Source organism: Chenopodium album, chromosome 4, assembly GCF_948465745.1.
Source record: "Chenopodium album chromosome 4, dcCheAlbu1.1, whole genome shotgun sequence".
Classification (NCBI taxonomy): Eukaryota; Viridiplantae; Streptophyta; class Magnoliopsida; order Caryophyllales; family Amaranthaceae; genus Chenopodium; species Chenopodium album.
This window is the reverse complement of record NC_137837.1, coordinates 15420459-15492547: the sequence shown is the minus strand read 5'-3', so window position 1 is coordinate 15492547 and position 72089 is coordinate 15420459. Positions and strand designations below refer to the sequence as shown.

At 38.0% G+C, this 72089-nt stretch overlaps 5 protein-coding genes across 5 annotated transcripts in view; 1 reads left to right on the top strand and 4 right to left on the bottom strand.

Annotated features, from left to right (window-relative positions):
* The window catches only part of LOC145627716 (uncharacterized), a 1713-nt gene extending 1301 nt beyond the window's left edge, over nt 1-412 (top strand). Inside the window, exon 2 of the mRNA XM_081680069.1 lies at nt 1-412. This exon is cut by the window's left edge and continues 742 nt beyond it. Coding sequence (XP_081536195.1) covers nt 1-412 — 412 coding nt within the window.
* Nucleotides 413-17964: 17552 nt separating this feature from the next.
* On the bottom strand, nt 17965-18717 carry LOC145627715 (uncharacterized). The gene has a single exon (XM_081680068.1). The coding sequence runs from the start codon at nt 18715-18717 to the stop codon at nt 17965-17967; it is 753 nt and encodes a 250-aa protein (XP_081536194.1).
* A 22607-nt stretch (nt 18718-41324) lies between these two features.
* On the bottom strand, nt 41325-42089 carry LOC145627714 (uncharacterized). Its single transcript, XM_081680066.1, has one exon. It carries the CDS (start codon nt 42087-42089, stop codon nt 41325-41327), a length of 765 nt encoding a protein of 254 aa, XP_081536192.1.
* A 6-nt stretch (nt 42090-42095) lies between these two features.
* Nucleotides 42096-42707, bottom strand: LOC145627713 (uncharacterized). Its single transcript, XM_081680065.1, has one exon. It carries the CDS (start codon nt 42705-42707, stop codon nt 42096-42098), a length of 612 nt encoding a protein of 203 aa, XP_081536191.1.
* A 7484-nt stretch (nt 42708-50191) lies between these two features.
* Nucleotides 50192-62852, bottom strand: LOC145628962 (uncharacterized). Its single transcript, XM_081681411.1, has 6 exons — nt 62254-62852; nt 62038-62112; nt 54137-54208; nt 52978-53043; nt 52829-52900; nt 50192-52722 (listed from the first exon to the last, which is right to left on the bottom strand). The coding sequence occupies exons 2-6, from the start codon at nt 62045-62047 to the stop codon at nt 50579-50581; spliced, it is 2364 nt and encodes a 787-aa protein (XP_081537537.1). The 5' UTR covers nt 62048-62112; nt 62254-62852; the 3' UTR covers nt 50192-50578.
* Between the last annotated feature and the right edge of the window lie 9237 nt (nt 62853-72089).

Below are 72089 nucleotides of genomic sequence, written 5' to 3'. Positions count from 1 at the left end.
TGTACCTCTTGTTATTTCAAATGTAGAGTTTCCATCAGACTTAATCGAGCTTGACTTACAAGATCTCGATGGTATTTTGGGGATGGACTGGTTGGGCAAGTATAAGGCCCAAATTGATTGCGAGGCCCAAAAGGTCACATTGTGTGGCCCGGGCAAGTATAGAGTAACTTATCGAAGTGAGGAGAAGAAATCAGGGTTAAAAATCATATCTGCTTTGCAACTTAAGAAATGTGTAGCAAATGGACACCTATTGTATTTGTGTAGTGTCCAAAGGATAGAAGAAGGAGGTAGAGATGATGGGAAAAATATTCCAGTAGTAAATGAATTTCTTGACGTTTTCCCCGAAGAAATTCCAGGGATGCCACCTGTGAGGGATGTTGAGTTTACTATAGACTTAGTGCCAGGGACATGACCTATTTAAAAGGCTCCATATAGGATGGCCCCGGCTGAGATGAAAGAGCTGAAGACTCAGTTAGACGACTTGTTAGAGAAAGGATATATCCGGCCTAGTTCATCACCATGGGGTGCACCAGTTTTGTTCGTGAAGAAGAAGGATGGAAGCTTGAGGTTGTGCATAGATTACCGCGAGTTGAACAATGTGACGATCAAGAATAAGTACCCGCTGCCTAGGATTGATGATTTGTTCGACCAGTTGAAAGGGGCGGGAATATTTTCGAAGATTGATTTGAGGTCAGGGTATCACCAGTTGAGGATAACAGAGTCGGACATTGCAAAAAGTGCTTTTATGACTCGTTATGGTCACTATGAATTCACTGTAATGCCATTTGGGTTAACCAATGCACCTGCTGTTTTCATGGATTTAATGCACCGAATTTTTAGGCCATACTTGGATAAGTTTGTTGTGGTGTTTATCGATGATATTTTGGTGTATTCGAGGAACCCGGAAGAGCATGAGGATCATTTGAGGATGGTATTGTCAACCTTGAGAGAGCATCAATTGTACGCCAAACTTTCAAAGTGTGAGTTTTGGTTGGAAGAGGTAGCTTTCCTAGGTCATGTGATTTCTAAGGAGGGAGTATCGGTGGATCCAGCAAAGGTAAAGGCTGTAAGTGAATGGCCGACCCCAAGGAGTGTGTCAGATGTTCGGAGTTTTCTTGGGTTAGCAGGTTATTATAGGAGATTTGTTAAGGATTTCTTGAGAATTGAAAGGCCTATGACGAGCTTAATGAGGAAAGAATGTAAGTATGAGTGGACTCCGGAGTGTGAGAAGGCTTTTCAAACATTACGGCACCTGTGTTAGCCCTGCCTGATGGAAGTGAGCAATATGAGGTGTATAGTGATGCGTCAAAGTTCGGGTTAGGTTGTGTGTTGATGCAAAAACGAAAGGTGATTTCTTATGCCTCGAGACAGTTGAAGCCTTATGAGGTGAATTACCCGACCCATGACTTGGAGTTAGCCGCAATTGTATTTGCATTGAAGACTTGGAGACACTACTTGTATGGAGTGACATGTAGGATTTTCACCGATCACAAGAGTTTGAAGTACATATTCACTCAAAAGGAGTTGAACATGAGGCAACGACGATGGTTGGAGTTGATTAAGGATTACAACTTGGAGATTCAGTATCATGAAGGGAAAGCGAATGTTGTAGCTGATGCATTAAGTAGGAAGTCAAGTCATGCAGTTAACGCGATGATCCTACCAGATCAATTATGTGTGGAGTTCCAAAAGATGAATTTGGAAGTATTGGAATAGGGAGAGGTAAAGAAAATTTTGGGCGCCTTGTTGAGCAAATCGTCAATTTACGATGAGATTCGAGAAAGTCAGCCTGGGGACGAGAAGTTGAACAAGATTAAAGAAAAGATCGAGGAAGGGCAAATATTGGACTTTGCAATAGCCGATGATGGAAGCATGAGGTTTAAAGGGAGATGGTGTGTTCCATATAATCGAGGTGATTTGAAGCAAAGGTTGATGGAGGAAGCTCACGGTTCTCCTTATTCAATGCATCCCGGAGAGGATAAGTTGTATAAGGACATGAAAAAAACATTCTGGTGGCCGAACATGAAAAGGGAAGTGACAGAATTTGTGGCTAGATGTTTAACTTGTCAAAAGGTCAAAATCGAGCATAAGGGACCCCAAGGAACAGTTCAATCCTTGGAGGTGCCTAGTTGGAAGTGGGATTCGATCTCTATGGATTTCGTGGGAGCCTTACCCAAGACTCGAGCAGGAAATGATACAATTTGGGTCATAGTGGATCGACTAACGAAATGTGCAACGTTCATACCCATGAGGAGTACATGGTCGATGGATCAATTGGGAAGAGCGTATGTGAAATTTGTGGTGAAATACCATGGTGTGCCGAAGGACATCATCTCGAATAGAGACTTAAGGTTCTTATCCAACTTCTGGCAGAGTTTACAAAAGGCTATGGGGACTAAGTTGTTTATGAGCACTGCATTCCACCCCGCAACCGATGGTCAAATAGAGAGAACAATACAGACATTAGAGGATATGTTGAGATCATGTGTCATGGAGTACCAGGGTTCATGGGAAGATCATTTGGACTTGATATAATTTTCCTACAACAACAGTTATCATGCAAGCATTGGGATGGCGCCATTTGAGGCTTTGTATGGGCGAAAGTGTAGAAGCCCGATATGTTGGAACGACATAAGCGAGACTGTTACACTTGGGCTGGAAATGATAGAAGAGACGGTGAAACAAGTAAAGATGATTCAAGAGAAAATAAAAGCCGCACAAGATCGTCAAAAGAGCTATGCAGATTTGAAGAGAAGGGATGAGGAATACGAAGTAGGTGAGAAAGTTTTATTGAAAATATCTCCGATGAAGGGAGTAATGAGGTTCTGGAAGAGAGGAAAGCTAAGCCCGAAGTACATTGGACCCTACGAGATCATCCAAAAGGTGGGAAAGGTAGCATACAAGTTGGATTTGCCTAACGAGCTAGAAAAAGTTCACAACGTGTTCCATGTGAGCCAAATTCGGAAGTACATACCAGATGTTTTTCATGTTTTACAGCCTGAAACTATCGAGATGGACGAGAAATTGACTTATGAGGAAAGGCCTGTGAAGATTTTAGATAGTAAGGTGAGAAGCACCAGGAACAAGGATGTTAAGATAGTCAAGGTTTTATGGTCAAACCGTAAAACCGAGGAAGCTACTTGGGAAGCCGAAGCAGATATGAGGAAAAGATATCCAGAATTGTTTTCTGAGGTTAGTCGAGTTACGGGGGCGTACGTAACTCCTTTTAAGGGGGGTAGAATACGATAGAGTTTCGCGCTTTTTCCCTTTTTGGTTAATTTCGAGTCATTTTGAGTTGCTATGTGTTGTGCCTGAGTCATAGTTGAGTCATTTCGAGTCATTATAAGTTGTGCATGAGTCAATTAATATTAACTTGGAATATTTAACCAACTTTTACTCAAGTTTCGAGGTCGAAACTTCTTTTAAGGGGGGTAGACTGTAATACCTCGTATTTTTAAGTCATTTAATAATTATTAAAAATGGTTTTCCCGATATATTTTATCATACAAAATATTTATATGATAATTTTATACCTATATTTTATGATGATTTTAATTATACGAGTCAAATCAAAGTTTGTCGTATCCAAATCAAATTTTCAACCGTTAATACCCTGTACTCGATTTAGACGACAAAGTACCAAATTCGCTACTTATACACGAGTCCAATTCATATGTGTAGTACATTAGTACTACACAAAAATAGTACATCAATTTACCTAGATTAACATTCTACTTTTATATATATTAAAAAAAAAATTGTGTTTTGATGTTGGCAAGGTGGGAGTTAATTATCCACTTGCCTCCTTCATTAATACTAAGGTTGAAGCATTCCCCAATTTTCCTATAAATAGCCATGAATCCATCTCCTTCCAAACCATCTCCTCCTTCTTTCCTCTTCATTTCTTTCATTCTAGCTTCTTTCTTTCATCAAGAGTTGGCCGGAATTCCACCATTACCGCCGCCTACCGTCGACGGCCACCGACCACCACAAGAGCAGCCCCCTCCTTCCTTGTATTGCACAGTAAGCCATATGATTCTTTCTCTAGTACTACTACTACTGCTTCTTCTTCTTCTTCTTCTTCTTCTTCTTCTTCTTCTTCTTCTTCTTCTTCTTATTACTATTATTATTATTATTATTATTATTACTATTATTATTATTATTGTTGTTGTTGTAAGTATTGTAGTTGTTGCTGTTGATATTTTTGCTACTACTACTACTACCTACGTACTACCTTATTATTATTATTATTATTATTATTATTATTATTATTATTATTATTATTATTAGTATTATTATTATTATCACTATTATTATTATTATTATTATTATTATTATTATTATTATTACTACTACTACTACTACTACTACTACTACTACTACTACTACTACTACTACTACTACTACTACTACTATGGATCATTAAAGATTATTTCATAAATACAAGTGTTAATTTTATAAAAAGGTTATGATAATAAATTGTGCATGCACAACTAGTCAAAGTCGATAGTCTAAGTCCTTGTGTCTATGGGTTGAAAAGTATTTGATTAGGATTATTGGTTTGTTATCGGAGGAATTTCGGGTTCGAAATTAGGAGCTCCGTAATTGTGTGCAAAGATTGAGGTACGTACACGTGGCTAGATCTTTTAAAGTGGCTTTTATATGCAACGTGTTTTACATGTTAAGTGATTTCGAACCATGTTTAAATAATTGTGAAATATATTTCGGTGAAACATGTTTTAATCGTTTAATCTCAAATATTAAAATATTTTATATGGTTGATTATAAACTTGTATTGATATTCAAGAAGGAAGTTTTATTGTTTTAATTTATCCCGAGTATGGGATATTGGAAAGTTTATTTATCAAGTTTATTCCTCGGATCTTTGAATTTTTAACTCCCACTACGCGGAGTAAGTTGAAGACTATGGACTTTGTATGACCTAGTCTTTCCCCTTGATAGCACTATGTAAAGGAGTTACTAGCTTGGGGGGTGTGCACACTTAGGTGGTAAAATGATTTACGAAAATAAGGATTGATCCATCCTATTCGGAATTATCTTTGGAAAGTTGGTTGTTTCGAAAATTGGTTCTTTTGACAAGTTTTTATACACGAGTTTCTATTCATGAATGGTTTCGATAAATTATGATTTATTTAAGTTAAATCTCTTTGAAAACATGTTTAATTAATTAAATTGATTTTACATGACTAGCATTTGTATGTACTTAGCATTTTGGCTAATACGTATTTGTTTTGTTTTGGCTTGACCCTACTTATCATTTTGATGAGTAGATAGGTGATGGCGATCGGACAACGTGAACTATGTGCTGCATTGGGAACGATGGGCGGTGATCACCTAGTTTAACTTAACAAACATAGTATTAGTAGTGTAGTTACTTTGAAAATGTATCAAACTATTATTACTACTATTATTATCATTAATGAAATTTAAGTACTATTTTCCGCTGCAAAACTCTGTTAAGCCTTACGTAATCACGTGGCGGTAATACTCCCATGTTACTCCCTAAAGTTGGATTATTATTGTTAATATTAGAGAGTAATTTGGGGGTGTTACACAGTAATCCCTATAGGTATAATTAACCTCAATTCCTATGGCATTAATAGGAGTCAGAAGATCAATGTTGTCAAGAATAATTGGCGAACATTATTTTTTTTTTACCTTTTTATATATACAAGCTAAGAGGTACATGCCATGCGGTACAATATAAAATTCTTATATCATATATGTGTAGCGTGGTCCTTTTAATGTGTGTACGATTAAAGAGAGTAGGTTTTTTTTAAACTAAAAAAACTGTTTTGGTACGTAATATATATGCTCTTTATTTTGTTTTTGTTAAAAAATCAATTTTTATTAGTGGTTATTTTTTTCTATGCGGCATAAATAACTGTTTAAGAAGTTTTTTTTTTTTATTTTTTTTTGTTTTTTTTTTATTTTTTTTATATATATATAAAAAAAAAACATAAATAAGGGGTAGTTATTAATCTAATATAATTAAAAGGCAAATATGGTCTTATAGATTTTGAGTAATTTGAAGAGATTTGTTAAGGAAAAAAAAAGTTCGTCAAATGTTAGGATAAACATGCATATGTTAGCAGTTAGCAATGATAACTGCTTTTTAACGTGGAAGAATTATGATGAAGGCATAGAGCATGAAAGTGCAGCTGGTACTCAAGAAGGGGGGGGGGGGGGGTTGAATTGAGTACAGGGCAGTGTTAAGAATTATTGGATTTTCTTCTCTATTTATGTAGGGGGACCAGGTGATGAACTGGTCCTGCAGCGGAAACAGAAAATTCAATAAATAATCAACACAAAGATTTAACGAGGTTCAGCTCAACTCTGAGCCTACGTCCTCCACTACCCTAATTACTTTTATTAATCAACTCTGAAAAACAAAAGCAATTACAAATGATCACACTCGTGATCCCCACACCTAACTCTAGGTGTCACTTCGCACTTGAACTCACAAGCACTTGCACTCACACTCGTAAATGCTACCCAATCACTAACCTCTTAGTGATTCAATACAAACCCTTTGTTTCCCTCTAAATGCTTCCTACTCAAAGCTTACAAGAGATAATTACAAAACAATCCTTACTGTGTGCATAAATAGTTTGTAAGAGATGAACTAACTATTTCCCTTAGAGTGTGTTTCGAGCTTTCAAAGATGGAGAAGTTTTTCAGAAAAGCTCACTCGAAATTCTGATCGAGTTTATGCTTTTATAAGGTTGGGAGATGAATTCTTTCGTGATCTTTTCAGATCAAAACTTAGGTAAATAGAATATCTTTTATTTTGTAAATAAGAGATATTCTAAGATATTATTCTACTTTCCATAAATGGGTAGAATAATATATTCTAAGTTATATGCGAAATAATTCATCTCCAACTCTGCATAAACTGAATCAATTAGTTTAGTAAATATTCTCTAAGGATAGGAAATATATATTCCAGAAAATATTTACTGAACTAATGTCCAGGTTCATGAAACAAGCTACGAAGCAGCTGTTTCCCAACCTGTTAGTGTCCTAGAGATCAGGTCAACTTTTCCTGATCTCTACAACACTAAATATTCTAAGTAAGGGATACAGATAGCTCACGTACAAACATCCATGCACACTTAACATTATAAAGACTACAAAGATCAACTATCCTAATCTGAGAGACTTCATAATCTTCAAGTCTTGACGGCCTTCCTTGATAGAACATTCTGATACAGATTTCTTGAATGCTTTGATTCAAAAGAACTTCATATTGCCTCAAGTACTTGGGATAGCTGTTCCTGTTCAAAATGTCAGTTGATATAATATAAAACCAACAAGAACCAGCTAGTCAGCTGTTTGTCATCACTCAAAACCTTAAGTGACTCAACAAATTCCCCCTTTTTGATGATGACAAACACTTTGAAGTTTCCTGCACCTGCACGTTAGTGAGAAACAGCAAAGTAAAGAAAGTTCTAATCTACACTTAAGAAGACAAGACTTTCTACTAGACTTTCTACACAAGGGATATCTTGTGTAAAAGACTTATGACACTGATGACTGACCAGGATAGCCATCTTCATTTAAAAGAAACAACTTGTTTTTGGGATTATCTGACTCAAGGAAATAAAAGACTCAATCTAATTGTCTAACAAGGCCTTTTCAGAAACTTCAACCTGCTTTTCCCCCTTTTGGCATCATTAAAAAGCATTCAAAAAATAGAATTGCACACCAAAATATCGCAAGTAAGCCAAAAATCAGTAGTTTCAACCACTGATCAATCTCAATGCTGCAGGTTAGCACAAACAGGTTATTCAATCACATAAAACAGAAAAAGCTTAAAACTGTTCAGGATTACACACCAGAAGGTTAGAAACATAATAGAAACCACACTGCATGAAAAAACAGTCTAGCAGTGTGGGGGAACAGCAAATATTATGGCGGTTAATGGAAGGGGAGGGGGAGACTGAAGTGATCATTCATCATCATCTTCATCCTCTTCTTCATCCTCTGGGTTGATCTCCTCCTCGAAGTCAGAACCTTCCTCAGCTGTCTTTTCTTCATCCTTCTTCTCCTTTTCCTCTGTCTCTTCTTCTTCTTCCTCATCAGATTCATTTTCCTCTTCTTCAGAACCTTCTCCTTTTTCAGCATCAGGACCCTTCTCACTGGAGGATTCCTCATCATCCGTCTCAATGATCCTACAGTGTGTAGAGTCAAACTGCATCCCAAACTCTGGGGGCAACAGGTGATCAATCACCCTGCAAATAGTGAGGAATTTCCTGTTGTTCATAAGCTTATCAAGCTTCCTTTCTTCTTCAGCCTGCACTAGACTGGCAGCCAACTTTATGATCCTCTCATCCTGCCTTTCCAACTTGGCAAGAAGCATTGCCACATCCTCAGGAGTGATTTCCTCCTGGTTCCCTGCATCCCTTGGGCTACTTTCTTGACCTACAAAAGTCAGCCTCTTTCCAGAGTAGTCAATCTTCTTCTGAGTGAGTATTTTCTTGGAGAACAACTGAAGACTCACCACCTCACCAGAAAAAGAAAACTTGGGATTCTGCTCCTTGATGATTTTGCAGATAAAAGAACCATAAGGCAGGGAGTTGTGGGATGAAGCATGGCAGTACAACATGTGCTCCATCATTAGAGCAGGCAGATTAACCTTAACCTTTTTCAGGATCAGATAGATCAGGACCATGTCCATGATCCTAACAGTACCTCTGCCTTGACCTTTGGGCAGAAAGACCTTCAAACACATGGAGTGCAGAACCAACATAATTGCCTCCCTAAAGTCACTAGGGGAACCAGCTTCTTCCTTCTTTCCAAACAAAAACTGAGTAACCTCCTCAGGTGTTACTCCTCCCATTAGGGGCCACCCATCACTGCTATATCTACCAAAACCATCTCTAGGTATACCCAGCAACTCAGATAAAACAGACTCAGAAACATGTACAATACTACCAGAAACAGTTGATGCCACAGACATATCAATGTTTTGCTTTAGATTAACAAAGAACTGACGAACAGGACCAACAAAAGCATCATTTAAATCATTAAACAGAGACATCCATCCTTGGAACTCAAGAAGTTCCTTAACTTGACTCAAAGCAGGAATATCAAAATATTCATTCTCAACACCACAACCAGATAACACAGTCCTAGAACTTAAAGAAGTTGCACCAGTACTGGGGTTAACAGGTTGTTTACCTTTAGCAGCCTTGGAGATACGGGAAACAGATGATGTTGCTTTCCTTTTCTCTCCTCTCTTAGGCTCAGATGGTGTAGTCTCCTTCTCTTCTGAGCCCTTAATGACCTTTGAAGCAGCCCTAGTCTGCCTTTTCCTTACAGAGCCAGTAGTGGTACCAGCAACCACCTTGGTCACCACTACATCTAGATCCTCCTCCATCTTCTTGTCCTCCTTCTCCTCATCCAATCCTTCATCAGCCACTTCCTCTAACTGTTTTTCAAGTTTCTTGGCTATCTTTTTAACAGGTTCCCCCTCAGAAGGTGATTTGGGGTTTGAAGAAACGGTTTCAGTTACTTGAGTGAGGGTTTCGATGGATTTCTCTTTTGGGGCCTTTTTGGATTTGGATTTTTGTGGAGAAGGGTTTAAAGTTTTAGTCTTTGATGGTGAAGCAGGTTTTTCCATCAAGACATTCTCTTTTGAAGGAGTTTGTCTCAAGGGAACGGCCTTGATGGGTTCAGTTTCAGAGGGGTTGATTTCTGGTGTTGCTTGTGAAGGAGTCTGCTCAGAGACGTTCATAAGAACATCCTTGATTGTTTCTTGAGATTTTGACGAGGGGGAACTAGCCAAACTTGCTTTGGAACCTCCTTTCCTTCCTCCTTTCCTTCCAGTTCCAGCCTTTCTCACCATTGTTGCTTGTCTAAGCTTCGAAGAATTGATCTTGTGTAGAGAGAGAAGTTGAGAATTTTTGATGAATGATGAATAATCACGGAGCAAAGAAAGGGAAGCAAATATATAGCAAGAGGAATTATAGAGACAATCAGAAATAAAATCAGAGGATCAGAAGATATTTGGAAGTTATTTTAATTTGGAAATAACTTCCATAAATGAACAACTGCCCATAATTGCAACTGTCAGAACAAATTGCCGTTGGAGGAAAATAACTGCCATATTTTAAAGATTTTAAAATCAAATAAGAATATAAAAAATATTTTCTCACGGTTTAATTTGAAATTAATTTCAAAATTAATCCGTTTGTATTTGCTGCTGTTTCCTCTGCTGGTAGGGTTACTGAAACAGTTGCTTATCTGTTCAATATGGCCTTCAATCCTGAAAGTGATTAGCTGCAATATTGCTCACATAGAGATAAGCAATTAACATTGAGATAATAGACAGATTGCAAAGGTATGATGCACGCACACATTTAAAGAATACTTAATTAGCCAATCATTGGGGAAAACAGCTGAGAGAGGTCTCTTAGTTTGACCTAGTCAGACCTAACATGACTCTAAACTTGCAGAAAGACTCTTTACCCAATGGCTTAGTGAAGATATCTGCAATTTGTTCTTCACTGTTGCAAAAACTCAGCTCTACAAGACCTTTCTCAACATTATCTCTTAGGAAATGATGTCTTATCTCAATATGCTTTGTCCTGGAATGCTGCACAGGATTCTTAGAAATGTTAATAGCACTTGTATTATCACATAAAATAGGTACATTTTCATAGAAAATACCAAAATCTTTCAACTGGTTCCTTATCCACAACAGCTGGGAGCAGCAAGCTGCAGCAGCTATGTATTCAGATTCTGCTGTGGATAAAGCAACAGAATTTTGTTTCTTTGATCCCCATGAAATCAAGCAGGGACCTAAGAAATGTGCCATACCAGATGTGCTCTTTCTGTCTACTAGGAATCCAGCATAATCTGCATCTGTGTATCCTAATAGTTCAATTGAACCACCTTTGGGGTACCACAAGTACAGATCATCTGTTCCTACTAAGTATCTAAATATTCTCTTGACAGCCTTTAGGTGAGATTCTTTGGGATTGCTTTGAAAACGTGCACACAATCCCACAGAAAACACTATATCTGGCCTACTAGCTGTCAAGTAGAGAAGAGAACCAATCATACCTCTAAACAGTGTAGCTTCCACACTCTCTCCTTTATCATCACTGTCTAGCTTTGCATTTGTAGGTATTGGAGTTGCATATGATTTACTGTCTTGCAATCCATACTTCTTGATTAGTTCCTTTAGATACTTCTGTTGATGTATCATGATCCCATCAACTGTTTGCTTGATCTGCAATCCTAGGAAGAATCCTAGTTCTCCCATCATGCTCATCTCAAATTCACTTTGCATCAGATCTGCAAACTCACTACACAACATTTGATTAGTAGCACCAAATATTATATCATCTACATATATCTGTACTACAATCAAATCAAAATTCCTGGTTTTGATAAAGAGGGTCTTATCAACCGTTCCTCTTCTATAGTCATGTTCCATCAGAAAGTTGGACAGCCTTTCATACCAAGCTCTAGGAGCTTGTTTAAGACCATAGAGTGCCTTGTCCAGCTTATATACATGATTTGGGAATTGACTATCAGCAAAGCCAGGGGGCTGCTCAACATATACTTCTTCTTTCAAATAACCATTAAGAAATGCTGTCTTAACATCCATTTGAAAGAGCTTAATGTTCTTATGAGCAGCAAAGGCAATCAAGATCCTTATTGCCTCAAGTCTAGCTACTGGGGCAAAGGTTTCATCATAATCAATGCCTTCTTGCTGATTATAACCTTGCACGACCAGTCTAGCTTTGTTTCTGACTATAGTACCCAGATCATCCAATTTGTTTCTGAAGACCCACCTGGTACCTATGACTGACCTGTTCTCAGGTCTTGGCTCAAGATGCCACACTTTATTTCTTTCAAATTGATTTAATTCATCTTGCATAGCCAAAACCCAATCAGGATCTTTTAAAGCCATCTTGTAGTCAGTTGGTTCTATATTAGATAAAAATGAGAAAAATGCACAAAAGTTTTCATAAACTGCTCTCCTAGTCTGAATGCCTTTACTGATATCACTCAGAATTTGTTCAGTAGGATGAGAAGATTTATATTTAAAAATGCTAGATCTAGGTGCATTCTCATTTAATCCATCAGAACCATCATGCATCCCTGGTTCATTTGTGCCATCGAATTGGTTTTACACAGATGGACCAGTATGCTGAGATGTTCCCCCTACCTCCCTTACCTGGGTGGAAAACTTGTCCTGAAAGTTTTCTGTTCCCCCTGAGGTGTTGCTTTCTCCATTTACTTGGGGGCCTTCATCTCCATCCTCATGAGTATCCACTTGTTGAGGATCTCCTTCATTGTGACCAAGTCCTTCACCAGCAGCATCTGGTGAACCAGTATGTGAACCTGGTTTTTCTAAGGAAACATCAGTTGATTCTCCTGTAAAATACAAAAGTCCTATCTCATCTAAGTCATCAACCTGCACATTCTCACAACACATATTAAATTCATCAAAGACTACATGAACACTTTCTTCAACACATAAAGTTTTCTTATTGAATACTTTATATGCCTTACTGTGAGAAGAATAACCAAGGAAAACAGCTTCATCACTTCTTGGATCAAATTTATCCAAGCTGTTCTTACCATTATTATGCACATAACACTTACAACCAAAGGTTCTGAAGTATGCTATGTTTGGTTTCCTTCCTCTAAGAAGTTCGTATGGAGTCTTCTTCATTTGAGGCCTTAACATCAACCTATTTAACATGTGACAAGCTGTATTTACAGCTTCTGCCCAAAAAGACTTGGGGAGACAACTCTCAATGAGCATTGTTCTTGCCATTTCTTCCAAAGTCCTGTTCTTCCTCTCAACTACTCCATTTTGTTGAGGAGTTCTTGGGGCAGAGAAATTGTGAGAAACTCCATGTTCCCTGCAGAACTCTATGAAGCTAGAGTTATCAAACTCTGATCCATGATCAGATCTTATGGCAGCCAGTTGATGATTGATCTTGTTCTGAACCTGCTTTACTAATACAATAAACTCATCAAAAGTTTCATCTTTAGAAGACAGAAATAGAGTCCATGTGTATCTGGAATAATCATCAACAATGACACACACATATCTAGAACCATTTCTACTTTGGACTCTCATGGGTCCACATAAATCAATATGAATAAGTTCTAGAGGTCTGCTGGTACTGATAGTTTTCTTTGGCTTAAAAAAGGATTTGACCTGTTTCCCTTTAGCACATTCTTCACAAACTCTATCTGCTTCAAACTTGATGTTAGGCAGGCCTATCACCAATTCTTGAGACCTGAGTTTGTTAAGAAGTCTAAAGCTGACATGTCCCATCCTTTTATGCCAAAGCCACTGGTCCCTATCAGAAACAACACTCAAACAGATGGACTTGTTCTCAGGGATTTGGTTTAAATAAGTAATGTAAACGTTTTCATGTCTGAATCCCTGGCAGACAAGTTCATTTGTTTGCAAATTCACTATGTGACAAAGGTTGTCTTTGAACTCAACTTTATTACCTTTATCACATAATTGTGAAATACTCAAGAGATTATGTTGTAAACCATCAACATAATATACATCACTAATAGCATGGGAAAGTGACTTACCAACCTTACCAATTCCAAGAATGGTACCTTTACTGTTATCACCAAAAGTCACCTTTCCCCCTTCATGAGCTGTAAGTGAGAGAAACTGTTTCCTATCCCCTGACATGTGTCTTGAGCAGCCACTGTCCAAATACCAGTAGGTATTGTCTCTCACTTCAGCCTGCACAGGAAAAATTTAAACATTAGCTTTAGGAACCCAAATCTTTTTGGGTCCCTTTCCAACAACAGATTCAAGCAAGTCTTTTCTAACCCAAATCTGTTTAACATTTTTCTCATTTTTATCCAATCTACTTTTCCTGTCTTTACACTCATATTTCTTATGGCCATTCTTGCCACAATGATAGCACACATGCATGTATTTTGCTAAGACATACTTACCTTTCTTATACTCCTGTAACCATGTAGTATCTCTGGGAGACCAGTTCCTCCTGTTCCCCTTCCCAGTATAACCAAGTCCCCTTCTACCACTGTTTCCAGCAGTTAAGGTTAACTGGTTCAATGAGTTCTGGGATTGGAGGACTTTATCCATTCTCTTCTTAAATTCTATGAACTCTCTGTCCTTTAAATTCATTTTCTCATGCAGGGATAAATTCTGGTCAACAACTATCTCAAAATCAAGCTTAGCTCTTTCAAGCTCAGCTTGCAATTTTGAAATACTTGAATCATGCAAAACTACAGGATCACATGAATTAGTCTTTCTAAGCTGGGCTAACTCAACCTGCAAGCTACAAATTTTAGCTTCACATTCATCATGCATATTACTAGAAACAGTTTCAGAACCAGTACTTTTGCTGTCCTTAACTAGGACATATGCTTTATATAGTTTCTCTACATCATCAACTAACAAGTTGAATCCTTCTAACAGTTTAGACCTATTCAGAGCACTTGCCCTAGATTTTATACTATCAAAGTCGTACAAGTCATCATCACTATAATCAAGCACGTTAATGACACAACTTGTAAACTGTTTCTCACATTCATCATCACTGTCATCACATAAACCCATATCAGATTTTATTCTCTGAATTTCAAGTTTGCTTTGATCTAAAGCAATCTCTAGTTCAGCTACTTCCTGCTTCAAGTTAGCACAGACACTTTCCAACAAATCACAACTTGAATTAGCAATATCATATTCTTTAGACTTTTCTTTAAATTTTCTCTTAAAATCATGATAAGCAATTCCAAGTTCTAAACATTGATCTAAAGCACTACTAGCACATTCCATCAAGTTTTCTCTATCATAAAAGGGCATATCCTTTTTGATCTGATCAATGTTTACCTGATGTTGATCCAAGGGGTGCTTCTTTGCCATGAGGCAGTGGACATCTGAGCTGGTTCCTCTGCTGTACCTGGTATCTTCTTCTGAACTTTGATTCAGTATTGCTGTCATACATACATCTGACTGACTTGAATCATCTCCCTCTTCATCACTGTCTGTATCTCCCCAGACAGCAGCAACCATGGCCTTTTTGTAGGCCATCTTGTCTGCTTCCTTGGACTGGTTGTCCTTCCATTGAGGACAATTCTTCACAAGGTGTCCCTTCTCACCACACTTAAAGCATCCTGTTGCAGAGAAATTGTTAGATTTTTTATTTGATGCATTATTAAACTTACCCTTGATGAATTTTCCCTTCTGGTTTCTGAAACTTCTTTCAAACCTTCTAGCCATCATTCCTATTTCATCATCCTCATCTTCGACTGTTCCCTTTAGTGCAATTCCTTTTGCTGGTACCTTCTCTGACTTAGATCCAACCAGCATTTCATGGGTCATGAGGGAACCTATCAGCTGTTCAACTGATAGAATTGAAAGATCCTTTGCCTCATAAATGGCTGTAACCTTGGGAGTCCATTCACCTGTCAAACTTCTCAAAATCTTTCTAACAAGATCTTCATCAGTAAAGCTTTTACCAAGAGATTTTAAATCATTTACAATAGTCATGAATCTACCAAAACAAGTATTAATATCTTCATCCTTAAACATATTAAAAGATTCATATTTTGACATAAGTAAATCAATTTTAGACCTTTTTACCTCACTGGTACCCTCAAAGGCAAGTTCAAGGGTATCCCAGATCTCCTTGGCAGTGGTGCATGCTGAGATCCTGTTTGTCTCATTCTCAGCAATGGCCTGTTGCAGTATTGACATAGCCTTAGCATTTTTCTCCAGCTTTTTGTAATCAGTGGAGATGTATTCATCTTCAGTCTTTGGGACTAGCTTCCCTTCTGGATCAGACTTCTCAATGGTCAAGGGACCATTCTTAACAACCAACCAGCATTCATAATCAATGCCAATGATGATATTCTTGATTCTGTTCTTCCACCATGCATAGTTCTTCCCATTGAACTTTGGTGTCTTGTTGTCATATCCCATAGCATTCATTTCCTGAGTACTCATGATCTACTTCTCTAGGTGTTACCCTTACAAGAAGCCGAGGCTCTGATACCAATTGAAAGTGCAGCTGGTACTCAAGAAGGGGGGGGGGGTTGAATTGAGTACAGGGCAGTGTTAAGAATTATTGGATTTTCTTCTCTATTTATGTAGGGGGACCAGGTGATGAACTGGTCCTGCAGCGGAAACAGAAAATTCAATAAATAATCAACACAAAGATTTAACGAGGTTCAGCTCAACTCTGAGCCTACGTCCTCCACTACCCTAATTACTTTTATTAATCAACTCTGAAAAACAAAAGCAATTACAAATGATCACACTCGTGATCCCCACACCTAACTCTAGGTGTCACTTCGCACTTGAACTCACAAGCACTTGCACTCACACTCGTAAATGCTACCCAATCACTAACCTCTTAGTGATTCAATACAAACCCTTTGTTTCCCTCTAAATGCTTCCTACTCAAAGCTTACAAGAGATAATTACAAAACAATCCTTACTGTGTGCATAAATAGTTTGTAAGAGATGAACTAACTATTTCCCTTAGAGTGTGTTTCGAGCTTTCAAAGATGGAGAAGTTTTTCAGAAAAGCTCACTCGAAATTCTGATCGAGTTTATTCTTTTATAAGGTTGGGAGATGAATTCTTTCGTGATCTTTTCAGATCAAAACTTAGGTAAATAGAATATCTTTTATTTTGTAAATAAGAGATATTCTAAGATATTATTCTACTTTCCATAAATGGGTAGAATAATATATTCTAAGTTATATGCGAAATAATTCATCTCCAACTCTGCATAAACTGAATCAATTAGTTTAGTAAATATTCTCTAAGGATAGGAAATATATATTCCAGAAAATATTTACTGAACTAATGTCCAGGTTCATGAAACAAGCTACGAAGCAGCTGTTTCCCAACCTGTTAGTGTCCTAGAGATCAGGTCAACTTTTCCTGATCTCTACAACACTAAATATTCTAAGTAAGGGATACAGATAGCTCACGTACAAACATCCATGCACACTTAACATTATAAAGACTACAAAGATCAACTATCCTAATCTGAGAGACTTCATAATCTTCAAGTCTTGACGGCCTTCCTTGATAGAACATTCTGATACAGATTTCTTGAATGCTTTGATTCAAAAGAACTTCATATTGCCTCAAGTACTTGGGATAGCTGTTCCTGTTCAAAATGTCAGTTGATATAATATAAAACCAACAAGAACCAGCTAGTCAGCTGTTTGTCATCACTCAAAACCTTAAGTGACTCAACAGAGCAGTTTTTTTTTATTAAAATAAAATAATTGTTTTTTTTTAGAAAAAAAATAAAAGAGTAGTTATGATAGAGTAGTTTTTTTTTCAGGTGGTTCGGTTGGTATTTGCGGTAGTTCGAAGAGGCTGGGGTGCGAAATTGGTTGTCTTGAGTGGCGGAGGTGGTTGTGATATTGGAGATGTGAGGCTAGGTTGTGATTTGCGGTGGTTAGGCAGGGTTGGGATGGTTTTTAGGGAGGGGGAAGGAGGGAAGGAGGGTTTCGCCGGTGGGGGATAGGCGGTGCCAATGGTGGGGTGGGGCTGGGTTAGGGTGTTAGGGGATTTTTTTTTTCTTTTTCCTTTGTTTTATTATTTGAAAAAAAAAACAAAAAATTGACCTATAGAAACAGTTGTAGGTAAAAAGGATCATTTTGAGAAAATTGGGGTATAAGGTGAGATTATTTCTGGAATACGCAAAGTTAGGATTATTTTGAGCAGATGCGAGAAAGGTGGGATTATTCTTTTTAATTTTTCCTTTGCAAAAAATGGTAGAGTGAGAAAGTGTTACTAAATGCCACAATAGAATTACTTATGTCGCGGTATTGAATGACCCATCTACCCTTACTTGTTTTTTTGGCAAATTTGTTATTTTTTTAAACCCATAAATTTACTAACTTTTTTAAGCCATAAATATTTTTTTTTTAGGAAAGCCGACCAAATCGACTAATTATTATTGTAACTCAAAACAAAATCCAACGCAACTACATCATCAACCACGCTTGGACAACACCCAACCCACACACGAGTAGAGTACTCTAAAGGGGAAAGGTGAGCCATAGCATGGGCTACACTATTAGCTTCCCTAAAAACATGAGCAAAAACAATACTATCAAAAAACTCAGCAACACACTTAATCTCTTTAGGTAATAAGCCTTGAAAAGAACCATCCTTCCCTACCCCATTTACTAGCTTCACCAAACGCTCACAATCACTCTCAATAATTACCCTTTTCACATTACATTGCACTGCCAATTTCAGCCCAAGAACCATCGCCTTTGCTTCAACAATACTCGCGTCCCAAGTCTGATGAACCTGCTGGAAGCCCGCCCTCACCACCTCCCCTAAGTGGTCTCTAATGACCACCCCCATACCTGACCCAGCTTCACCAAGGACATCACCATCGACATTCACCTTTAGCACTCCCTCGCAGGGAGCACACCACTTAGAGTTCAACTCTCTTCGTTCGGGGTTAGCACGTGAGACAACAACAGGAATTTGTGCCTCATTGAATGCGTTCCGCAGATTGTCAGCAGCAGCTACAATCTCCTTAGGGACAGCACCATTTGCCACAGCGTTTCTCTCATTCCATATCTCCCACGCAATCATCATAATCCTACTTCTCTCCTCTGCATCTTTCAAGTCTAACACCCAACCAACCCAATCCGCCACCTCATAGAAATTCGGACAGCAAGCCATCATACTCACCTCCTCCCACACCCCTAGCACCAACTTAAAACTCCAAATAGCATGTAATTCAGATTCAGCAGCTCTATCACACCTTCTGCAAATCGGGGAGATACTCTCAATGCGCCTGTGAAGACCTCTACTAGTAGGGAGAGCCCACAACATAATATCCAAACAAACACTCTCACCTTTGGGGGAACACACAATTTCCAGATTTTTTGCCATAAATTTGTCGGATTTGAAGAGCCCCTTCCATCTTCCTGCAGCTTCCTGTTGAAAGAAATAAAATGGTATCCCGATTTTACAGTGTATGTCCCTGACTTATCATAGCTCCAAACATACATATCATCAATCATGGTTGACGGCAATGGCATATTTAGAATTTCCTCAGCCTCAAAGGGGATAAAATTCGCCCTTACTACATCTTCATCCCAACCCCCACCATTGCTACACATAAGATCCGCCACTCGATCACAAACACTACCATCCACCTTTCTTGAAATAACTCTAAATGATGGTGGTCTATCGATCCATGGGTCACTCCACACCTTCAAAGATTTGCCATCCCCAATAATCCACTTGCATCCTTTCTCAATCACCCACCTACAACCCCAAATGCTCCTCCAAATGTAGCTCGGTCTGCTACCTACATTTGAATTGAGAAAAATTGTATTTGGAAAATATTTAGCCATCAGAATACGAGAAGAGAGTAGCTCTGGATTGTTCATAATTCGCCAGCCCTGCTTAGCTAATAAAGCCTCATTAAAATCAGCAAGCCTTCGAAAACCCAAGCCCCCAACCTGCTTAGACTCGCAGAGCTTATCCCAAGCCACCCAAAAAATTCGCCTCTCATCTTCTTTGCAACCCCACCAAAATCTGGCCATCATTCTCTGCATATCATAACAAAACCCAATAGGTAGACGAAACAAACTCATTATATAGGTAGGAACCGCTTGGACAACTGCCTTTAACAGGACTTCTCTACCCGCGAATGATAAGAGTTGCTGCTTCCACCCTTTCAACCTTTTCCACACCCTCTCCCGCAAAAAGTCAAAAGCCCTTGATTTTGCTCTTCCTACAAAAGTAGGCATACCAAGATACTTCCCATGATTCTCAACAAGTCTCACCTCCAAACCAGCAGCCAAAACTTCCTTCCTCTCCAGAGGAACATTCGAACTCACACTAACTTCAGACATGGAAAATTTAATTTCTTGACCCGAGGCTTCACTATAGTACTGTAAAATCTTCCTGACAGCTTGCACATCACAATCCTCCGCTCTACAAAAAATGATGCTGTCATCGGCAAATAGAAGATGAGAAACACTCGGTGCGCCTCTGCATACTTGTATCCCTCTTAACGAGCCCCTATTTACTTCCATTTGGATCAAATGAGAAAAGACTTCTGCACAAAGGATGAACAAGTATGGGGAAATCGAGTCTCCTTGACGAAGACCCCTCTCCGGCAAGAACGAAGCAGACGGCTCTCCATTAACAATTACAGCATGAGTGTAGGGAATAATTCAAGCCTTTAAAATCCCACTAGCTCGAACCCCACTGTGATCATACACTAAAGTACGGTGGCGTCCAAAAGGGAAGAAGATAGAGCAAAAGAGTCGCCAACAAGTTTTTAAGGAACTTGTAAACCGTTCACGAGGTGAAGGTTACACCCCTTAACGATCCAAGAGATCTTCAAATCCATAAGGTCATGAACCAAAAAAGGGTTCGGGGATGAAGGTACAAATCCAACCTAAAAGAGATTGAACCTGCCCTAATAATAGGCCTCTACTTTATTCTGATCGTATTCATGTGCGCTTTCTAATTAACATGCAATCAATAGGATTAACCCTAAACCTGTTTATCTATGTTGGTTGAATATTAATGCACAAACAAATATATTATTGGAGATCACTTGAATTATAATCACAATTAACCCTAAACAAGATTATTAATTATCTTATTAATCGTGACGACAAGTACCAATTCCCTTTAAGCATGCAATAAAAGGCGTGATCAAGCAATAAATAATAAACATCAAGCAACATAATAATAAGGAAAAATTAGAAAATAACACCCAAAAATTGTCACGATTTTGATAATAACACCACAAAAAAAAAAAAACTTAGATTATAACACCACCAAAAAACAAAAAATTCTGATTTCAACACCACTTAACTTTTTCATCCAAAAAACCGTTAGTGGGTCCCACATTGTACACGTGTCAATTGTGCATTGGATTAAAATAAATAAATAAACAAAAAAAAAGAAAATTAAAAAAAAAAAAGCAAAACCCTTAAAATACCCAGCCACCATTGGCGCGGCGCCGCCATTCCTACCACCGTTCTCCAACCCAGCCTCCACCGCCGTCACCCAATCCCAATCGACCACCCTCGACCAAATAAACCAGCCAGCCGACCACCACTTGACTGTCGAAATCAGCCCAAACGTACCCACGAAAGAACCCGAACCCCGATTTGGTTCAAGGTGAGGGTGAGAGGAGTAGGGCGGTTAGTGGGTTTGGGTATGGGTGGGTCGGGGTTTCGGCGGTTTGGCGACGAATTTTGGTTGGGTTTGGTAGAGGAGTACGGTGGCTGGGCTGGTTAGGATTGGATTTGGGTGGTTTGGCGATGGATTCGGGTCGGGGAGACGATAATGGGGGCTGGGCTGGTTTGGGTTGGGGTCTGGGTGGTTCGGCGACGGCGGAGAGACGATGAAGGGGGCTGGGCTGGTTTGGGTTGGGGTCGGGGTGGTTCGGCGACGGCGGTGAAACGATGATGGGGGTTGGCTGGTTTGGGGTCTGGGTGGTTCGGCTACGTCTGGGAGACAGTGATAGGGGCTGGGTTGGGGTGCCGGCCATGGTAGGGTTGAGTTAGGGGCTAGGTTGGGGTGCCGGCCATGGTAGGGTTGAGTTAGGGGCTGGGTTGGGGTGCCGGCCATGGGCGGCGGCGGTGGTGGTGGTGGCTGGGTTAGGATTATAGGGTTTTTCTTTTATTTTTTTTTTGAATTTTTTATCCAATAGTTGATTGACATGTGTACTGTGTGGGCCCACTTAACGGTTTTTTTGGATGGCAAAGTTAAGTGGTGGTGAAAGCAAATTTTTGGTTTTTTTTTGTGGTGTTATAATAAAAACTTTTTTTTTTGGTGGTGTTATTATCAAAATTGTGACAATTTTTAGGTGTTATTTTCTAATTTTTCCTAATAATAATCATGATAAAAATAATAATCATCATAAAATTATAATCATAATCAAAACAATAATAATCATAAATAAAATAATCATTATCAAAATAATAATAATAATAATAATATTCATAATCATCATAAATTATAACAATTATAATCATAATCATGTTCATGTTAATATTAAAGCATAATAATTGCAAGATCCTAGGCATGATACTAATAAGATTAATAACAAACCCTAGCATGTCACTAAGCAATAAAAATCAAATCTAGCCCTAACATGATACTAACAATCACAAATATTAGGAAGAACATAGGAAGCATAGTAACAATCATATTTAATATTAAAATTATCCTAGACATGATACTAGGAATATCATAATAACGATATAAACATGATTTCTACATCATAATGTCAATAAATCAATTAAAGAACTTACTTTGATGCTTCGTACCTTTTTCTAATAACAAAATACACACGTTAGTAACTTCAAGGAAAATAATAAACAACAATCAAATTAAATAATTGAAAGAGAGATTTGGGACCAAACCCTCAGAAATTAAAACCTTTCACGTCTAGGGCGAAGGCAACTTCGAATATGGCTAGGTGTTTCTAGATCTTGCGAATGCGGAATTTTGTATGAGAAAACAAAGTTTAGAGGAAAAAGAGAAAGAATTGAAAGATTAAAGAATGCTAATTAAAAGTGATTGTAGATGAATGATCGTGAGAATTGGTGAATGAAAACGGAGTTTTTAATACGATATTTATAGAGAAAATCAGCCAAAAAAGATAAATTAACAAAACAGAGTCTGACGCTCAGGAAACAGAGCTGGCGCCAACCCTGGCTAGCTGGCGCCAGACACCAGCACTAGCGCCAGACGCCAATGGCTAGCGCCAGGCGCCAAGCCAGGTTCCAGGCGCCAAGCCAGGTTCCAGGCGCCAAGGCCTGGGGTTGGACGCCAAGCTTGATTTCAACGCGTTTTCGAAAATCCGATAAGTTTACCGTACTGGAGGATAAAATAATATAATTTCTTGGAAAATGCTATTTGATTTTGATTAAAACTCTGAAAAGTCAACAAAGTCAACTTATCAATGCTAATTGAATTAGGAATGAAAAGAACCTTCTAGAAGAATCTAGAAGACTAAAACCATTCCTAATTGCATTAGGAATGATAAATCATATTAGGCCCTCCCCTAGATCATTGGGCCGCACATAAAGCTCAAACCGGGCCCAGTTTAGTAAATTGGCCATAACTTCCTCAATATTCATCGGAATTGGGCTTATAATATATCGTTGGAAAGGTCTTTGCAAGCCCCATCCAACTACACCACTATTGGACCCATATCATGGACCAAACAAACTGGATTGGCTGTTTTCTTAAAATAAAGTTTTCAAAAACAGAGAGAAGAGAAAAGAAATAAAAACTTTCTGCAACACTAGACCTTTCCACACTTTCGTTTCATTCGATTATGATTCGACGTGAAAGGTACTCATCACTGGGTTTGGTTTTGGGGAGACACAAATGGGTGTCTACAGAAGCCCCCACTTTGACTTAGTTTGGAGAAACACAAGTTTCAAAAACAAAAAGTCAAAGTATCGATAGGGACGGATAATGATTCAGAACGTTCTGCGATCCTAAATCATTCTTGTAAGACCGATACCTGCAAAACTAGCGTTAGTTAAACAGATAAAAGAGTTAAGAAACGCGTATCTTGCACCGTCGAGCACACGTCTCTGAAAGTAACCGATTTGCTGTCGCTTTACTGTATCCTTGCTTTGATGACCTTCTACAAGCTAGAGAATGCCATCCCGCTTGAAAACTGCTACGCCTGTAACTGCTTCCAAATTAGAAGATTGCTTTGCTTGAAACGATCCTCCTCCGCATTGATAATATTCCACATCCTAGGGAACATTATCGAAGATTATTTCTCTTGAAACAATCCTCATCCGTATTGACAATGTTCCACATCCTAGGGAATACTATCGAAGATTATTTCGCTTGAAATAATCCTCAGTTGCTCGTGACAATATTCCACATCCTAGGGAATATCATCGAAGATTATTTCGCTTGAAATAATCCTCAGTTGCTCGTGAAAACTCTCCGCAAGCTAGGGAACGTTGTCAAAGATATCTTCTCTTGAAGTCATCCTCATTTGATGCGATAATTTTCCAAAGGAAATTACCGAAGATCCACGCTTGTCGATCTTTAAAAGTTCGCCTGAACTTTGCTTCCGCTATGCCTGTACGTCGGCACTCTTGTTGTTTTGAACCTGTATGTCGGTGCTCTTTACTTTTGAACCTATATGTCGGTGCCTTTTGCTAATGAGCCAATGCTTAGGCGCTTTAAGCTAAGTGAGACGATCTCTTATCAGGTCGATCACTTTATGTAATCAAGCCGATTACTAAATCATGTCAAATTTCTTAGAGGGGCTAACTGGCGTACCAAGGAACCCAAAATATGTTGCAGAAGGCTAGCATAACCTCATCAGGCGGCTGGATGCTTTGGCGTCGCTGAAAAACCATCAGCTCCGGCTATTAGGCGCTGATGTTGGCGCCAGGCGCCAAGCCCAACTTGTGACGCCAATGTATAGGGACTGGCGCCAGCACGGGAATTTCTTTAAATACCCATTTTCTCTTCATTTCGCTGCTCTGTTTGTCGCGAAACTGCTCGAGGAAACCGAAAGCTTCAATTGCTCATTGCTTGCTCGTTTTTCAACCGAATTCGCTCAAATTTGTTGCAAATCAAAGCTCTTCTCATCTATTTTCCCGATCTATGTAAGTTTTCCTCAAACTCACATCAGTTTTTATGAATTCTTGGCATGAATATTCACGAATTTCATGAAAATTCGATTTTTATGATGCTCAATTTGCTTTGTTTGTCAAGTTTTATGCCATGAAATTGCTTAATTATGTTTGTATATTGCCTTGGGAGTAATTTGAGACTTGTTTGACTCAATTTGGTGAAGAAATGAGCAATTTGCCATTGTTGGACCTCTTAAGGTCGTGAAGAACAATGTGACTCGTTCTTGACATTTTTGCTAGCAATTCTTGTCTAATTTGTCACAATAATCACTATGGTGTTGCAAGAAATTGTTTGATTGCTTGAAAAATGCTGTCATGCTTAATTTGAATTTGTGCTCTGTTTTAGTACTACGTACTCTGTTTTTGTGAACATAGTATCATGCGGCTAGGCGAACCTTAGATACTATAGAACCTTAATTTATGATGATTCTGCACAATGTAGCATGGCTAGACAATGAGGCTCGGGTTCACGGTCCCGAAACACTAGACGGGAGCATGAGCCCGTGGAGGACGACGCCACGTCGTCCACTTCGCTTGGTCGACTTCCGGAGTGGGATGAGCGGACTCTGTTCTTTGCCCCTATCCACCACATTTCTGAGAGGGTGAGACGGGGTACCGAGCCCGGGAGGACACGGCATCACGGCTCTGGCTGTGACGGTTTAGGCGATTTGTACAGGATGCACATCGCTAGAGATCTTGAGACGAGGCTCCTATGGGAGTCTTGCGGGCTAGCTACTCTGTTTGAGACCTCCGAGGCTATGGTCGCCTCCAGCGGGGGTCATCACGTAGTGCGCGCTTTGGTGGAGTTCTTCTGGGACACCACCAACACCTTTCATTTCCCTTGGGGCGAAATGATGGTCACCCCTACGGACTTCAATCTCATCACAGGACTGGAGTTCACTTCTGTGCCATTACCGTTCGATGGTGGGATCGACGTCTTTTCTTCAAAGGTCGAGGAGTTGTTGGGCCGATCGCTATTCGGGCCCGAGCTGAGGTCGAGACGACTCAGTTCAGTGCTAGGGGAATTCGCTGCTCGACGCTGGCAGCGGCTCTTGACGACGATGCAACCACCCGAGAGCAGCGGGTGCGCATCTTTGTGCTGATGTTGTTGTCAGGGACATTCTCTCCTGACAAGGGTAGTAGGGCATTGCTTTACTACCTTCCTGCTGTCCGTGATCTCCAGCGGATCGGGACTTATGACTGGGCCAGCTTGGCCTATGCTGACTTCGTTCGTGCGCTGAGGGACTCATGTCGTCGCCAGTCCTTTAGGACGAACGTCGCTTTGTCTGCTTTCTGGAAGGTCGTAGAGGTAAACATTATTCCCTATAAAGTTTAGCCCTACATATTAATTAGCATTTACTCACACTTTTAACTCCTTGTAGATCTGGTTCTACGAGTACTTTCCTTCCGTTGCGCCGGCGAGACCATCGCCGAGGGGATTTCCAGTGAGCGCCTCCTGGGGCGGCCACCACGTGGACATGTCTACTGCACGTGTCCGGAGCTGGATCATCTCGGTACGACTTTTAGTGTTTATCTTGCTTTTCCGCGGCGTTTTAGATATATTCTTGCCTGATTGATGCTTTTTATAGGGACCTGAGGTGGTATACCGACCGTGGGGCGGTTGGACGGTCCCAAGATTAGCCGCACAGTACTCTGCTGAGCGTCGCTATTTTCTGGGGACCTATGGAGCGGTCACGTACTTGGGAGAGAGGGTCGCTAGACAGCACTCTTCTGAGGTCTTCGTCGTTCCTGTCGCTCCACCACGTCATATGTTCGACGAGGCGAGGTTGTCGAGCATGTCTGAGGGAGCTGGTACCCCTTGGCGGTCCCATGCGATCCTCGAGCGGTGCTATGCTGAGGAGCTACTACCTTTGTTAGCTCCAGCCCCTGTACCGGCTGAGGATGTGAGGGTAAGATTCTTAGCTTTTTATTTTTTGTTAAGTAGCCCCCAAGTAATACTTTACTGATTTTTTCTGTTTTATCAGGACGGTGCTGCTGAGTTCGTGCCACCCCGTATGTCTATCCACTACCAGGGGATGTACGAGCCGATCGAGGAGATGATTTCTCCGGCTCCCGAGGGCGAGCGCTTCGTAGAGCGGTCGATTCCTCGCCACCAGAATCGAGTAAGCCTAGTTTTTTCAGAATTTTGTGTTCATATATCATGCATTTTTACTAACTTATTTTTCTGACAGTTTTCACGCGAGGTGGTTTCGGCTATGGCACGATGCATAGATGCCTTCCGGAGCCAGCTCGTCCGGATGAGGAACGCGGCCACCTGTCGTCGGGATGACGTTGTCCGAGAGGTAACCTTTCTTTACTCATTATTTTTGCATTGTTGCTTCAATTTTACTTTGTTTCTGATTTAATTCTTTTTGCAGGGCCAGCCTATCGCTTCTCACATCCGCACGAGACCTGAGGGGCGGAGAGATCCGGCGAGGTCTAGCTCGAGACGTCGTCGTACCTCGTCAGGGGTTAGAGGCGATCGCTCTGAGGCTGCTCGAGCCGACGTTGCTGAGGGCTCGGGATCTTCTTCTGAGGGTGCTCCTGCTGCACTGGTAGGAGAAGCTACTTCAGCTTTCAGAGGTGGTGGGATGTACGAGGTCGGCTCGTCATCGCAGCAGCCTCCGCGGTCTCAGCCTCAGGTTGATCTTGGCTGGAGTGGTCCTAACCTGAGTCTTCCTCCTCCCACGGAGACTGGTGTTTAAGCTGGAGCTGGAGCCGGTGGAGAGGTGACTCCTCGTACGACGCAATTTTATGGTATGATGGGCCTACGTCCTCCGGCGCCGTAGTTCGTTCCTGTGTATATTATATTTTGACTTTTTTTTATAGAACTTTGTCTTTGACTCCTCATTTAGAGACACATTTTGTATTTTTATGTTATCATAAATTTATTTGATTGTTTATTATTATGTGTATGTTAGTGTGTGCAAAAGAAGTGTGACAACAATTTTGCGCAAAAATTCCGTCATTTTTATTATTGATGGAGGATATTATCCGACTCTCTCCCCCAAAAAGAAAAAATAAAAAAAGGAAAAAATAAAAAAAATGTCGGGTTTTGGAATTTAAAATAAAGTCCAAAAAAAGAATAATATAAATTTAAAATAATAGCTATATTTAATTAATTAAGAAAAAAAGATAGAAAAGATGTTTAGGAATATTAAACGGAGCCATAAAGTCATTAACCGAGTCGAGTTTAATATTAAAAACACAAACTGAGCACGCGCGACTGTCCTGGTGACTTGGCGCCAGCTGGCGCCACACTATAGCGCGTGGCGCCAGGCGCTACACTTAGCGTGTGGCGCCAAGCTCTGGCGGTTGGCGCCAATCTCGGGGGTTTGACGCCAATTGACGCTGATTCCGTATTTCAGTCTGATCAAAACTCTTTGCAATTTCTGTATAAATAGCCCCCTGCCCAGCCGATTCTTCTCATAATTCCAGCGAATAAAATTATTCTCTTCTTTAGAAATAATAATCATGTCTTTAGCCACTAAAATCTTCACCCAATACACTCATGAATGGTATCGATCTCTTAATGCTAGAGACAAAAAAGAATTAGATTTATTTCACTTGGGGGGAATTTATGGCATCAAAGGGGTAGATCTAGACCTAGACTTCATACATACCGCTTTAGAATTTTGGAATGTTGATACGCATTGTTTCAGAATAGGGTATGATGAGATTAGCCCTTTGCCAGAGGAATTTGGTGCTATCTTAGGCTTCCCTGCAATAGACCTCGTAGTAATCCCTAGAGTAGATGCATACTATTATAAGGATTTTGAGCGCTTCTTTAATTTAAAGGAAAGGGATTTATCAAAAATAGTAGATGGCAATATGGTTAATTTGAAAGAATTTGCACGCTATTATTTTGATAAACCTCTTTATGAATCTTTTCATATATATAGAAGAAGGGCGTTCTTATTTTGCATGCTCAATCAATTTTTTCTTAGTAGTGGTAAAAATAATGAGGGTCAATCAATTATCACCACTGTACTAGAACAAATTGAATCAGGGAGGAATCCAATGCCATTAATAGTTGGAGAGACCATGATTAGTCTCGATGAATTGAAAAGGGACCCAAAAGCGCCTTTTCGCGGTTCCCCAATTTTATTATAGGTAGAAAAATAATATTTTTAATTGCAGAAATCAAAAAATATATTTTTGTATTGTAATAATAATTTATTTGCATTGCAACTTTTTTACAGATGTGGCTAATGGAGAGGCTAGGATTAATTAGCCCTCCGGATGACATTGAAAAATATACTCCCAATTGCTTCGTGAGAAGGAAGAAGCGCATCCCTAAAATTGGGCGTCATGGGTGGAGAAAAGTGTTTGAATCACGTGATTTTGCTATCAAGTGGGTCATCCCATGGTGGAAAATAGAAAGGATGGTTGGTGTTAACAAGCAACCTTTCTGTCGTCTTCCAAGCTTGTCTCGTGTAACCTATTATTATCCCTGCAGGGTAAAAAGACAATACGGCTTGCTTCAGAATATTCCTTCCGGGGATCTTCGTCCTCCCTATGAGTACCCTGTATCTCAAGAAGGATATAGATTCGATGCTTACTGGAGCGCTAGACCTTTATGGGAAGTGATTACCCAAAAGGTTCCTCCTTCTTTGCCTAATGATGTAAAGAAGTGGTTGCTGAAGAAATCTTCGATTGATCAGGGTAGAACCGATGTGAAGAATCGTCTAGGTGACAGGGTGACTCCTGCCAAAGAACGTTTAGGTGCAAGAATTGAATTCAAAACACCTACAATGCCTAGGAAGAAAAATACTACCAAAAACAAAGGAAAAAGGAAAGCTAACACCACAGATTGGGTGGAAAAGAAGCATGGAGTACTAGCTGAAGGGGAGACTATCTACTCTAAAATTGAATGTAGGTCCTCTAAAGGATGCCTACTAGCTAAAGTAATGGATGAGGAGGAGGAAGCAGAAAAGAATTGGAAAAGAGCTAAAAAGGAAAAGAAAGATTAAGAGCATTGCTTAGCTTTAGATTTATTAGACTTAGATTGTCGTCTTTATTTAAAGTTAATTTATTTCAGCCTTATTTAAACTCCATCAATAATGTAATTCTATTTTATTAATGAAATTTTAGCTTTCAATTAAATTGTTTACTTTAACTTTATTTTATTAAAGCAATGAAAATCGAAAAAAAATTAATTTTCCAGAAATTCTTCGAGTACGGAAGTCGAAAATTTTCCGAAAAACACCAAAATTCGCCCAGATTTTATTCCCAAATTGGCGCCAGTAATTGGCGTTTGGCGCTAGCTATTGAATTCTAGCGCCAGGCGCTAATTCCATCGGCTGACGCTGATGACTTCTGGCTGGCGCCAGGCTCTGTTCTGCGACGCCAATAATTTGCCGATTTTCTGTTGACTTTTTAATTGATTCTAGAACGCGGAGATGTCGAAAAATAAAGTGGCCGCACCCGTAAAGGGTTACCTACGTATCCTTTCCTAAGGAATCAGGCCGAACGTAGCTCTCTTGAGTATCCTACTCAAGTAATTATGGGTAGTATTTCTTAAGTTGGTCAAGATTGGTCATGTTTGAGAATTCATTGCCATCCATATCAGTTAGTTTTGCTGCACCTCCTGACAGGATTGTTTTGACAATGTAGGGGCCAGACCAGTTAGGTCTAAATTTTCCCCTTGGGTCTAAAACATTTTTCCTTAGTGCTTTTAATACCAAATCTCCTACTTTGATATTTCTTGTCTTGCCCTTCTTATTAAAATGCCTAGCCATACGAGTTTGGTAACACTGAGTGTGATGTAGAGCTTCTAGTTGTTTTTCGTCGAGTAGAATCAATTCTTCATATCTTTCCCTAGTCCATTCAACTTCATCGAGTTTACTCTCTAGCGCAATGCGTAGAGATGGTATTTCTAGTTCGACAGGTTGTACGGCATCCATTCCATATACCAAGGAAAATGGCGTATTTCCTGTTGATGTACGGATTGACGTGCGATAACCCCACAATGCGAAGTGAAGCTTGTCAGGCCAATCCTTATAATTTTCTGTCATTTTCTCGATGATAGTCTTTAGATTTTTATTAGCTGCCTCGACTGCTCCGTTTGCTTGAGGTCTATAAGGGGACAAATGATGATGTTGGATGCCATATTTTTGTAGCAATTCCTCACATTCAGCTTGAAAGTGAGTTCCATTGTCACTTATCATTTCATGTGGGACTCCATATCGACAAATAATATTTCTTTCAATAAAGAGTGCTACATGTTTTGTAGTGAGTTTAGCGTATGATTGCGCTTCGACCCACTTCGTAAAGTAATCGATTGCTACTAGAATAAATTCGTGGCCTCCTGTTCCCGGGGGAGTGATTTTGCCAATTATGTCAATTCCCCATGTAGAGAATGGCCATGGCGATGTGTAGGTGTAGAGCAAAGATGGAGGGGCATGTTGTAAATTGGCATAAATTTGACACTTAGGGCATCTTTTTACATATTGATGGCAGTCCCTATTCATTGTAGTCCAATAATATCCTTCTCGCGTTATTTTCTGGACTAACATTTTGCCATTTACATGAGTGCCACAGATTCCTTCGTGAACTATTCTCATTACTCTTTGTGCATCCACCTTTCCTACACATAGAAGAGCTCGACCTTTAGGTACCCTTTTATGTAGCTCGTTGTCTATGAGTACATATTGAGAAGCCAAAAGTCTTAATGCTCGCTTTGCTCTTTTATCAGCATGAGGAGGGTATTCTCCATTGGTGACATAGTTGAGTATGTCTGTGTACCATGGTTCTTCTTCTTGTTCTTCTTCTTCGCCTTGGACTAAGTCGTCGTCTTCTATAGCCTGGATATATGCTGGTTTGTGCCTTTTTTCGATAGTTAGAGGCATTTGCTCGATTTCCGTGGGAATCCTAACCATTGAGGCTAATCTTGCCAAGGCATCAGCAAATTGGTTTTCTTCTCTAGGTAGATATGTGTATTCTACCTTCTCTAACTGATCGGTAAGAGTTTCCAGATAGGTTTGGTAAGGGGCTAGGCTTTCGCTCCTTACTTTCCACCTTTTAGATATCTGATTGATGATCAAAGAAGAGTCTCCGAATATCCTTAACTTCTTTACTCCCAATGCCAAAGCTGTTTCAAGGCCTACCGCGCATGCTTCATATTCAGCAGCATTGTTGGTAACGTCGAAATCAAGCTTTATTGAGATTGGAACGTGCTCTTCTTTAGGTGATACTAGTAGCACTCCGACGCCACATCCCTTTTGGTTTGAGGCTCCGTCGAAATACAAGGTCCAAGTATCATCTTCAGTGACCATTAAGTCTTCATCTGGAAATTCATTGTCTTGTATTGGCGTCAAGTCTTCTATTGGAAAGTCTGCTAGAAAGTCTGACACCACGGATCCTTTAATAGCTTTTTGTGGCATAAACCGTACATCAAACTGGGCTAGATTAACTATCCATCTTGAAATACGTCCATTGAGTGTGGATTTCTCGAACAGATACTTGAGTGGATCTAATCGGGAGACTACGAAAATGGTATGCACCAACATGTAATGTCTTAACTTAGTTGTGGCCCACACCAAGGCGAGGCACAATTTCTCGAGCGGTGTATAGCGTGTTTCGTATTCGAGCATCTTTTTACTTAGGTAATAGATTGCGTTCTCTTTGCCTTCTACCTCTTGTGCTAGCATGGCTCCCATTGTCTCTTTGGTAACCGTCAAATATAACCTAAGAGGTATTCCGGGAAGTGCTGGTGCTAATACGGGAGGATTTGCGAGATAGGCTTTGATCTTTTCAAAGGCTTTTTGACACTCGTCATCCCATATTACTGGTACATTCTTCTTGAGCTTCTTGAAGATTGGTTCACATATCGTTGTCAGTTTTGATATGAATCTACTTATGTATTGCAACCGGCCAATAAATCCTCGAATTTGTTTCTCAGTCTTGGGCGGTGGCATTGACATGATTGCTTTAATCTTGGTTGGATCTACCTCTATTCTTCTAGAGCTTATGACATATCCCAAGAGCTTGCCTGAGGTGACTCTAAAAGCACATTTCGATGGATTCAACCTCATGTTATATTTTCTTAGCCTTTCGAAGAATTTCCTTAAGGCTACTTGATGGCCTGGACGGTCTTTTGATTTTACAATCATGTCGTCGACATATACCTTGACTTCCTTGTGCATCATATCATGGAGTAAGGCAGTTGCTGCACGTTGGTAAGTAGCACCCGCGATTTTCAACCCAAATGGCATTACCGTGTAGCAGTAAGTGCCCCATGGTGTGATAAAGGTTGTTTTATCCATGTCTTCTTCTGCTATGAGAATCTGATTGTACCCTGCGTATCCATCCATGAATGAGAGAAGCGCGTGATTTGCCGTGTTGTCTACCAGAATATCGATGTGTGGCAAAGGGAAGTCGTCCTTTGGACTCGCCTTATTTAGATCTCGATAGTCGACACACATCCTTACCCTTCCGTCTTTCTTTGGAACTAGGATGACGTTGGCGACCCATTCGGGGTATTTGGATACCTTGATGAAACCTGCAGTTATTTGTTTTTGAACTTCTTCTTTTATTTTAAGTGCTACGTCGGGTTTCATTCGACGCAACTTTTGTTTTACAGGTTTCATTCCTGGAATTAGTGGTATAGTGTGTTGAGCTATCTCTCTATTAATGCCTGGCATATCTACATATGACCAAGCAAATACATCGATAAATTCTTTAAGCAAGTTAATTAAATCGGTTCTTTCTTGTTTATTCAATGTTAGTCCGATTTTAACTTCTCTTTTATGAGTTGAATCGTTCGAGATGTCAACTATTTCAGTTTCTTCAATTACCGGTGTTTTCTTTTCGAGTGTTTCCATTGCTTTAATAATTTCTTTTTCTTTTTCATCGTTAGCTAAGCAATGCTCGTCATCTTGGGTTAGGGAAGAACACAAGAAGTAAGGAGAATGAGAAATATTATTATACTCTGAGATCATTACATCAAAGAGTGATATGTCCTCAGGGACTGGATCACTAACTATCCTAGGAGAAGAAATAGGAGGGGGAGGTGTTACTACTAAGGACTTAGAAGACTCTAAAGGGGAAGACTCTGACTCTGACTCGGACTCGGACGACTCTTCGAACATCGGTCCTTGCCCTGTCGTGATTGATATCTTCCTTCCGCTTGGAGTAGTCATTTTGATAGTCTTGCGCCACCCTTGTAGTAATTAGCTTCGAGGGGTCGAAGTTTTCACTTTGTAGGACTGTTTGAATGAGCGAGGAGTTATCCTCTTTATAAGTTAGCTCATTCTTTTCTCGTCCAAACAGTAATCCCATGACTTTAAAGTCAAAGCATGGGGGTGCTTTCTCCTTGTGGACGGGAGTTGGGATTTCATCTGTGAAGTAGCAATCCAAGAAAATCTCGAATCCTGGTTGTTGTATGCCGTTTACAACAAATGGCTCGGGAAATTCATGGCATGGATAGTCCTCTCCTTCTTTTATGAACTTACCATTAAGCGTAAGAGGGTACTGATCCATTGGAATTGCTTTCTTTTGAATGCGAGCGTCCCTACGTGCTTTCAACTTGTCCTGGGCTCGCTTGAGATCTTTCCGAGTCGGTTTGAAACCAAGTCCGAAAGTATCTAGCTTAGGGAGGCCAGGTGACTCCAGCGATTTTGCTATCCCTTTCTTCTTTCCTAGGGTCATCCCAGGGAAGTGTCCTTGTTTCTTCAGCATGGTGTTGACAATCATGTTGGAATGGGGGTCATGGCAAAGAGATGTCCTTTCATCCTCCTAGATTAAGGAGACTTCTTCGTTAAAGCCCCATAGGTCTTCATCATCCTCGTCATGTTCCACATTGATGATTGGATTCTCTATGGATTTGATTCTCATAGGCGAAGCATCGATAGTGATTGGAATTCCTCCAACTATGGCTTTTACTTGTTGATGGAGAGATGAAGGGATGGCCTTTAGATCATGAAGCCAAGGGCGTCCCAACAACAAGTTGAATGAGGCCTTGATGTCTACTACTTGAAAAGTAGTAGCATGTTCTATTGCTCCCGCCGTTACATTTAGGGTTATTTTTCCAAGAGCTTGACGATGAGTATTATCATAGGCTCTTATTCCTTGTGTGGACGGAGTTAAGTCTTCATACCTTATGCCGAGCATCCTCGCAGTTCTAAGTGGACAGACATTGATAGCCGATCCATTGTCTACAAGAGTCATGGGAACATTCATCCTTTTGCAGACTACCGTGAGGTTTAATGCCTTGTAATGTCTGTCACCTTCTAGGGGTAAATCTTTGTCAGAGAAGGTGATTAAATTAATCGGACTAGGAAGGTCACTTGTAAGGAAGTTGGCTAGTCCCTCAGGAGTAGTATCAGAATCTTTCCCGATTTTATCCAAGGCATTCATTACAGCCAACCTATGCTCTCGAGATGTTGCCAGGAGCTTCCACACATTCATCTCAACTTTAGTCTTCTTAAACTGTTTAACAATGTCGTTGTCTTCGATGATAGGTATGGGAACTTGTTGTACGGTGGGCATAGGTTGCGATGAAACGGGAGGTTGCATCCTCCTGGATCTTGTGAGGACGTCTATTGATGAATCTTCTTCAGCCCAAATGTCATATGTGGTGTATGATACAGAAGGTGAAGGTCCTGCTATATCCTTTAGATATACATCTTCTTCATCACTGTCCCAAACTCCATTAACGGTTATATCCTCTTCTTGTTGAACTTGGACTAATTTATTTTCATCAATCATTTTCTGTACCAAATCCTTGAACTTGAAACAGTTTTCTATGGTGTGCCCCCCTGATTGATGGTACTGACAGTAATATCTATCTGTCCTTTTTAATGACTCAAATGGTCTCGGTTCGAGAGGTTTGACCTCGCCACTCTCGGAGAGCATTTCGAACATTTGCGCTTATGGGATCCCAATTGGAGTGTAGATTCTATTGCTCTTCTTGGGTTTTTCGGTGACTTGTAAGGGAAAGTACTTTGCCTCATAAGTCGTTCTCACTGGTGTGAATTCTCTTTTAGGTTCTTCCTTTGGACATGGAAGCTCATCATATTTCTTGTGGAGGTCGTTCATAACTTTGAGAGCTTCACGTAGTAGTTGCGATGCCTCCTTCATAGACAGTGTGAGCAATTGTATATCTTCCTTACTCGTCGGTTCTGGAAGGTTATTTTTGACATCGAAAAAGATCTCCTCTTCTTTTTCTATGACATTGATTTCTTTGACAGGTTTAATGAGAGATGAGGGGTCAACCTCGTTTTCTTCATCGGAGATAGCCAAAGTATGAGCTAGAGGTGCATTGTCGATGCTTGGCTTCTTACTGGCAGGGGGCAACGACAGTTTGTTATTGTCGATTAGGTCTTGGATAGCTTCCTTAAGCTTCCAACAGCTTTCAGTAGAATGGCCCCTACCTTGGTGATACTTGCAGTGTGCATTAGGGTTCCAGTTAACCGACCTCTTCTCAACTGGTGGGTCCCCAAATGGTCCAATGGGAGTTATAAGACCTTTTGCATTTAATCGATCAAATGCGGTGTCATAACTCATGCCAATAGGAGTGAAGTTCCTCATAAATGGTTTCTTCTGTCCTTGGTTGTTCATGGCGAGAACTTCTCCTAAATTAAAGGTGCTAACGTTATTTGAGTGGGCGGTTTTGGAAGAAGAAGGATTGTCGTTCTTCTTTCCTTTCCAGCCACTGTTGGAGTTATTGTTGGCAGCTTTTGACTTAGCCAAGTCATCTTCAATATTGATCCCAATGTCATAAACAACCTTAAAGGTATGGAGGTTATTTTGATATTTAAGATGCTTGGAATATTTTTCTTGGAGATTCTTGATAAACAGTCTCACAGACTCTTTTTCGCTTGGGACCTCAATCATTTTAGCTGAGGTTTCCCTCCACTTGTTAAAGAAAGAGGTGAAGCCTTCATTCTCTTTCTGTTTGAGGATTTTAAGTTCTCTATGGTCGGTCTCGACTTGAATGTTGCACTTGTACCTATCAACGAAAGCATTTGCTATAGACTCCCAGGTAGAGGTCTTTTCTTTCTCGAGAGAAAAGAACCATTGTTGGCAAACGATCTCGAGAGATAGTGAGAAAAGAGAAGGGAAGACCTTCTTATCAATACCCTTAATACTCATTATTGTTTCAAATGCTCTTAAATGGAAGTAAGGGTTGTCAATTGCTCTGAATTTTGGGATGTCGTTGGTGTTGAACTTCTGCGGAATAAGATCTTTGTCCACCGAGACCCCTTGTGATGTAAGCTCTTGAAACTTGTAGTCACTAGACAACTTGCTTAAACTCTCTTGCATGAGGTCCATTTGTTGTTGCTTCACGGGATCGTCGATTCTAAGTGCGAGAAGCTTCAATGTCTCAGTCGCAGTAGCCAATTGGTTCTTAAGATCATTGACTTCTTCTTGAGTTTCCATTATAACTCTTGCTTTCCTCTTGCGAGCTATAGGTTTGTCGAAAAGTTGGACTTGTACGAAGAGGTTATCTTTGATTAATCGTCCTTCTTTTCTTGACCACGCGCTGTAAATTAAACCATTTTGCGTTTTAATTACTTGACTCGAATCAACTTGACTTTATGGTTTATTTTAAGGGAAAAAGAAAAAAAGAAAGGGTGCATATTTTTGGCAAAAATAACGTACATATTTTTAGGGAACTAAGTGTTATTATTTTTATGTTGGAGGATTAATATCCGACTTACCCCCCTAAAAAAATGACGGAAAAATGCGCACACAAGACTCTCTTAATCATGGTCAAAGTATGTGTATTGGTGTGTGCATTGAGTGTAAGTGAAATGCTTGGACTCTTGTGTAAGACCATGGGACTTAGTGCCTAAACTCGATCATTGATTCAATTAAACATTTTTTACAGCAAAATTAATCGAATTAAATAGAAAACTGATTAATTAGACCCTAGGTGATGACTCGACAAATAATCCGAACTGTCGGCCAAGCGACAGGACTGGCGTCACAATGTGGAGGTTGGCGCCAGACAACATAGCTGTCGTCAGGCGCTACACACCATAGTGTGGCGCTACAGCTCTGACCTTGGCTCCAATAGTGGAGCGTCGGTCTGGGACTGTTTTCGGTGTTATTAGTCAACTAGGGTATGCCTAAAGTCGTACTAGGTCAATTCCGATTAAAAAAAATTAGACTTTATTGACTCAAATTAAATAATTGATTAATTAATTAATTAGGCAAAGTTCTTTTAAGTCATTAATTTATTTAATCTCAACACAAGTCAACAAACGGTCAAGAGAAATATATATGCACAACAAATAATGCACAAATAGGCACAATATGATGCAATGCGTTCGCAACCTAACCATGGCTCTAGTTATCTAAAGTTCGGGATATGGTTTAGTCAAAGACGGTCCATGGTTAATTGTCCGGATGCACCGCGCGGAAGCCTAACCGTGAAGGGTTGGCGCGAGTGGATGGGACACCGCGAGTTTTAGAAAAAACTCGCTTCCATGGTTTGGTGAATTCAACATCTCGGATGTACCCTTTGTTGCACGGAGCGTTCAATCGGGTAGATGGAGCATGAATTCCCAGAGGGTTATGTCCATATGTAGAACACATATGGGTTTCAGAAAAGTGAAAAAAAATTCAATCAGGAAGTAGGATCAAGCAAACAATACGAAAAACCGGTCGAAATTAGAACGCATATTTCTGGCTCGGTATTGGGGGAAATTGGCGCCAGCAATCAGAGACTGGCGCCAGATTTTAACTGTAGCGCCTGGCGCCAATACTGACGTCTGGCGCTACAACTAAAACACTGGCGCCAAGCTCTGGCCCCTGACGCTTCTTCCCACATGCCTCAGCAGCTTTCTGTGCTCGATAAAATTTTCCAGTTTCGCGCAGTGTTATTTCAGTCCTAGTTGTGAAAGACATTTTTCAAATTTCCTACGTGTAAAATCCTATGTTTTTAACTCATTACGGATGGTCTTTCCAATGAGATCTTTTTTTATGCATATGACAATAATGTTAATCAAAATTACGCACATGAAATACTTAGAACTTTTCGAGTCTCATCCACTCATTCTAAATCATTGCCGAAACAAATTCAGGAATTAAAATAGAAATCCTCCCCAGCGGAGTCGCCAAAAACTGTAGGGAATAATTCAAGCCTTTAAAATCCCACTAGCTCGAACCCCACTGTGATCATACACTAAAGTACGGTGGCGTCCAAAAGGGAAGAAGATAGAGCAAAAGAGTCGCCAACAAGTTTTTAAGGAACTTATAAACCGTTCACGAGGTGAAGGTTACACCCCTTAACGATCCAAGAGATCGTCAACTCCATAAGGTCATGAACCAAATAAGGGTTCGGGGATGAAGGTACAAATCCAACCTAAAAGAGATTGAACCTGCCCTAATAATAGGCCTCTACTTTATTCTGATCGTATTCATGTGCGCTTTCTAATTAACATGCAATCAATAGGATTAACCCTAAACCTGTTTATCTATGTTGGTTGAATATTAATGCACAAACAAATCTATTATTGGCGATCACTTGAATTATAATCACAATTAACCCTAAACAAGATTATTAATTATCTTGACAAGTACCAATTTCCTTTAAGCATGCAATAAAAGGTGTGATCAAGCAATAAATAATAAGCATCAAGCAACATAATAATAATCATGATAAAAATAATAATCATCATAAAATTATAATCATAATCAAAACAATAATAATCATAAATAAAATAATCATTATCAAAATAATAATAATAATAATAATAATAATAATAATAATAATAATAATAATAATAATAATAATAATAATAATAATAATAATAATAATATTCATAATCATCATAAATTATAACAATTATAATCATAATCATGTTCATGTTAATATTAAAGCATAATAATTGCAAGATCCTAGGCATGATACTAATAAAATTAATAACAAACCCTAGCATGTCACTAAGCAATAAAAATCAAAGCTAGCCCTAACATGATACTAACAATCACAAATATTAGGAAGAACATAGGAAGCATCGTAACAATCATATTTAATATTAAAATTATCCTAGACATGATACTAGGAATATCATAATAACGATATAAACATGATTTCTACATCATAATGTCAATAAATCAATTAAAGCACTTACTTTGATGCTTCGTACCTTTTTCTAATAACAAAATACACACGTTAGTAACTTCAAGGAAAATAATAAACAACAATCAAATTAAATAATTGAAAGAGAGATTTGGGACCAAACCCTCAGAAATTAAAACCTTTCACGTCTAGGGCGAAGGCAACTTCGAATATGGCTAGGTGTTTCTAGATCTTGCGAATGCGGAATTTTGTATGAGAAAACAAAGTTTAGAGGAAAAAGAGAAAGAATTGAAAGATTAAAGAATGCTAATTAAAAGTGATTGTAGATGAATGATCGTGAGAATTGGTGAATGAAAACGGAGTTTTAAATACGATATTTATAGAGAAAATCAGCCAAAAAAGATAAATTAACAAAACAGAGTCTGACGCTCAGGAAACAGAGCTGGCGCCAGGCACCAGCACTAGCGCCAGACGCCAATGGCTAGCGCCAGGCGCCAAGCCTGGTTCCAGGCGCCAAGGCCTGGGGTTGGACGCCAAGCTTGATTTCAACGCGTTTTCGAAAATCCGATAAGTTTACCGTACTGGAGGATAAAATAATATAATTTCTTCGAAAATGCTATTTGATTTTGATTAAAACTCTGAAAAGTCAACAAAGTCAACTTATCAATGCTAATTGAATTAGGAATGAAAAGAACCTTCTAGAAGAATCTAGAAGTCTAAAACCATTCCTAATTGCATTAGGAATGATAAATCATATTAGGCCCTCCCCTAGATCATTGGGCCGCACATAAAGCTCAAACCGGGCCCAGTTTAGTAAATTGGCCATAACTTCCTCAATATTCATCGGAATTGGGCTTATAATATATCGTTGGAAAGGTCTTTGCAAGCCCCATCCAACTACACCACTATTGGACCCATATCATGGACCAACCAAACTGTATTGGATGTTTTATTAAAATAAAGTTTTCAAAAACAGAGAGAAGAGAAAAGAAATAAAAACTTTCCGCAATACTAGACCTTTCCACACTTTCGTTTCATTCGATTATGATTCGACGTGAAAGGTACTCATCACTGGGTTTGGTTTTGGGGAGACACAAATGGGTGTCTACAATGAGAAACCGAAGAGACACACTTCATAATCAAATTCACCCGCCTCCTATTTAACCCCATTCTCTCTAAGACTCTTCTCAAGAAACTCCACTCTACCCTGTCATACGCCTTACTCATGTCAAGTTTTACCGCCATACAACAAGACCTTCCCGAACAGACACTATGCATATAATGGAACGTGTCATAAGCAACCAAAGTATTATCTGTAATAAGTCTACCCGGGGTAAATGCACTTTGATTCAGAGAGATAATTTCAGGGAGGAATAATTTCAACCTATTAGTAAGCATTTTCTAAATAATCTTATAAATTACATTGCATAAACTAATAGGCCTGAAATCCGACATAGCAAGAGGGTTTTTAATTTTCGGAATTAGAACAATGTGGGTTTTGTTCAAGTTCGCCATCTCCTTTTCACCATTAATAACAGCAATTACATACCTTGCTACATCCGTTCCAATAATATGCCAATGCTTCTGGAAGAAATTTGCATTCATGCCATCTGGGCCCGGGGTTCTTTGCTAGGACTCATGTGAAATAGTGCAACTCTCACATCTTCCTGCTCGAAAGGTTTCAATAATGCTATATTCATTTCATCTGAAATTCGAGCTCTCATCCCCTCCATAGCTCTATCAATCAATTCAGGATTTACAGATTTGAAAATTCCTGTAAAATACTCCATGGCAGCTCCTAAAATGTCTTCCTGCTCACACACCCATTCACCACTCATCTTCTGAACCCCCCTTATAAAATTCTTCCTCCTTCTACCAGAAGCCTTCATATGAAAAAATTTAGTATTTTGATCACCCTCCTTCATATTCGAAACTCTCGCCCTCTGTCTCCACATAGTCTCCTCAAGACAAAGTAACCTATCCAATTCTCTACATACATTCCCCCTTTCTTCCACCATCTCAGCATCCGGAGCACACCCATCAATTTCAGCCAACCTCAAACTAGCTTCCCTTATTTTCTTTGTCACATTGTCGAACTCCCTACTACTCCACGACCTGAGCATTTCTTCACACTTTTTAATTTTGATCAACACATCATCAGCATTCCAGAGACCCATTGAACTCGTCCATGCGTCCCTCACAACATTTTCACAATCTGGAGAAGAAGCCCACATATCCTCGAAGCGAAACATTTTCTTCCGTTGTCTCGCACTACCGTTCCGAGGCAAATTCATAACTTTCACAGGCACATGGTCAGACTTATCACTCGGCATATGAAACACACCAATATGGGGCATAAGCTCCATCCAATCTCAATTTGCAACCCCTCTGTCAAGCCTCTCAAACACAACATATTGTTCTGTTTGTTTATTCCACCAAGTATATGGTTCTCCATGAAACCCCATATCTTGCAGCCCACAATCATCTAGAGATTCACGAAAGTCAGCCATCTCCCTTTGACTTCTTGGGGCCCCACCATCTTTCTCCACTTCAAAAAGAATTTGATTAAAATCACCCACCACTAACCATGGGAGATTATAATCATTTTTAATAGCCCTCAAAAGATCCCATGACAGGTATTTTTCTGTACTATCTGCCCACCCATAAAAGCAAGTCAACCTCCATGTTTCATCACAAAAAAGACCTTTTATAGAGCAATCAATATGGTGCAAGGAAGCTGAATTAATAGATACTTCAATATTATCATTCCAAAAAAGTGCCAACCCCCCTGATCTGCCAGTTGAGTCAACAAAATAACTCTCCGAAAAATTCAATCTATTTTTAATTACATTCATCTCTACCGCACTCCTCTTCGTTTCCATCAAAAACACCACCTCAGAGTTATTTACATTTAGCAAATTTTTAAGCCTTCTAACTGCACGTTGGTTGCCAAGCCCCCGGCAGTTATAGCTTAAGATACTCATTGGGACCGGCGGGATTGGCCACCACCAATCTCCGTCGAATAATCACTACCCGAGCTAGCTGCCTCCCCATCGGTCGAAAAAGAAAGCGAGATTGCACGAGGAAATTCAGAATTTTCTACCATAGGAGTATCAAACATTGGTCCACCTTCTAGAAAATGAGTAGCATTTTGATTAGAGTTCTGCTCCACTCTACCCCTTTTCAGAAAACGTTCTTGCTCCTCCTCCCTCAGAGGGTTTTCATACACTTTCAAATCATCCTTTTTACCAATATTATCAACCCTCCCTTCAATAGCCTTCGATCCCCCGAAGTTTAGCTTAGTTTTAGCCTTAGACTCACGCAAACTCCCCTTAAATTCTTGGCACAGGGCTAACTCCTCTTCTCTTCTAGTATCAATATTCCTGCGCTTTCTAGCAGGAGAACCCCTCAACTATTTACCATATGGTAACTCCGACAGAGGTGTAACATCATCAAATTTCTCACATTGTTGGTAGCTATGTCCAATCAAGCCACAAGCCAAACAGAAGTCCACCAATTTCTCATACCGAAATTTGATCCATTTACTCCCACTCGTCACCGCAATACGCATACCTCTACGTAAAGGTCTATCCAATTTAAGATCCACCCTGAACCTCATATACTTACTCCACCCAATCGGATCACTCTCATCAAAATCCACAAACGATCCCATATTCGAAGCCATCGAGATCGCCAAAGACTTGGTTCTCTTATTAAGCGGAACGTCTTCAGCCTTCACCCACACTCTAATTGTATCAAAGACTAGCTCTGAAGGTTGTATACCATCCTCAATCTCCTTCAGAATTAAAGGCGCCCCATCAAAAGTCCATAGCCCTTCATCCAAAACTCGGATCTTATCTGTCAAATTGAAGAACTGAAACATAAAGATATTTCCCTCAATATCCCTAACAACCATACCCTTCGAGAGCCTCCAAGCCGCCGTCATCGTGTTCTTCAGCGCATCAACAGAAAAAGGATTTAGGGTCAATAATTTTCCCACCAAGCATAGTCTCAATTGTTCGTTAATTATTTCATCATCCTCTCCGTCCTCACATCCCACTATCTCCTCTTCCTCCTCTGTTAAGGTCATCCCTTGAAGTTTCTGGTCCAAACTAAGCGCCATAATTGACACCAACAAATCTCAACACAGACACACAAAGCCAGCGACTTGTGAAAAGGAAATCAAAAGAAAGCACACGTCTCACTTCTATGGAATAGAAGGAAGAAAAAAACTATACAACGTAAACCCTAGGAAACCCTAAGCCCTACTCGAGAGATTAGCCGTAGCCATTTTGTTGATATATTATTATTATTATTATTTTTCATTATTATTTTTTTTAGCCATAAGTTTTACTAATTAAACAAGTGTATTTGTTATTTTTAATAATTATTTTTTGGGTTATTCTATACAGTGCCCCTGAAGTATTGACTTTTCCAAGCTGTGCCCACCCATTTTCAAAATTCTACACTGTACCCTCAAGTTACCTTTAGCGTCTACGATGTAACCCTATCTTAATCCCTCCGTTAAATTTCCGTTAACTTCAAAATAAATAAATTAAAAAAAAAACAAAAAAAAACCCAAACACCTCTCTCTTCTCCCTCACAACTACCCACCACTACACCTCCACCGCACCACCACCGCACCACTGCCGCACCCCCAGCCGCACCACCAAGCCGTGCGCGCTCCTCTCTCCTCGACCCACCACCACGCGCGTCACCCTCCTCTCTCCTCTCTCAACCGAGCCACGCTCCTCTCTCCTCGACCAACCAGCCGCACCACCGCGCGCGACAGCCCAAATTTCGTTCTTCATGCCCAAATTTTCGACCAATTGAACTATATTTGTGCAGATTTTTATTGGAAAAATCAATTAAAACAAGTTTTGTGTATTGAATCTCAATCTAATTGAACCAAAATTGATGATTTAACAATTAAAATCAAATCGGGGAAAAAATTAGGGTTTTCTATTATTTTAAACCAAATTCTTTGATTTAAAAAAAAATACAACAATTAACAACTTAATTTTGCAATTAGAATCCAATGAAATAAAAGCCCTAAACCAATTTGTCAAAATTTCACTTCAAATTCGAATTCCTCCATTTCCTTGTCCAATAGTTTCTTTGGTGGTGCACTAGGTGGTGACGCGCGGTGGTGGGTCGAGGAGAGAGGAGCGCGGCTCGGTGGTGCGGCTGGGGGTGCGGCGGTGGTGCGGCTGGAGGTGCAGTGGTGGTGCGGCTGGTGGTGTAGTGGTGGCTGGTGGGTAGTTGTGAGGGAGGAGAGAGGTGTTTACGGTTTTTTGTTGTTGTTTTTTTTTTTTAAGTTAACGGAAAGTTAACTTAAGTTAACGGAGGGATTAGGGCAGGGTTACATCGTAGACACTAAAGATACTTCGGGGATACAGTGTAGAATTTTAAAAATGGGCGGGCATAACTTAGAAAAGTCAATACCTCAGGGGCACTGTATAGAAAAACCCTTTTTTTTTTTTAGCCATAAATTAATTATTTTTTTAGCCATAAATTTTACTAATTAAACAAGTGTATTTGTTATTTTTAATAATTATTTAAAATTAATTAATACAAATTAAACGATTTGCTTAAAAAAACAAAATTAAATGGTACCCGGACGCATGTTATATGCGACTACACCACGGTATAGTCGCATGTTACATGCGACTACACCACGGTATAGTCGCATGTTACATGCGACTATACCATGGTGTAGTCGCATATAGCATGCGACTATGCCGTGGTGTAGTCGCGTATCACATGCGACTATACCACGGTATAGTTGCATGCTATATGCGACTATACTGTGGTGTAGTCGCATGTAACATGCGACCGGGTACAACGGAAATTGAAAAAAAAGTCCGACATATACTTGACTCGACGGGGTCGAAGGTTCGTCGTCCCCACTAAGTGCCTCCGATATGAACGCAGACCGTCGTTGACTCATTTTATTGGACGGAAAGTACAATGTTAGTGGTCAACCGTTGTAGAATCGGTCAAGTTTGTTGTTAAGGTGGAGCCGTGGTGGTGGACGGGTGAGTGGTGGTATGGGTGGTGGAGTTGATGGTCAAGGTGGAGTTAAGGCTTAAGTATGGTCAAGGTGGGACAAAGTTAGTAGTTAGTAATGGTTGGATTGTTGTGTTATTTTCAAAATTATAAGGGGCATGAAAGTCTTTTAATACTATAACTTGAGTAATTTCATTGTGGAAAATAGCAATTCACGTGATAAAAGGAGGAAAAAAAACAACATTTACATGGAATAGCTAATTTCGCTCAAATATTGTTGCAAATTGGAGGGAATTTTTTAATGTAGATTAGATAATTATTTTGAGACTAAATTTTGGCCATAAGGGTCAAACTTTCGAGGATGGAGGATGTATTGTTTTTGTAAAATTTATTGTCATTATAATTACCAGTCGTGCATTGCACATAATTTAATCTAATAATCTGCTAAAGAATTAAGGGAAATTCTCACCGGTAACAGTCAACTTCTGTTTTTTCTCAATGGTAGAATGCTAAATTTTGGATTATCATTGGTAATCACTAATTAGTAGTACTAATTTACTGGTAACATTAATGAAACTTTTACCTAATTATCGACTAACCATGGTTTACTAATAACAAATTTACAAACCTATCCTTCTAAAAAATCACTTCCCTCCTTAATCAATTACCCCTTTATTTAAACCCTAAACGATTATTGCGCATCCTTCCACTGCTATGCTGCTATGCAGGACTTCTTCAAGGTCTTTCTTTCCATTTTCTACAGCAGAAGTATCCTCAAGATACTGGGATTCAGATTTTTCAACATAAACTGTCCATTTTGATTGATATTAATATTAATTAATTGGATGAAAAGTTTATGTTTATTACAGAGTATGCATAACAAAGAATATGTTGAAGAAGTGATACGTAATAATTGCCCTTTTTCCCCTTTGGTATCGGTTTGACTAATGTAGGGAATAGTTTCAAGCCTTTAAAATTCCACTAGCTTGAACCCCACTGTGATCATACACTAAAGTACGGTGGCGTCCAAAAGGGAAGAAGATAGAGCAAAAGAGTCGCCAACAAGTTTTTGAGGAACTTGTAAACCGTTCACGAGGTGAAGGTTACACCCCTTAACGATCCAAGAGATCGTCAACTCCATAAGGTCATGAACCAAATAAGGGTTCGGGGATGATGGTACAAATCCAACCTAAAAGAGATTGAACCTGCCCTAATAATAGGCCTCTACTTTATTCTGCTCGTATTCATGTGCGCTTTCTGACTAACATACAATCAATAGGATAACCCTAAACCTGTTTAATCTATGTTGGTTGAATTTAATGCACAAATAAACTATTATTGGCGATCACTTGAATTATAATCATATTAACCCTAAACAAGATTATTAATTATCTTATTAAGCGTGATTACAAGTACCAATTCCCTTTAAACATGCATAAAAGGTGATCAAGCAATAACAATATAAAATAATATGTATCAAGCAACATAATAAATAATCAACATCATTATTAATAATAATATCAATCATAATCATAATCATATTAAAGCATAGCAAGATCCTAGGCATGATACTAACAAGATTAATAACAAACCCTAGCATGTCACTAAGCATTAAAAATCAAATCTTTAACCCTAACATGATACTAACATGAATTAATATTAGGAAGAAAATAAAAGGCATCATAACAATCATATTTGATATTAAACATACTCACATGATACTAGGAATATCATAATAACAATATAAACATGATATCTACATCATAATATCAATTAAAACAATTAAAGTACTTACTTGGATGCCTCGTACCTCTTTCTAATAACAAAATACACACGTTAGTAACTTCAAGGAAAATAATAAATCAAAACAATTAAATTAAATAATTGAAAGAAAGATTTGGGACCAAACCCTCAGAAATTAAACCTTTCACGTCTAGGGCGAAGGCAACTTCGAATATGGCTAGGTGTTTCTAGATCTTGTGAATGCGGAATTTTGTGTTAAAGAATAAAGTTTTGAAAGAATGAATGAAAGATTAATGATTCATAAACTAATTTGTTGACGATTTAAGATTGTAGATGAATGAAAACGGAATTTATAAAAACTTAAGAATAAAAGAAGTGGTGAATGATAGATGTTAATACGTCCTCCAAAACAGAGTTTATTAATACGATATTTATAGAGAAAATCAGCCAAAAAAGATAATTTATCAAAACAGAGTCTGAAGATCACAGAAACAACTTGGCGCCAGCCCTGGCTCATTGGCGCCAGGACCAGTGGCTAGCGCCAGGCGCCAATGGCTGGCGTCTGGCGCCAATCCTGGTTCCAGGCGCCAAGGCCTGGGGTTGGACGCCAAACCGGCTTTTAACACGTTTTTGAAAATCTGATAATTTTACCGTACTGGAAGATAAAATAATATAATTTCAGTCGAAAATGCTATTTGATCTAATTAAAACTCTAAAGAATCCTAATTGAATTAAGAATGATAAGACCTTATAGAATGTTCTAGAAGACCAAAACCATTCCTAATTACATTAGGAATGATAAATCATATTAGGCCCTCCCCTAGATCATTGGGCCGTACTTAAAACTCAAACCGGGCCCAGTTTAGTAAATTGGCCATAAATTCCTCAATATTCATCGGAATTGGGCTTATAATATATCGTTGGAAAGGTCTTTACAAGCCCCATCCAACTACACCACTATTGGACCCATATCATGGACCAACCAAACTGGATTGGCTGTTTTCTTAAAATAAAGTTTTCAAAAACAGGAAGAAGAGAAAAAGAAATAAAAACTTTCCGCAACACTAGACTTTTCCACACTTTCGTTTTATTCGATTATGATTCGACGTGAAAGGTATTCATCACTGGGTTTGGTTTTGGGGAGACACAAATGGGTGTCTACAACTAATTATTAATTTCACCATCAATATTTGTGAATAATATAGTATATGGCTATTTATTGATTTCGAATTTAGAATAAGCCATACCAGTTCAATTACAAATGAGGGCAATCTATACGTCTCAAAGTCTTGGTCATATATTCAAAACAAAAATTTGAATGGTTTATGAAGATCAGTATTAGACATGTACTTTTTTCATTCTAGGAACCATTGAGCAAGATGATATGAAAATCAATTATAGTCCAAAATCCTGATCAATCAAGCAAATAATGCAGCCAACTATATTTTGCAGCTAATTTCCCACTTAAATTGGTAACCATGGTTAAGGACTTAGGTAAAAGTTTCATTAATGTTACCAGTAAATTAGTACTACTAATTAGTGATTACCAATGATAATCCAAAATTTAGCATTCTACCATTGAGAAAAAACAGAAGTTGAGTGTTACCGGTGAGAATTTCCCAAGAATTAATGATAATTCATAAATAAAATGATTTCTAAAAATGATGTGACTTATTTACGAACCTACCCAATATGAAACCAAACCCGCTATATATAACTTGAATGTGACCTGGCCCAATTACAAACTCGACCAAACATTAACCAATCGAACCGACCTACCTTGTTTTCTTGACCAACCCAAACCTACTAGACAACCATTACAATTTGTGCAATCTTTAGTCTTCCTCTTTATCAAAATTTGAGAAGATGAGAAGATTCAGGATGCAAAGATTATTTTGATTTTGACAATCTAAGAAAATTCTTTGACTCTTGCAAGTTGCAACATATGGATTTTCTAAAAATATCAAGCATATTTTCATATGTATTCTGTTGAGCCCATGAACAACTCACATGTGAGCATTCTCTTGTCCCACACTAAAAACACTAAACATTGAAGGGGGGGTGTAGTGGTAATGAAATCCCGCGTTGAAAGAATTCAAGAGTTACCACCACTATATAATACCAAGGGGCTACTCCCCTCATTGCCGTATGATTTTGAGGTGGAACCTCCTTGTGGTGGACTTGCACTCTCCCTTGACGGGTACGACCCAGACCCGTAATTAACATATTCTCTTAATTTTTAAACCACTTCTATTTAGTATGAGTCAATAACAATTCAATGAATACCTTATTTTGTAAATCCTACATCTGCATCTTCAATAAAATTACAATAAATTATCAAACGGCTATATATCACCTAAAGCATTGTAAAAAGATCAAAACACCAGTGTCAATGCTATAAACATCGTATACTATTGCTTAGTCATGTTATTCATGTACTATATATATACTCATAGAATCGCGCTAATAAAATTAAATAATATACCAAACAACGTTAGTAAAGTTGTTGACCCAATCGATCGGCCAAGTTTATCATTGGGGCCCTTTGCGCCTTAGCACACCTCGCGCCTTTTAATACAATTGTTTCTGACAATGCGAAAAGACAACAGTATCTATAGGATGAACTCCTAATATGTTCAGAATCTAGGATTTTGTTTTAGACCATGTACCTTGTGTGTTGTGACCCATTTGTTGCACACTCATGGTTAAATTATGCTTTGCCGTAGAAATTGCAAAGACTGATGCTTATGCACCTTCCTGTCTTACTAGTAGAGATACTGTAAACAGATCAGACATGCTTTGCAGCTTCCAATACAGTTGCGATTACATGAAATGTGCACAAATTGGCACCCTTGATGCCCCTAATGTATTTAAGCTTAGTTAGCTCATTTACAAAACTATGTCGTATCTCCAAGAGAAACCTATGTTCAGCTGGAAAGCTGAACTATTACATGGTCACTGGATCAATAGGATCCTGCACAACATTTGCGCATTGCGCAGCCACAATAAAGATTTCCTAGATAAACTAATGGCAGTTTTCGAGCCTTTTATACATTAACAAAACATAAAACTCATGCAAAGTACAATGACAGCAGCAGGAAGATCAAGAACCGCCTTCAGATATCCCCGAAGAACCAGCAATATCTTCAATTCTCATGTTAAGTGCCATTTCTTCGACCAGCTTTCCCTTGTCAGCTGACTCATTAACAGTCTTATCCAATCTTTTTAACCATCCATCATAGTCAACTGGATATGGGGTCCCACATAGGGTGTCTACGTAATCAGCAAACGCCTTCAGAATAGCAGAAACTTCACCAAGGTGCCTCTGAATGTGTCTCTTTGCCCAGCTCCTCTGCCTCCATTGCAGAGCAGATTCTATTGAATCTTGTTGTTGCATATTTCCTCCACACAAGAAGTACAGTAAATAAACAAGGCTCTCCACATCAGATGAAGGGCAAAGTTTCCCATGCTGAAGAGTATGGGATGACGAAAAAAATAAGTTCATTGCAGGGCCATCTCTTTCCTCCAAAACAGCCCGTCCCCATGATACTGGGACGTAAAAGAAGCTACTGCTTGAGCCCTGAGCATCACTAACACGTACCACATTCTCCGGACAAATGTCTCCATGCTGAACATTTGCTATCTTCGCACTTCTCAAAGCTGCTAAACAATCTCTGCAGCAACGGATCACCTCCTCGCAGGAAAATGGCCCATCTTGAGAAACTATGGATGAAACAGGCTCGCCAATGGGAAAAATTACAAGAACCGGTGTTCCACACAATGGATGATCACATTTCTCATTTGGGTTTTTTTTCTTACAACTACCCGGATGCAACATTTTGCCAGAGGCCACAATTTCAGGCAAATATTTGCTTGATATCCCAGCCTGCCTCAAGACATTTAGAACTTTGGTTTGCCTTTGTACTTGATACCATAAACTCATATCTTCCCATGATGGTTCTAATCTAGATGGATGAGCACCCACATATAAAGTCAACAACTGTGTGGGATTTTCTAGAGATATAGCACTATAGCAAAAGGATTTTTCATCAAACAATGGCTCATGGATTTGAAAACTCTTTTCACCTTGCTGCTGATCTTCAACATGTATAATGTCACCCTCTTGTAGCATCAGGTGTGATGCTTGATGCATAATTGCTGGATTAACTTCATGCTCAAGCTCTACAATTTCTCTTTCTCCTTGTGCATAGTCATGAGAGGGATGCTTACCAGTTTCAGTCTCCAAAAGATGACACTCAATTCTTCTTTTCTGAAGTCGGAGGCTGTGATCTGATGCTAGTGAGGCTATTGATTTTCTTGGCGAACCACCAAATTGGACAATAGAGTAGAAAGTTGCCAAGAGAAGCTGCAGAGTTCCCAAGTCCCCCCAGTTGGCATTTCCAAGCTTATTCCATATTCTGTCCACTGTAGAAACACTGACCTCTGAATAAGTCTTCATCCATTCCGCCACTGCCTGATATGGATTATCCACATTCAGCTCAAGATGACGAACATCACCAGTTAGCTTCACCACTGCTCCAAACTTAGAATCCATAACCATAATGTAAACAGAATTATCATTGAACTCGCAACGTTTGCTTAGCCTCCTTGAAATAAGTATATGAAAACCATAGAAAAGGGCTTCACTTAGTGCATTCAGTGAGATCCCCAATTTATTTCCCAGCATTATATCAGGTTTGAATAACGATAATTGAACCACTTGGTCCCAATGGATATTTACATCATTTCCGTCTCTTGCAATTAAAGCTGCACCACAAAGCTCTGCAACTTTTCCCCTTGATATCGCTTTATCTAGAGAATAGAACCTTGATCGAGGATGACGAGCACAAGACACAACAAATGGCGAAGGGGAACTCTTATGCCAAAAGGTACGCCATAATCCATCAGCCATGGTGTGGAGGAAATCTTCGAGAGCAAAATATTCCTCTTCTTTTAAATCACTAGAGCAGTATAAGGAAGTTGGCATTCGAAAAAGTTGCTTAAAAAAGGTTCCCTCTAAAGCATAGTCAAGCTGACGGAGTTCATCAATCTGGAAAGGAGAGTCAAACGAATATTCATGGTTGGAATGTGTAAGAGAGTTTTCCAAAATCCAATCTTCTAGGCTCTGAATAAAAAGTTCGGAGTCAACTAAGTTTCTTGCGCAGTCTTTGAGTGATTTGTAGGCTCTTTTGGAGATAGGAGCTAACTTGTTAAGAGATGCCAAGCCAGAAGAACCCTTGCAGACCCCTGAAAGACATTAGCAATGCATATTGGAGATTAGGTAGTTATAATTAAGAGGACTGAATAAAATTTGAAGTCTTCATTGATGCAGGGTAAGAGAACATGAAATTACCAGTTTTTGGTTTTCTAAAACTTTCGTCGAAAGTTTGTGCTGAGTACAGGTCCAGATCATTATGATGAAACCCTGAGGCATGTCACCTATTTAGAAACCAAAAATGAAATATATAACTGTTGAAAGATAAAAGTAACTTTGCTACTTACCAGTGTTGGATTTCCTGAAACTTCCATCCACATCATGTCCAGGTGAAGAGTCATTTTCTCCGAATACTGCAAGATGCCCACCATAAGTCCATCAGATTGTGCAATGTGCCATTTATGAACGTTTTCACCATATACAATCTTTATAACCATACTCAGCAATATATATAAACCAGAATTTGCTAATGCCAATGCACATTTTATATACGCGACTGTTATCTATAATTGTGTAAGAGTAAAAATTATAAAAAGTTGATATTGTGAAAGTATTTTATGAGACGAATTCAACAAGATCCCACTTGACTATATTTTGCTTAACGTATAACTCATATTATATGGTCAAACAAGAGTGATGAATAGTGCAAAAAGTCCATTGTTGCAATATTAATAGAACGGAGGAAGTATATAAAATGTGCATTGGCATTAGCAAGCATGAAATGGAAGGCCCTGCAAACCTCAGATAACAGTCCATTTAAAGTTTGCAAAATTGCAACTGGTAAATGCTAAAGCACGAGTCTTTTTGTGGAAACTGTATATGGTTTATGTACTTAGGAGAATAATTTTATTCTCGACACTACTGGATTAGTCATCTTTGCAGTTAACATTTAACATCTTGCTTGGTAGAGAGGTATTGTATAAAGAAAAGAAAGGAAACAAGAACTTTCCGATGCTAATTTGAAAATTACTATACAGAAATTGGTAGAAAAGAAAAGGAACTGGTAGGAATGATCTTTTACACAACTTGCTTTCCTTTCATCCAAAATTAGGAAAATTAGGACAAAAGAAAATAGCTTAGGTTGTTTCATAATCATCCAAGTTCTCTACAAAAAGCCAACAAGATAAAGAAGTTTTTCGATTCCTATTAATTAAACCAGTGTGCAATGCTTTATTCTTTCCTTTCCTCTCTTTCCCAAATCCCAACCTAATTGGAAGTAATTTTTACGATATGATTTCTGCCTTCCATGAAGCTTATAGAATTTGTTTTTTCATATTTCATGAACATCTACAACTTAAACCTTAAAGTAATTAGGGTCACTGTCATCTGTCTAAGATAAATAAAAATAAATAATAAATAAATAAATAAAAAAACATGATGGCAGTATTAACAAATATATGATATGGCATGCTAGCCAACATGAGCAACATTTAAAATAATACGAACCAGATGTAGATTTTCTGAAACTGCCAGAAAGACTTTGCCCAGTGGATGAGTCGATATCATTCTGTTGAATGCCTGAGTGATGTTAATCATAAAAATCATACATAAATCGAGATACATTGGCCAAAGCAGTAAATTATTGTTATTATGATAGTTCGACAGCACCAGAATCATTTTAAATGACTATATGAAGGAGCATAAAGCAAACATAATGCAGAAAAGTACAGCTACAACTGATGGAAGTTCATTGAATAGACTGCCTATAGTTTAGGAGCACATGTTTGTTAGGTTGCTAAGTAAGTTGCAGAATGTGAGCCTTGTGAGGTGAATGGATTTAGTGGTTTAGTTTGTATATTAATCTACCAGATTAACTCCCGTGTGATGCGCGGATATAATAATAGAATTTATAATTGTGTAAACTTCAAAGACATACCAGATAAAATATGTAAAATCTTTGTATTATATACAATATTATTAACGTAAATCAAATTGCAAAAATTAAAATAATATAAACAAAAGAAAATTCATGTCTACAATAAAATTTTGCGAACTTTGTAATTAGTTGAAGTAATCACACATATAAAAGATTGATATTTGTTTTCCTTAAGATTTTTAAAAGGTTTTTTTTTTTTTAAAAAAAAAATCTTGAAAACTAAAAAGTTTAGTGTAAAGTATTAAACTACTTTGCAATCAGTGCTTAGATTTTTTTTTTTTTAATGAAAGAAAAAAAAAAGTTTAGGCGGGAAAAAAATGAATGAGAAGCTGACACTTGTACAATTTGAAAAAAGTAATGATGTCAGCGATTATTTCAGTAATATTTATAGATATGTGGGATTGTGGCCGTACTTGGGGCAGGGCGACCGGGGCCCAGGGCCCCAAATCAAAAGCCCAATTTGTTGTTGAACTGTAAAAGCCTTAATTAGTTTAGGTATAAAAATTAATTCCCGGATAAGTTAAACTAATTAACATAGTGGTTCACGGGTTAAGTTTTGTTTTGTACTACTTGTAATTTAGTTGTCTCGGGTTCGAAACCCCCTGATGTCACCACTGCCCACGTGTCACTCATGCAATGATGATGTCATCTCTCTGACCTCCTACATTGAACTATGAATTAAACGATACATTAAACTAATTATTCTTATACAAAATTTCTTACACTATATTTTTGAGCATATGATACTTTTGTAATTTTGTATGACTTTATTTATCAAGCTATGACTTTTTGGTTAATAAGATTTTATGATTAATATTTTTTTATTATATTATATTCACATTAATACTTCTTCTATTCTTTTTTCATCACTTACATAGTTGGGGGTTTCATGCTTGCTAATGCCAATGCACATTTTATATACTAAATATCTATAATTGTGTAAGAGTAAAAATTATAAAAAGTTGATATTGTGAAAGTATTTTATGAGACGAATCCAACAAGATCCCACTTGACTATATTTTACTTAACGTATAACTCATATTATATGGTCAAACAAGAGTGATGAATAGTGCAAAAAGTCCATTGTTGCAATATTAATAGAACGGAGGAAATATATAAAATGTGCATTGGCATTAGCAAGCATGAAACCCCCAACTATGTAAGTGATGAAAAAAGAATAGAAGAAGTATTAATGTGAATATAATATAATAAAAAAAATATTAATCATAAAATCTTATTATATGATGAATAGTGCAAAAAGTCCATTGTTGCAATATTAATAGAACGGAGGAAGTATATAAAATGTGCATTGGCATTAGCAAGCATGAAATGGAAGGCCCTGCAAACCTCAGATAACAGTTACATAGTTGGGGGTTTCATGCTTGCTAATGTCAATAAAAAAATATTAATCATAAATAAGATTTTATGATTAATATTTTTTTATTATATTATATTCACATTAATACTTCTTCTATTCTTTTTTCATCACTTACATAGTTGGGGGTTTCATGCTTGCTAATGCCAATGCACATTTTATATACTTCCTCCGTTCTATTAATATTGCAACAATGGACTTTTTGCACTATTCATCACCCTTGTTTGACCATATAATATGAGTTATACGTTAAGCAAAATATAGTCAAGTGGGATCTTGTTGAATTCGTCTCATAAAATACTTACACAATATCAACTTTTTATAATTTTTACTCTTACACAATTATAGATATTTAGCATATAAAAGGTGTTTCGGGATGCGTAATTTTCTCCTTGTTGCAATATTAACAGAACGGAGGAAGTATAACTTAAATATCTTTGTATTTTACTAAAAATTATAAAAGTATATTTGTATATATAATCTTTTACAACCTATAAATCACAAAAGATGATTCAAGAGGTCTATGTCAATCAATCAATCAATCAATCAAAGCCTTAATCCCAAAAGTGGGGTCGGCTAACATGAACCAAATTTGATTATTCCGTGTAGTCATCAACATAAATCTTTCTCCTCCATCCCTTACGATCCAAAACTTCATCCTCACGTAAATCCATGCACTTCATATCCTTCCTCACTCCTTCCAACCAAGTCATCTTTGGTCTCCCTCTTCCTCGTTTAATCCCTCCATGGTCCCACTCTTCCACTCTTCGCACCGGTGCACCCTCGGGTCTCCGTCTTACATGTCCAAACCAACGCAGCCGATTTTCCCTTAATTTATCTACAATGCCCGCCACACCTACTTTCTTGCGAATAACCTCATTTCTGATTCTATCTCTTAAAGTGTTTCCACACATCCACCTTAACATGCGCATTTCCGTAACCTCCATCTTTTTAATATGCTCTTTCTTAGAAGCCCAACATTCTGTACCATAGAGCAACACTGGTCTTATGGCAGTCCTGTAGAATTTTCCCTTCAACTTTAAGGGAATGCTGCGGTCGCATAACACTCCCGTGGCCGCTCTCCATTTAAGCCACCCTGACTTAATCCTGTGGGTCACGTCTTGATCAATGTCACCATTCTTCTGGATGATCGACCCTAGGTACTTAAAACATTCACTCATGGTCAAATCCTTTCCATCCAAACTCACCACTTCATTGCTTGTCCCCCTCTGAGTGCCAAAACGACATACCAAATATTCAGTCTTACTCCGACTTAGCTTAAACCCTCTAGATTCCAACCTTTGCCTCCATTGCTCCAACTTGACATTAACCCCATCCTTAGTCTCATCCACCAAAACGATATCATCTGCGAACAGCATACACCATGGAACCTCATCTTGAATTGGTCTAGTTAATTCATCTAGAACCGTTGCAAAAAGAAAAGGGCTTAATGCAGACCCTTGATGCAATCCGATTGTAATAGGGAAATCTTTTGTCAACCCTCCGCATGTCCTCACATTTGTTGACACATCCCGATACATATCCTTAACTAGGTCTACATACCTTCGTGGGATACCTTTCTTCAACATTGCCCACCAAAGTATCTCTCTTGGCACCTTGTCATATGCCTTCTCTAAATCAATAAAGACCATATGAAGATCTTTCTTCTTTACCCTATAAAACTCCATCATTTGTCTTATCAAATGGATTGCCTCCATAGTAGATCTCCCAGGCATAAAACCAAATTGGTTATCTGAAATGCTTGTGCATGCCCTCAACCTTTGTTCAATCACCCTTTCCCACAACTTCATAGTATGGCTCATAAGCTTAATTCCTCGATAGTTAGAACAATCTTGAGCGTCTCCTTTGTTTTTATAAACCGGGACCAAGGTGCTCTTCCTCCAATCTTGTGGGATCCTTGTAGCCGTCCATATCTTGTTGAAAAGGTTTGTTAACCAATCAATACCAATCTTACCCAAACACCTCCACACCTCTATCGGTACCCCATCAGGGCCAACCGCCTTCTTAGGTTTCATCTTCCTCAGTGCAATCTCCACCTCTACTCTCCTAATCCTTCGCACATACTCCATGTTGATTTCTTCATCACTCATAGAGGTATCTCCTATCACAACTCCATTACTTCCATTAAACAATTCATCGAAGTACCCCTTCCACCTATCCTTGATGTCCTCCTCTTGCACTAGGACCATTTGGTTCTTATCTTTGACACACTTCACCATGCCAATATCCTTCCTTGCCTCTTGTCTTCTCTTTGCCATCTTATAAATGATCCTTTCTCCCTCCTTGGAATCAAGCTTTTCATAAACCTCCTGATATGCCTTTTCTTTTGCTTGGCGAACAGCTGCCTTTGCCTTACTCTTAGCCTCCTTATACGCTGCAAAGGTTTCATCACTCCTACATTTTCCTAAGGCTTGATAGCATTCCCTTTTTTGCTTAATTACTGCTTTCACCTCTTCATTCCACCACGAAGTATCTCTCTGTACCGAAGTTCTTCCCCTTACTTCCCCTAAGACCTCTTTGGCCACTCTTAGGAAACAGTTCTTCATTCGTAACCAGGTCATGTCCGGATCCACCTCTCCATCCCAATCCGCTTCTTCAATTACCTTTTCTGTAAAAACCTTAGCTTTTGCATCCCTTAGGGTCCACCATCTTATCCTTGGTTCTTCTTGTCTAACTTTTTTCTTCGCCTTCTCTTTCAGACGAATAGTCATTACCAATAGCCGGTGTTGGGTGACCACACTCTCCCCTGGGATAACCTTACAGTTTATGCAACTTTGTCTATCTATGCTCCTTGTGAGCAGGAAGTCTATTTGAGTTGCATTTGCTCCATTCCGAAAAGTTATCAAGTGTGAATCCCTCTTCTTAAACCAAGTATTAGCCAAAATTAAATCATATGATTGGGCAAAATCCATAATAGCTTCACCACCGGCGTCCCTCTGCCCATACCCAAAGCCTCCATGGACACTCTCATAGCCATCTCGGCTCGCCCCAACGTGCCCATTTAGATCCCCTCCAATATATAACTTCTCTGAGTGGTGGACACCCTGCACCACCTCGTCTAGGTCCTCCCAAAATTGTCGTTTCTCTTCTGCATCTAAACCCACTTGGGGAGCATAAGCACTGATAACATTCACAATCTCCTTGCCACATAGCAACTTCAGCCTTATCAACCTATCGTTCTTCCGATAGACCTCGATCACCTCTTTTGCCAACCTCTCATCGAGAACCACACCAACTCCGTTCCTAGCTCCACCATTCCTTGTTCTGTGGCTCGTTTCTTGCCCAACATACCATACCTTATACCCCAAAACCAAGCCTCGAGCTCCTTCTCCTGTCCATCTTGTCTCTTGGAGGCACATGATGTTCACGCGTCGTCTTTTCATTACTTCTACCAATTCTGCTGATTTTCCCGTAAGAGACCCCACATTCCAAGAACCAATCCGCAAACTAAATTCTTTTCTCCCACGCTCCCTCCTGATCCCAACTCCAAGTCCTTGATTATTTGACACCACAATTGGGCAATATGGCGCGTCGCTTCTGGGCGACGACCTAGCAACCCTTACATACTTATCACTGCACCCGGGTCTGGGAAGTGCAGCGCGTCGCTCAGTAGGGAACGCCCCAATGGCACGCCCTTGCTCATTTGACACCACACTCGGGCAATGTGGCGCGTCGCTTCTGGGCGACGACCTAGCAACCCTTGCATACTTATCACTACACCCGGGTCTAGGAAGTGCAGCGCGTCGCTGAGTAGGGAACGCCCCCACGAAAATATCTGTTTGGCTCATGTCATGGGATGTGACGAAGTTTTATACTGGCTGTCACTGGCCTACCGTAACCCTCCTCCTTTATCCAGGCTTGGGACTGGCAGCGGGAAACCCACTGGCGGAGTTATTCAAGAGGTCTATGTGATTAAGATAAAATTCGAAACGTTAGAATTTTTTATTTTTTATTTTTTTTTTTTAAATGGAGAAAATATAAGTTAAATAGCCTCAGAAAAAGTACTCTTCATTTGCAATCAATCTTTAGTGCTATCGCATGTATAATTAAATTTATAGGGCCCCTAACTATTAATTTGCCCATAGGCCTCACACAAGTCGGAAACGGCCCTTTGTGGGATTATGCTTCACTTGTTATAGAGCTTATAGCTGTGTTAGTTTAGCCTTTAGCCTATATAAAGCTTTTATTGTAGTTAGTTTTAAATGGAAATTATGGAATAAATGGAGAATCGTTCAACTTTTTTGCTCTTCTCTTATATTTATAGTTCAACATATATACAAACATTGTAAATATGAGATGGGATAAGCCAACTTGAGCAAAGCTACAATGGTCTCAGCTATAATAGTCCACCTTGTAGAATGCTGCGTCACTGGTAATTTGGGGCTTAGATTGTGTCCTATGACTATCTAAAATTAAACAAGGATAGAGTGGGGCCAAAATGATCAATTGACTCTTTGTTTTCTAATTCACAAAATGAGTCATGAACAAGTACGAACTTCTTTTAAAAAAAAAAAGTTAGCTACTAGGTTTCAAAAAAAAAAAAAAAAAAAAAAAAAAAAAAGTTAGCTACTAACCATAAGATTAATTAAAAAAAAATCTCAGTTTTAGCCCATTTTTTACCTAAACTGTAGCAGAAACTTGAGTTTTTTTACCAATATGTCGCTGTAGATCTATTTTTAACGCATCGCCTATAAGTTGCCTGCGAGGTTATTTTACCCAGTTGTCACTTGCCTCTATATTTTTCCTACCTACTTGGTAATTTGAGCGATAGAGTGGTACAACAAATAGAAGCTACTAGTACATTAAATCAGCGATCTATATAGTAACATCTAAGGCCAGATTGATAGGCCTATGTGAACCAATCATTTTAGGTACATAAAATTTAGGTAGTGACTATCGCAGATCACAGCTTTCATCATATAAATACTACTATAGTACTAGTGGTAACATCAATCTTTATGTGTGTTTGTACCACCTGATTCTAATAAGTGCAACAACTCAAAAATCTATATGAACAAAACCCAATCTCGATGTATACCCACTCACACCAATGTAGCTCCTAAGGCTTTAGAATCATTAATTATCAGTCTAGGATGAAGCGATTCTCACATCCCCCGTCCCAAATTTACAGGATGTGTTCGATTTTAGGCTGTCTCAATATGACAAGGTACTTTCTATTCTTAGTCTGTAAAAATTTAAAATCCCATATCACCATTCATATACCCTTACCTAAGAATTCTTAAACAAGACAACATTGATATGGAGAAGATGTAAGAAATTTGTAACAGTGAAAGATCATTATGACCTCAAATTAAAAGTGACCTGTTACTGAGGGATGGAGGCCGAAGGATAAGGTATACTATGTATCAGTTTCAATCACAATTCACAGTGACATTCTCCCAAAGGGTGAAAATGATTTATATTATCATAACTCATGGAGTCATGAGAAATTGATGCCAAACTACCTAAGTAAACTTTTGGGGATGGCACCTAAGATTCTGGATCAAATTTTATCTACATCACTACCAATTAAGGCTCTCTAACCTCTTTCTCAAAAAAAAAAAAAAAAAAAAAAAAAAAAAGGCTCTCTAACCTCAAATCGAGGGTGAACACTGAATTTTAACCTTGAATGTGAGGCGGTAACTGGCCTTACTGCCCCTAAAATACCAGAAATGCAGGCCAAACTCACAGATAATCCAACACAAATTCATGCCAATTTTCAAATCCAGTTATCCAGGGTTCTCAAACTGATATCATCAATCTCTACAAAATTTACTCTCTATCAAATAGACGCGATATTCTAAATTTTCCTCACCTTAAAGCTGTTCCTCAAAACATACAAAGCCTTAAACCCTTACTACATTGAAACAAAAATTCAACACGATGCTTATAAGATTACTTAAAAAGAATCATGTAAATGTCTTAATTTCATTTCTGCTCATTTTCAGTAATTTAGTGCTCAATATAATGCAGTAATGCTTAACTGACAATAAACACTGAAACAATCTTACCACTTGGATTTTTGTCAAACAAATGATATAATTTATACTTAGAATGAGAAAATATCAAACTCACCTAATCTCATTGCTTATTTCCAACAAAATTAGCTTCAAGGAGGAGGTATAACAGCAACTCTAATGCCACAAATCCCTGCATTGTATACCAAAATTTCCCATGTCAGAATTTCTTATTTCAATCAAATCTCGTCTACATTATTAACACGTCACAGAACCTTATCAGTTATCACATTAAATCCATTCCTAAAACATAAAATTAGGAAAGAAAACTTACTAAAAATTGCAGCTTTCGATTTGGAAATTAGGACCACCAACATCTAAATGCATGAAAAATGTAAGGTATATATGAAAAATTAAAAACACCCTTTACTCAAAATCAACCTGAAGCTATTCCCCAATTATTTTTATTTTTTTTTGACAAAAGCTATTCCCCAATTAAAATCTAAGAAAAACCCAGAATTTTTTTTATGGGTTTTCAACTTTTTTTTTTTACAATTTTTATTTGTATTTTTCTTAGATTTTTAAGTGAAGTAACTCAGTGTATGAAAAAAGGGGGAATTTTGAGAATTCCTAAAACCCAGAAAAAATGAATAATCAAAGAAGGAAAAAAACAAGAACACACATGTAAGATACTACTTATTTCAACACCATTATGACAGACATCTCGTGCTCTTCAAAAAGGGAATTGTTGATTAAATAAAAAAAAAAAACACATACCCAAGAAAATTAATTAAATAAAATTAATACGTAACATATTGTATTTTCTTGATTTTTTCAAGGAAAAAACATAGAAAAAAAAATTAAGAATAGAAGCAATATAACGAGAAAATAAAAGCTGTTGTGCCATACTAAAAGCTGAAAGTGGTCGGTTCCAGCAAAGCATTGACTGTAGGGCCCACTGAAAATGATTTGACTTTACTCTTCTTTTCTTGTTGATTTTGGCGCGTAATTTTCACGCTAACGTAATTTTGTATGTTACTCGTATTAAGAATTGGAAAATCTTGTAGCAATTGAATGTTGGTATAGACGTATAGTGGTGATTTAAACTACACTTGGTAGGGGAGTAAGGCCCTGTTCTTTTGAGCTTCTGGGCAGAGCAGAGCAGATTTCAGCAGAACAAAGCAGAGCAGAGCAGATTTCAGCAGAGCAGAGTAGAGCCGAGCAGATTTTATTATTATTATTATTATTATTATTATTATTATTAGGGTTTTTTGTCAAAAAATACCTAATAAAATCTATATTTTGCAAGAAACTACCTGATAAAAAAAATGTTGTAATAAACTACCTAATAAAGGTAAAATGATGTAAAAAACTACATAAGAAAAGGTAAAATGTTGTAAAATACTACCTATACCGAATTTTCACCGTTGATCGGTCTCAAAACACTACCAAAACCACCGCTTTCATTCCCAAAATTAACACAACTTGCTTGAAATTGTCTCCACCACATCTAAAGCACCTTTCAACCCCAAAACCACCACCTCTAACCCTAAAAACCACTATCCTGAAGCACTAATCTACCCTCACGAACTCGAAATATCCTCCAACCACCTCGAAAATAACCTTACCACCTTGAAAACCAACCCTAACGGTGGTTTTGGGGATGTTTTAAGGTGGATCAACATCCTAAAATTAAGTCAACTGTGGAATTTCGGTCAAAGGTAGTATATTACAACATTTATCTTTTATTAGATAGTTTCTTACAACATTTTTTTTAGGTAAATTTAGATTTTAACACCTGCTAAAAACCCGAAAATGGTTTTTAACACCTCCAAAAAAAAAATTTGATTTTAACACCACCCAAATTTCAAAAAATTGGGTATTACCACCACGTAACTGATTCCGTTTACAAATCCGTTAAGTAGGGTCATATAGACACGTGTCGCTTTGTTATTGGCCAAAAAAATAAAAAAATAATAAAAAATTAAAAAACAAAAAATAAAAATTTTATAAAAAAATTAAAAAAACCTAAAACTACCCAAGCCACCCCAGCCCCACCCACCGCGCCACCACCGGCGTCCCCAAACCCACCCCCTGCCGGCGTCCGGCGTCCCAGAGAATCACCCGGCGCCGGCGAGCCCACCCCCACCACCCTTTCCTCCACCTACGCACCCCACCCCTTCCCTTTCCCCATTTTCATTTCCCGACCCACCACCCCGAAACCACCCTAAACGCCCCCTCCCCCGGAAAACGCCCCTCCTCCCCTTCCTCCTCCCCCGGAAACGCCCTCCCTCTCCTTTCCCCCTCCCTTAATCGACTCCCTACCACCCCAAACGAAACCCTAAAACCCGTTTAGGGTGGTTTTGGGGTTGTGGGTCGGGAACGAAAATGGGGAAAGGGAAGGGGTGGGGTGCGTAGGTGGAGGAAAGGGTGGTGGGGGTGGGGTCACCGGCGCCGGGCGATTCACTGGGACGTCGGACGCCGGAAGGGGGTGGGTTTGGGGACGCCGGTGGTGGCGCGGTGGGTGGGCCTGGGGTAGTTTTAGGTTTTTAATTTTTTTTTAAAATTTTTTTTAATTTTTTTTAAACAAATAAAATAGTGACACGTGTCACTGTGGACCACATTTAACGGAAACCGTTAAGTGGTGGTAATACCAATTTTTTGAAAATTTGTATGGTGTTAATACCCATTTTTTTTTTTTGGAGGTGTTAAAAACCATTTTCGTGTTTTTAGCAGGTGTTAAAATCTAAAAAAACCTTTTTTTTTTTATTAGGTAGTTTCTCACAAAATTTAGGCTTTATTAGGTAGTTCCTCACAAAATGTCCTTATTATTATTATTATTATTATTATTATTATTATTATTATTATTATTATTATTATTATTATTATTATTATTATTATTATTATTATTGTTATTATTGTTATTATTATTATTATTATTATTATTATTATTATTATTATTATTATTATTATTATTATTATTATTACTACTACTACTACTACTACTAATATTATCTCATTATTATTATAATCATTAAATTTTTAAAGTTAAACATTAATTATTATTGTTATATTAATTATAATTATTATTATTAAATATTATTTAATTATTATTATTATTATAAATTAATAATTAGTATTATCTTTAAATATTAGTTATTATCTTAATATTAATTGTTATTATAAAAATCAATTATTGTTATTATAATTAATATTATTAGTTATAAGTATTATTATTACTATTAGTATAATTACTATTATTATTACTATTAAATATTAATATTATTATTAATTATTAATAATTTATTATTATTATTAATAATAAATATTAATAATTAATTATTATTATTATTTTAATTAAATATCAATAATTAATTATTGTTATTAATATTATTAAGTATTAATTATTATTATTATTAAATATTATTTATTTATTTATTATTATTATTAAATATGAATTATTATTATTATTAAATATGAATTATTATTATTATTAAATATGAATTATTATTAATAAATATTATTATTTATTATTATTATTAATTATTAATAATTATTATAATAATTCAATATTAAGTATTAATTTTAAGCAGAGTAGAGCATAGCAGGCAGAGCAGAGCAGATTGAAGCAGAGCAGAGCAAAGCAGCTCTAAAGAACGGGGCCTAAAGACTAAATACAGTGCCTCAACTATTGTATTAGGGTAAGTTTTAGTCCCTCTAAACTTTTTTGTACTCATTTTAGTCCCTCCCCCACCTTGAATGGTGTTTTCCAGCCAAAAGTTGATGCAAAAGTTGAGGGGACCATGACTCTTTTTTTTTTTTTCCTTTTTTTTTCATCAGAATTTTATTTAAAATTCCCAAAACACCCCATTAATAATTTTTTTAAAAAAAACAAAAACAAAAAAAAATTCCTTTATTTTTTGCAGAATTTTAATTTTTCTTCAAAAACTTTAAAAATGAAAATTCCTATATTCTTACTTTAAAAATAAAAAAAAATTTAAAAAAAAACCATGTAATTCAACTCATTCCTCCTCTTCCTTTAATTTTTATTATTTGTTCTTCTCACTAAATCTAATTCAATAAGAAAACCCAGAAAATCTAAAACATTAAGAAAATGAAAAAGAAAAACCCACCCCATCCGCCGGTCTCCAAGTCCTCCCGCGACGGCGAGATACATCCCGACACCCCCTCGTTCGCTGCTGCTCCTGCTATTCCTGCTGCCTCACCACCAAACCCGCCCTCCACAACCAGCCAAAACCCCAATGACATTACACAAATTAATCTGATTCGAACCAAAGTCAAACACGGGCAGCAGGAGCAGCAACGAACGAGGGGACAATTAGAGGGTTTGAAGAGGTTTTCGACTGTTTCGAGGGGGTTTTTCGGCGGTTTTTGACGATTTTTGGGGGGTTACCAGCGATTTCTAGGTGGTGGCTGCGGTGGATTTGGGGGTGGGATTTGGTTCAGGTGGTGATTTCGAGGGTGATTTTAGGTCGGCGGGGTGGTTTTTGGTATTGGGGGGTTCCGTGGCTGGCCATTTTCAAGGCTTTAGGGTGGCTGCTGGCCGGTTTTGGTGGAGCTAGGGTAAGGAAGAGGGTTTCACGGTGGATGGGGGTGGCTGGTATGTGGTGAGTTTTTTTTTAAAAGTTTTTTTCTTTTTCTTTTTTTTATTTTTAACCAATTCATTATAAGCTGAATTAAAAATCAATGTTGTAAAAAATAAAAAAAAATTTAAAGACTCATATTTTAATAAAATTCTGAAGAAAAACAAAAAAAAATGAGTCATGGTCCCTCAACTTTTGCTGACTAAGATAGGTCCCTCAACTTTTGGCTGGAAAACACCCTTTGAGGTGGGGGAGGGATTAAAATGAGTACAAAAAAGTTCAGAGGGACTAAAACTTACCCTAATACAATAGTTGAGGGACTGTATTTAGTCTTTACTCCTTGGTAGGGAGGATCTGTGTTCGATCCTCGTAACAATAATTGGAAAAGGACTGGAACTAACCACCTAAAACTGATCTCAAATTCAGATTAGCCCAACAGATGAACTGGGTAGAACACCAAAAAAATAAAAAATAAAAAATGAAAAATCATGTGAATTTGAAAATGGGAGATTTGTTTGGTTGGGCAAAAAAAGTGCAAATAATGTAAAGTGGAAATGTAGGAATTGCAAATTCATGGGTTACAAAGCTACATTAGCATGATTTTGATTTTTTTCCCTAGTTATACGTACCGTACCATTCTTGAACCTAAAGTAACAATTACCCTTACCCTACTCAAATAAAAAGAGAGGAAGTTATGTTTAAGTAATTCTTTTATATGGCTAAACCAAACACATGAAAAAGGGTAGGGGTTCAATGATTCATTTCAGCTTTTTTATTTGTTTCATTTCCACTCCATTTTCCAATATTCATATCAATGTCCCCTTAATATTTACTCCATTTTTCTTACACGAGCTTAACAAAACATATTCAACAATATTAAGTATTTAATGATAAATCCTCTTTGGGCGTGGTTGTAAGGATATGTGCTCTGTGAACATAGCTCCGGTTGGGATGTCGACCTTGTGAATGTTTCACCTAGCAAATTCTTTATTAACGTGTTGACTATTCTCTAGCGTTCACCAAATGCTGACATATGTTATCCTACCTTAGTATCTAGGTTTTAGACCAAAGTGACCAAATCTCTGTAAATCGTAATGGTCTAGAGCAACCTACCTTTAGCCCTCCGAAAACCTTCCAGACAAGTGATCATCTTTGCATGTAGTGCTAACTGTGCCAAACCATGACAAACACCTCCCAAAAGACCTTAAATCTGATTAGTGAGTAATGTTAAATTAATCAAAATCTTTAATTGAGGAGCCATTAATAAATGAATTGTGGTTGTATGTGTTTAATTGATAGTTAGTAGAGCATGCTAGGTTTAGAATTTTGATAGACTATATGTATTTAGCTTTGTTGGTTGTATGCTTTTGTGAGTGCAATGCTTTCTATTGGTCATGACCTTTGCTTTCTATGACCTTGTGATGATCTAATTATTGAATATGTATTATTGAGTGGTAGTATTGCACATGTTTGCATTCTTGACGATGTGAATTTTAGGGTTTCGACTACACATTATTATCAAAGGTATGGTGTTTTTTTTAGTATTCATGTACTGAACTATTCTATGATTCTTTGTTATTAACTTAATTTGGATTAAGTAATAGACCAAGGTTGTTTATCGGTGGTGGTGGGGAGAAGGGTTAATAATAATATTAAGAGAAGGGAGAGGGTTTTCGTAGTAGTGTTTACTTGTGGTGGGGGAGGGGAGGGGAGGACCGGAGGAGAGTAGTTGTTGATGGTTGGTGAAGGGAGGGATCAAAGATTGTTTATGGTAATGGTGAAGGGGATCGGAGGGAAATGGGTGGTCGGCGGTGGAAGAAAAGGTGACCAACTGGATGGTGGTGGAGGGGAAGGTAGTAAGGCAAGAGTTAGGGTATTATTTACAAAAAATTAATGATAATTAAAATTTAATTTTTATTCAAGTGATGACACGTGGTTAGAAAATCGACTACAACAAGTTTATGATTACTTATTGGGTGAAAAAGCGAACACAAATGTTTATTTAAAGCCGGTGTTCAATAAATTAGTGAATGGCGGAAGTTGTGGAAACCAACAACTGCCAATTAAGTGATCCCGCACGTGCAAACTCATGATTGCGAAAATAAACGGGGAAAACAACTGCCAACAAAAAGCACTTTCTCTCTCTTCCTCATTCATTCACTCACCAGCTTCTTTCTCTCTCCTCGTTTTTCCTCTGAATTGGCGATTTCTCTCTCTAAAACTTGCGATTTCGAGCGTTTTCTCTCTCCTCCATTGTTGATTTTCGAGCATTTTCTTTCTTCTCTTTCACTTGTGAAGTTGTTATTTGCTTAATTCAGGTTCGTTTACTTATTTTTTTGAGATTTTTGTTAGTTTAAATTGTTTTGATTCTTCGATTTTTAGTTTTTTGATTTTAATTTTGTTTTCGATTTTCGTAGTGTTTGATTCTGCAATGGTGAAGAAGAAGATTACAAAGAAGGTTGTAGATGCTGAAGAAGGTGTGCTTACTTAAATTTTTCATCATTTTTTCAAATTTTTCAATTGAACTTTTGCTTATATATGTCGAATTAGTAGTGCATGTTATTTTTTATAGTTTTTAGTTGATTTTTATGCATATTATGATAGTTGAATTTGAATTTTGAAGTTATTATGTTTAATTTTGCTTTATTTTATTGTTCATTGTATATAATTGGTTCAAAATTTGTTATACATGTGTTGTGGTGTTGTTATATGTGAAACAAATTTTGCATGTTTGTTTTCAGAACTTTATTTTATTCATTGCTTATTATTCTTCAAATTTTGTATGTTAGGTTTTAGTCAGAGAATGCTAATTAAACTGATTATTGGTTTAGGTTTTATGTTTTAGTTAGATTATGAGTATAGTAGACATATCTGCATTGTGTTTGTGCATCTGTGTTTGATTAACATGCATATGTGCATTGCTCATTGTGTTTGAGTAATAGACATATGTGTCATTTATATGCTTTGACAATGTTCACTTTATGATGTTAAAAGGGTGACTTTATGCTGTTAAAAGAGTCACTGTATGTTGTTAAATGAGTAACTTTTTCAGTTAAAAGGGTCACTTTTTGCATATAAAAGGGTCACTTTATGCATATAAAAGGGTCACTTTATTCATATAAAAGGGTCACTTTATGCATATAAAAGGGTCACTTTATGCATATAAAAGGTCACTTTATGCTGTTAAAAGGGTCACTTTATGTTGTTAAAAGGGTCACTTTATGCATATAAAAGGGTCACTTTATGCTGTTAAAAGGGTCACTTTGTGATGTTAAAAGGGTCACTTTATGCTGTTAAAAGGGTCACTTTGTGATGTTAAAAGGGTCACTTTGTGCTGTTAAAAGGGTTACTTTGTGCTGTTAAAAGGGTCACTTTATGCATTTAAAAGTGTCATTTATGCACATTATTCTACATTTTTCCATGAGTAATTTCTGAATTTGTAATTATTTCACTGTAATAATTAAATACAGTTGGTTCAATAGGTGGTTATCATTATAAAATGCCTACAAAAGGAAAAGGAAAGCCTAAAGAGCCTGCTAAGGCTAAACCAGTACCAAAAAAGACCCAGATAGCTCATGAGAAGAGCAAAGCAGTACCTAAAAAGGCTGTGAAAATTCCTGAGAAGGGCTTAATAATTTCTAAGATTGACAAACCAGAGTCTGAGAAGGCCAAAATAGTTCCTAAGAAGGCCAAAATTGTACCTAAGAAAGCTAATACAGTGGAAGATTCTGATTATGAAATGCTTTCTGATTCTGATTCTGAATCTTTTGTGTAAGTATACATAGTTTTTTTTTTTTTTTTTTTTTTTTTTTTTTTTTTTTTTACATTTTTAATTATATTTTGTTTTTATTTTATATTGTTTTAGTTACATTTTCTTTCTTTTTTTTTCTATTTAGGGAGCAAAGAAGCTTGATTGCAAGATGTAGACCCTATTCCTTGGAAATTTTGTTACAGAACTTTAGTCTTGAGCAAAAACAGGCTGTTGAAGAAATTGGTTTTGGAGGTTTATTACATCTTAAATTGAAAACTCTTAATCGTCAAATGCTACCTTGGCTTGTTGAAAACTTCAATGCTTGTAGCTGCATGTTTACCATCGCTACTGGTAAAGAATTTGTTGTTACTAGAAATGATATATGCGATGTGTTTTGCTTACCTTTGAGTGATATTTGCGTTCCTGAACTTAATAAAAATTCTGAAGATGAAAGTGTAGATAAATGTATCATTCAGGCATGGAGATCTGATTATGGTCTTTCTGGTAAGCAACCTCTTCATTTGTCGAAATTGGAGTCTCGGATGGTTGATTTGGTTGATGGAGGGGAAGAATTTAAGACGTGTTTTGTTATTCAAGCTATGTCTAGCTTTTTAGCTCCTACTACTAATAGGACTGTTTCATTGAAGTTGCTGAAAGCTGTTGAAAAAGTTGATGAAATTAAAACTTTCGATTGGTGTTCATATGTTTTGAAAAAGTTAAAGAAGACTGTTCAGAAGTATAAGGATGATGAAACTGCTCAAAATGTTAGTGGTTGTTTGATGGCTTTGCAAATTATGTATTTTCATCGTCTAAATTTTCAAGGTGAAAAGGAAAGTAGTACTCTTCCTTTGATTCAACATTGGACGGATGTAAAGATTAAGAAGCGGATTAAGTTAGAGATCAAAGCTGGTGGTTATGGGCAGGGACCGTTGGATACTTTTACATATCCTGTGCCACAGCTTAATTTTAGGGAAACTGTTTTTAAGCCAGCTCCTACTTTGGGTTATGATAAGGGTGCTTCTACAAGTGGTACCACTGGTCGCATTGTTGCATTTGAGCTTCCAGAAGGTATTATGACTGATGAAGAAATTAAAAAAATTTCAACTGATGTAAGTGTTCTGTTTTCTTATATGTTTAGTTATTATTGCTTTATGGCACAAAAGTTACCCTTTTTGTGTACAAAAGTTACCCTTTTTTTGTACAAAAGTTACCCTTTTGTGTACAAAAGTTACCCTTTTTGTGTACCAAGGTTACCCTTTTTGTGTACCAAAGTTACCCTTTATTTGCACCGAATTTACCCTTTATATGCATTAAAGTTATCTTAAATATTAAGTTAAAAGGGTTACTTTATTCATACAAAAGGGTAACTTTTTTCATTTAAAAGGGTCACTTTATGCATTTAAAAGGGTCACTTTTAGCATATATTTAGATTTCCTACTTATTTTATTATTTTTATTTGTAACATTTATTTTTTTTTTCTTTATTCATATGTTTATAGGTTGTTCATGAAACGTTTCTTTTGTTTAAAAGAAATATGGATGTTTTATTATTTGTTCAGTCAACTGGTTTTCAAACCTTGAATCATCTTATTACTTCTCGCAGAAGTGTTTCATTATCTTCTGATGATTCTGTTTCAGTTTCTCAAATTGAACTGCTACTCTCTGATCCTCATTATCTGAAGATTTTAGATGGTTTAATTGATGAGTGTAATAAAATGAAGTCTATACATGATTTGTTTCGCGGTTTTTATGAACCTACAGAAGGTAACAAAGATGTTGTTCCTGAAAAAGAACCTGCACAAGGTTTCAATGAAAA

Coding starts and splice junctions, on each gene's coding strand:
- LOC145627715 (XM_081680068.1), bottom strand. CDS start 18,717: ATGGCTTGCTGTCCGAATTTCTATGAGGTGGCGGATTGGGTTGGTTGG.
- LOC145627714 (XM_081680066.1), bottom strand. CDS start 42,089: ATGGAGCTTATGCCCCATATTGGTGTGTTTCATATGCCGAGTGATAAG.
- LOC145627713 (XM_081680065.1), bottom strand. CDS start 42,707: ATGAGTATCTTAAGCTATAACTGCCGGGGGCTTGGCAACCAACGTGCA.
- LOC145628962 (XM_081681411.1), bottom strand. Junction 52,901..52,977: donor TTTCAGGAAATCCAACACTG/GTAAGTAGCAAA, acceptor GACATGCCTCAG/GGTTTCATCATAATGATCTG. Junction 52,723..52,828: donor TTTTAGAAAACCAAAAACTG/GTAATTTCATGT, acceptor AATGTCTTTCAG/GGGTCTGCAAGGGTTCTTCT.